General features: G+C 40.3%; 1 protein-coding gene across 2 annotated transcripts; it reads right to left on the bottom strand.

Annotated features, from left to right (window-relative positions):
- Positions 1-6805: 6805 nt before the first annotated feature.
- Asb9 (ankyrin repeat and SOCS box containing 9) lies at positions 6806-48126 on the bottom strand. 2 transcript variants are annotated; one of them, XM_021628911.2, is made up of 7 exons: positions 47926-48126; positions 32592-32671; positions 19008-19115; positions 16833-16983; positions 15241-15375; positions 13288-13479; positions 6806-8204 (listed from the first exon to the last, which is right to left on the bottom strand). In XM_021628911.2, the coding sequence occupies exons 1-7, from the start codon at positions 48005-48007 to the stop codon at positions 8080-8082; spliced, it is 873 nt and encodes a 290-aa protein (XP_021484586.1). In that variant the 5' UTR covers positions 48008-48126; the 3' UTR covers positions 6806-8079. The 2 variants fall into 2 exon arrangements, with proteins under 2 accessions (XP_021484586.1, XP_060231007.1); XM_060375024.1 differs by lacking the exon at positions 47926-48126 and adding an exon at positions 47507-47578.
- Between the last annotated feature and the right edge of the window lie 23963 nt (positions 48127-72089).

A 72089-nucleotide genomic window follows, 5' to 3' on the forward strand; every position in this document is an offset into this window, starting at 1 on the left:
TTCAGTGGATTAATTGTTTCATCTATGAATGTCACAAACTGTTTGGCTGCATCTTCCTGTATTTCTTTACAAATGACCATAATCTGCTTGACTTTATATTTCTCTATTTCTTTATTCATTTTATTTGTTACCCCTATTATCCTTTTCATAAGCATAGATGTAAGGTCATCTTATTGAATTTCACTTATTTTAGAGTGTGCAGGGCTACTTTCCCCTGGATAACTGGTTCTGGAGATGGCATATTGCTTTGGTTTTTGTTGGTTGTGCTTTTATGCTGGCCTCTACCCATCTGGCTATCTCAGCTGTTTGTTGTTAGTTTCTGGTGCCTACTGGAATCCTGGGGTGGGGAGAATCTCCTTGGCAGGAAGATGGTTGTTCCTGAAGGAAGCCTCCTCCCGCTTTTGGGTATGATCATCAAATGTTTCTCAGGGAATTGCCACAGCTCACCTCAATTGTATGGACCTGTAGGGTAACTGAGGTGATTCATAGTCAAGGGGCTCTCCTCTCACTAGGAGAAGTCCTGGATACTGATACTCTGCCACTGGGTTTCTTGCTCTGAATATAGGGAGCTGCTGCTGCTGCTTCTCTTTCACTGTGCTTGCTGTGCACAACCCTCTTGAAGAACCAGGGAGCCCAGCTGTTTGGTCAGTTTAGCTAGGGAGACAGGTTGTGCCTTGGAGCAGTATCTGGGAGCTGGTCTTGGGATCCCAGGGTTCTCTAGGTCTTAGGTTGGAGCTCTGTGTCCCAGTACCCAAGTGGTAATCAGTGGCAGGTGAGCAAACCACACAGGCATGTGGGTGGAGGCTATAGCCCAGAGCCTGCAGGAACCCAGGAAAATTTCCAGGGATTAGCTGGGTGTCCTGAGATCAGACCTGATGTTTCCCCCACCATGAGGTTTCCTCCCAACAGGGAGACTCAGTCTGTGTTGTTTTGGGGTCCATAGTTCAGTCTTGGATGGTGAGTAGAGCACTCAGGTGCAGGTGGTTGGTTCAGTGCTGGTGAATAGGCACCTGCAGGTACCTGGGAACTTTTCCCGGGAATTTTTTGTGGTCAGTAGGTTCCACTGGGTGCCCTGAGGTTTGACCTGATGTTTTCTTCTCTGTGGGGTTTCCTCCTGAAAGGGAAACCCAGTCTCTGGTGTTTGGGTGCCCTCAGTTCTGTCTAGATGGTGAGTGAGGCATGAAGGTGTGTGTCTCTTGGCTGGCTGCTGAGAGCCTTCCCCAGCCCAGGAACTGGAGCTTTGGACATTTTCCAGTTGTCTGGGTGACCTGAGGTAAGTCAGTCCTGATTTCTTTCTTCACTGTCGGGTTTTCACTCTACTGGAAAACCTAGTCTCTGGTGTTGTGGCGCCCACAGTTCAATATGGTATGGGATTAGAACAAGCAGGAGTGTAGCTCTGGGCTGGCTACCAAGAGTTTTCTGGGACCCAGGAACTCTTCCAGGGTTTAGCTCGTTGACCTGAGAATGAGCCTAATTAGTTCCCACACTGCAGGGTTTCCTCTCACCTGGAAAACAAAATCCCTGGTGTTTTAGAGCCCAAAGTTGGGCCTGTTGGTTGCTGTGAAGTCACTACTGTCCTGCTCATGATAGTGTCCTCTCAGAGATGTCATCTTGGAATCCCCCCGCCAAGAGTATTCTTATTTAAATAAAATGTTCAAAATGTGAACTGAGTGAAAATGAAGATAACATTGTCCCTAGTTTTCAAGGAAATGGCTTGACTTTATAGTAGAAAATCTTAGGCTTCCCTCCATGATATATTAGAGCTATCTTTTTAAACCTATAAAGTTTACACAACTAGAATATCACATTAAAATTTCTGTAAGGCCTATAGTACAGTCTGATTTCACTGTTAGAAAGAAAGAAAGAAAGAAAGAAAGAAAGAAAGAAAGAAAGAAAGAAAGAAAGAAAGAAAGAAAGATACATCCTTTTTAAAAGGGCATAGAAAGTTATAAAATCTTATATCACCATGAATGAGAAAAAGAGGCCTTGGGTAGGGAAGAAAGTGTATGAAAATCAATTTTAGTTGCTTAGGTCTCACAATGGATTTTGCAATGTAAAGGATAAAAAAGCAATCTTGTCAAATCAGTGAGTATTTACATACTTGAAGGAGTCTAAAATCTTGGATCATGCATTAGGACATAGAGCATTCTTGTTCTTTCTCACACCATGAAGGCTACAACATGAAAGTTGGACTCTTTTCTGTACTGAGAGAACATTGACAAGGAGTTTTACCATGTTCATCATCAAGATGTAACCAAGGCAAAAGTCAAACCTGGTATTAACTGTCCTCAGTCTCATTTTAAACACCCAAAGGCATTGTATCTAACAAATGCCTCCTTCTGTTGCATCTAATAGTGTGCATTGGGAAGCTGGCTGCTAAACTGTCTGATAATACTGATGTCCTATGATCATAGCCCACACCATAGTGAGTAGCAACCAATTACTCTGGTGGTGTTATCATGGAACCATACAGGAAATTGGAATATGAAAAGTGTGTGCCTTGAGCAAAGGGATATTGCATCCCTCTCTGAACTTCCCTTTCCTGGGTATGGAAGAGAGATCATAGATAAGTGCTAAAAGAAGATCAGGAAAAGTGAGGAACCAATGTCCTCTGTCCTAAGAAAAACTGGACAGGAGCTAGACCAGAAGGTGGATTTGCAACAAATGCAATTGCCTTTTGTAAACAAGTTGTCCAACTTTACTTGTGGGTTCCATAAAACTCTAGTGACTCTTTTTTAAAACATCTATATGGTGTAATTGCCTTACTCAGACATTCAGAAGAGTCATGAAAGCCAACATAAGAGACAGTGGTGCCCCACCATAACACTTCCCTCCCTAAGCAACCACATCCGTGGCTTTATTCTTCTAAAGATGTCAATTAAGTGTCAACTAAGTAAACTTTTCTGTACCTCATTTTCTCTACCTATAAAGTGGACATAACTTCATTTTATACCATAAAGTATTATAACTATTACATGTGGGAATATTTGTGAAAGTCTTTGCTCCAGGTCCTACATGGGGTCATATATTATTAACTGCTAATATAGATATATATTAGGCTAATAACTACTACATATTAGCAGTTAATAACTGATATATATTAGCAGTTAATAACTTCTATATATTAGCAATTAATAACTGATATATTAGCAGTTATTATTATAGATTATTAACTGCTAAATATTAGCAGTTAATATATATTTATCAGATATATAATATACATATAATAAATAGTTTAGCAAACATATATGTTTAATTAAATAACAAGAATAATCCTCATTATGTTACTACATATTTAACTTCAGGCAAATCAACACAAACTTGGTGGCTATTAGCCATCAACAGGTATGGCCAGCCAGAGACATTTTAAAATGCCTCCAAAACACTTGACCTTATAGTCAGGGTATTAAACAGATAGGATTGACCTAACCAAGCAATTCTTTTACAAGCAGCCAGTATTTTCCAGGTGTTCACAGAACAGGAAGTTGGAGAGATGTTCCTCCTGGCCTGACAGGAAATAAACCTCTATGCTAAGACCTTCAAATACATGGCAAGGAACTAAGTAGTCTCTAGATGCTGAAAGCAGCCCCTGACTGACACTCAGCAAGAAAATACGGATCACAGTCCCACAAATACAAGGAGCTAGTTTCTTCCAATAAACATGAGCTCATGAGAAAGAAAAAGACCCATAAACCCAAAATTTAAAAATGTGTGCAGGCAAACACATCTGTCATGATTAATTCTGACTGCTAAATTAATCAAATTAAGAAATGCCTCAGTTATTAGTACTACACACTTTTGAGTGGCTACCGAGGGGATTCCAGAGAAGAATTCATAAGGAGAAAAGGAAGAGACCTGACATGAATTTGGGGTTGGGGGGGGCACCATCCATCTCCTAGCCAAGCTGAATAAAAGTGGAAATAAGAGAAAGGGTCAATGTTGGAATTCATTTTTCTTTGCTCCTTGCGCCACTGAGATTTGAGCTAGCAATCTTGAAATCCTGGTGCTGAAAGCTGCTCTCTTCCGTGATGACTGCCCCACCTTGATGGACTGTATCCCCTTAAACTGTAATCCAAAATCAAACTTCCCTCCCTTATGTTGCTTCTTCTCAGGTGTTCGGTATGCGATGAAAGACGTAACTAAGACACTGTAGTTTCATTCCTGTATAGACCCTAAAAAGAGACTCTAGCTATTCGTACCTGAAATTTTGACCTATAGAAATGATGACATTAGCAATTTGTGTTGCATTCATTCAATAAATTTGTAACAATTTGTTGTGTAGCAGTCTAAAAACCTATTAAAGCTGGAAAGAAATCAGCAAAGTCAAGATTAATTAATGAGTCGTCATTGTCGTCCAAAGTGTAGCTACCATCTCTATCACCCTACCCCATGACAGGGAAAGATTTTTGTCACTGAGGTCAGTCCACAGTGTCCTTGGCTCATAAAAAAAGAGTTAATTTGCAATACCAAGCTTGACCTTCTAGGATGGTGTTTTACTAAATCTACTTGACCCCCTGGAAAGACAAGGCTGACTTGCCCCAAGAGTTAACATGTTTGGGGTCTCTAAGGCTGAATCATGTGATCCCATAAAGCACTGTGTAATGTGCAGACCTAAACATTATATTGCTTCTCAGTATCACAGTGTGACCTTTGATTTAGAACCTGCTTTTCAATCCACGTTCCAAGGACCACTAGGAAACTGGGAAGGGTGTTTAGGACCCATGAAGCAGAACTCCGTGTTTTACTAAAGAAAAGGCAGGACAAAGCATGTGATTGGTAGGAGATTTGGCTTCTGAGCTGAACCCTGGCTTTACTACTTTCTAAGAGGGACTCTTTAGAATTCCCTTAGCCCTTCTGTACCACTGTCTGTGGAATGGGGATAGGAGTTTTAAGATTAATATAAGTCACTAATGCAACATGCCTACCTTTTAGTGACCCTGAGAAATAGGAGCTACTTTGCTACATATGATGCTAACCTGATCTTATTTTGAAACCCAAAGGCTGGGATAAATCCAGAATAAACAGCTGAGCACACTTTGGTTCCTTGTTCCTGAACCCTGAGAGTCTATTTATTGACTGACCACTTTAGACTGGTATACAGAGTACAGACATGTCAGCCAAAGGTAGAATTAAAAAGCAATCCTTTTCCAGTCCTTTTCTCTTGCTTTCTTCATTCATCATAACATGAATTATGCTAGCCATGTACACCTACTGAACCAAAACAAGAAAAATATTGCAAAGCAACAATATGTTAGTCTATGTAATACGTTAAGTTTTGATCTAAAGAGAGATAAACGTGCTTAGTAGTTTTTTAAAAAAATGGCATCATGAAGCTACACTCACATTCATCATTCCTGTAGTGGGTATCTTAAGGTTTTTAGTGTTGTGAAAAAAGACATGACCAAAAGCAACTTGAGGAGGAATGAGTTTATTTTGCTTCCTATTTCCATATCATAATTCATCATCAAAGGCAGTCAGGACAGAAACTCAAATAGGGCAAGAACCTGGAGGCAGGAAGTGGATGTATAGGCCATGAATGAGTGCTGTTTACTAGCTCGCTCATCAGTCTGCTGTTTTCTTATAGAACTCAAGATCACTGGCCCAGAGGTGGCACTACCCACAGGGTGGGCCCTCCCATGTCAATCATCAATCAGCAAAATGACCTACAGGCTTACCTACAACACAATCTTATGGAGGAATTTTCTCATTTGAGGTTCCTTCCTCTCAGGTGACTTTAGTTTATGTCAACTTGACATAAAACTAGCCAGGACAGTGTGTGTGTTGGGGGAGGGTTAAGTATGATTTATACAGATTTAAGGATATAAATGGTTGCATGGCCTCAGGTTAATCAAGCATTCAAAGATGTACACCACTGGTAAATGCAATCACATCCACACAAAAGTGGAGTGTTCTGAGTATAACTAAATGAAGCACTTTAGCATTTCCCTAAATTGCAACAAGGGACGTGGTGGTGGCATTTTTGAGAAGATAACTATTTGTTGTATGGATTTGTGAATTGCTTAATTGCCTATAATACCTATGAAGAAATTTCTAGTAATTCTGTTTTGGATTACCAAAGAAAGGGTTTGTCTGAGACATTTTATGTGAAACACCAGGCCATTGCTTGATTGATGGTGAGTGTTGTATGTGTGTGTGTGTATCCAGTGTTCACGTGTGAACATCTCCTTTGAGACAGGGTCTCTGGTGAACCTGCCTGCAGCTTTGTATTATGGATAGATTATCTTTGACCCTGCTGGCACAGGTTTGAAAAATGATTGCTGCCAGGCCCAACATGGGTTCTGAAATTCATCATGGGGACTTGGGTTGTCATGTTTGCACTTTCTGGACCAATTTCATAGCCTTAAACCGATGTTTTCCAAAAGAAAACACTGGCAAAATACCTACAACTCCTGACCCTGAGCAAGACTCATTGACTAGAATGTGAGAGCTGGAAAATAGTATATGTTGTTAGAATATGCCTATCTCATTAACTTTTGTCTCCTTCATGTCTAAAATAGAGCCTGGCACAGACAAAGGCACTCACTAAGTAATCCCTGATTAAACAAACTCAGTGACTGAATGGAATGGAATAAACCAGCAAGGTGCAGGAATATTTCTGTTCATTAGCTATCTATAAATTCTGAGTAGCAAAAGTAAAGGTAAGTTAAGAAGCAGACAAACTAGAGAGGGGAAGGTCTTTATTCAAACTACAACTACATAGGCTATAACACCAGAGAAAGAAACCGTGTCAGTAGAATCTATCTCCACAAAGTTTTCATTCCCAAATGGAAATTTCCGGAGACTCTTTTTTTTTTTTTTTTTTTTTTCAATGCAGTTTATTCAGGAACATTGAACAATCCTCGGACCCCGGGGAAAGCCAGGCCAGCCCACAGCTTAAATAGCCTCTGGGTAGCCAACCCAGGCGTGCCACGGGGGCAATGCAGATAGGTCCACATACATAGATGCAACCATTTTGTGGCTGGTCATTTATGAGCAGCAAAGCTTTTGCTTGAACATGTATGTGGCAATAGTGCCATCTTCTGGAAGAACTTGTTGGAAATTTTAGAACAGTTTTCTATACTTTTTCATACAGCAAGTTAATTTGGGGGTCATTTAAGGCCATAGGTGATCTCATACGTAACGATTTTCCTTAAATAGTTACAATATTTTCTTTCCTTATAATGGTATAATGGAACTTCAAGTTCATCTCTTCCAGACAGAACTACAGCCATCCACACTAAACTGCACCTTAGGTTTCTCATAAATTTGAAAGTGAAAAGCAGTTAAAATGTGTTAACTGACGATCTCAGGAAGACTTCCTGTCCAATGCAAGTTTCTGCATATTGACCTGGATAATGCTGTGTTGTGGTTGAGAAGCTATTCTGTGAGCATATAATTGTTAGGAAAACCCTAGTCTCCAACCAGCTAGATGCCAGATCATGCACAACTGAGAATTCCCAGTAGTACAAATCCCCTTAGTAAATCTACTATCTAATGCAGCCACAATCATGCCATACAGTGACAAAAGGTTAACAGCATAGACACAAGCAAAGAAACATTGTCCATCGTTGTCTCCTTTTCCATGTCATAGAGATCGAGCCAGGACCATAATAACAGAAAATTCTGTCTTAGCTGAAACTGACCAAGTTAACAACCGATAATTTACATTTGTGTCTGGCTCCTCTGTCCTTGATATGGTTAATTAGATATATTGATCAGTCTGGGCTTCGGAGTATTACCTGAGGTAGTAAATAGTACTCACCTGGGCAGTTTGCTGTGAAGGTTCAACTAGGTGAAATACAAAGTGCTCCTTGCTTAGTGACTGGCATATACAACATCTTCAAAACCAATAGCTATTTTTAGACAGTCATGTTTAAGCAGAAGACAGGCAGTCTTCACATTCTCTAACCAATAATAGAATGTACCTGCTGTGCACTTATTGAAATTAAAGGTCTTACTGAAAAAAAAGAACTAAAAAGAAAACACTAGACAAACATTATAAACAAATTTATCTGAAACTTCAGCGGTAGAAGTTTCAACAGCATTTTTCAGTTGTTTGTGGATCCACTCCATGCACAATTAAAGGTGTAAAATGAAGTGCTTCAGGTCTTCTGGAATCAGGAGTCCACAAATCTTATGATGCTGCCGAATGCCAAAGCATTTCCGGATTCTCAGGCGGCATAATTGCATCAGAGACGGGGGTCCTGGAGAAAGGACATGAACAAGTCACACATTGGTTTGGCTGATCTGGGACTGCCTTATCATGAGATATATAACATTCTTATACAGAAATACTACATGCTTAAGACCATGTTCCCTTGTGATTTTACTTTTATTTTTTTTAATTATAATATAATTACATCAATTCCTCCTTCCATTCAAACAGTCTCATAACCTCTCCTTTTTAAATTCATGGTCTCTTTTTTACTGATTGTTATTTACATATATGAAGGAGACATTTTGAGACCATGTTCTCTCTTTTCCTGTATTTAACTGAAGTAAAATCATTTGATCTTTGAGGTTTTTTTGTTGTTTTTTTATCTATATGCATGTGTATAATGAGCATAAGATCATGTATGTTACAGATGGTTGTAAGCTGCCAGATGTGGGTGCTGGGGACAGAACCTCAATCTTCTGCAGTAACAGGAAGCACTCTTAACTGCTCAGCCATCTCCATCCCTCATTGGATTTTCATTTAAGACTAGTGAAAGATATTTAAAGGCTTACCTCACTAACTGAGGTTTAAGGAAACTAACTTGGGAATTAAAGAGCCATACAAAAATTCCAATCATAAAAAATAAAGTTAACATTTCATAGTATTTTAATCTTAAAAATTTAAATCATATTTCTAGATGCAATTATGTTTATGTTATAATTTTAGCAATTTAAAGATTTTTCTGTTCTGTAAGTATATAAAAACATTTATGCTAAGCTGGAGAGGTTGTGGAGAAAGGGGAAGCCTCCTCCACTGCTGGTGGGAATGTAAACTTGTACAACCACTCTGGAAATCAATCTGGTGCTTTCTCAGACAACTAGGAATAGCGCTTCCTCAAGATCCAGCCATACTACTCCTAGGCATGTATCCAAAAGAGGCTCAAATACACAATAAGGACATTTGCTCAACCATGTTTGTAGCAGCTTTATTTGTAATAGCCAGAAGCTGGAAACAGCCCAGATGCCCCTCAACTGAAGAATGGATGCAGAAATTGTGGTACATCTACACAATGGAATATTACTCAGCAATGAAAAATAAGGAAATCAGGAAATTTGCAGGTAAATGGTGGGAACTGGAAAAGATCATCCTGAGTGAGCTGTCCCAGAAGCAGAAAGACACGCACGGTATTTACTCACTTATATAGACATATAACATAGGATAAACCTACTATAATCTGTACATCTAAAGAAACTAATCAAGAGAGAGGGCCCTGACTAAAACGCTCAATCCCCATCCTGAAAGGTAAAGAGGATGGACATCAGAGAAGAAGAAAACAGGAAACAACCTAGGAACCTGCTACAGAGGGCTTCTGAAAGCCTCTGCCCTGCAGACTATAAAAGCAGACACTGAGACTTATGGCCAACTGTTGGGCAGAGTGCATGGAATCTTATGTAAGAAGTGGGATATAGTAAGAGCTGGAGAGGACAGGAACCCCACAAGGAGAGCAACAGAACCAGAGAATTTGAACACAGTGGTCTTCCCAGAGACTCATACTCCAACCAAGTACCATGCATGGAGATAACCTAGAACCCCTGCACAGATGTAGCCCATGGCACTTTAGTGTCCAAGTGGGTTCCATAGTAATGGGAAGAGGGACTGCCTCTGACATAATCTGATTGGCCTGCTCTTTGATCACCTCCTCCTGTGTGGGGGGATACAAAGTGAATAAAGTGTAATTAATAAAATAAAATATTTTTTAAAAGTTTTTATTAGTTCACTTTAAACTTTAGCTCATGGGTGAAAAGTGAACTTACATAAACTTCCATAGGGAACATCCAAGAGTTTATAGTTTAGGTTGGTGGTTTCAACAGGCTTTGTAGGGAAAAAGAAAAGAGCAGTATTTTCTCTCTAGAGGACATTAGTCAACATCTTGAGACACTTTTGATTACCATGAACTTGAGAAAATGATAGCATTACTTCCTAGCATCTATGTATAACACAGTTCCTGACTCCACCTGTCAATGGTACCAAATGAGAACCCATATTACAGTATAAAAGGCAAGGTATAATCCCCACCCCCAACCCCGCTCCTTAAAACAAATTAAAATGAAAATTCTTTTTTTGTTAATTTTTTAAAAGAAAACTATATACCCATAATAATTCCAGAAAACAACAGCCTTCAATCCAAGGTACAATTTAGATTTGGCTGGAGTTGGGGAAGTTTAAACTTGATGCTGTGTCCTACCCCAGAGACATTGTTTCAGTTATTGTTGTTTTGTGCCTGTGCATCTGGATTTTGTTGAAGCATGGGCCTGGGTGATTCTACTGTAAAGTCCATCTTAAAATTGCAATTGTGGGCTCTACTGTCTTGCAGCTTCAACACAAGCTACAAGTAAACTTAGCTACAAGTTTCTCAGGTGATTGAGAACAAGAAGTGAAGACAAATATAGTCAGAGAAAAGTGGATAATCTAGATGGGTCCTAAGAACACTTTCTAGAAGGGATTGGTTGGAAGTTAGGGCACCTTTCAAATTATGTTCAAGGCACAGACCCACAAACTTCACAGCATACACTTCGGGAGACATGGAAGCTAACTTAACTTCACTAAGGAGTGTTAAGAGGATGTGACTAATAAATCGTGTGCCAGATGCACTTTCAGAGACAACTGTGGGAGGTCCTCAGAAGAGGACTTCAGAGTAAGGTTGTTGGGAGTCGTTTCACGATTTCAATCTGTGCCATGAGAGAACACTGTTTTAGGTGCCAAGAGCAAGAAGAATCTTGAAATCCTTTCTCTTAGCTTCCAAAGAAAGGGAGGATTTTACCTGTAATACGCAAAGCCCAACTCAGAGCACAATTAAGTCACTGCTAATACTCCATAGTCCCCCTACCCTTGAAGAAAGACAGTGACTTAATTAAGTTGCTTCCCTGAGCACAAAGCAAACATCAGGTAAGATGACTAATAAAGGAAACCCGGAGACAGAAACTGATGTATTACATCTGCAGGTCTAACTATTTGTGCTTGCCTGAGATCATTTCCAGTGGGTCTGCTTAAAACTGCCTCACCAGAATCCTAAAAGTGACTTGTAAAGGCAAAACAGAGGTGATTTTCTTCTATGGCAAATTACATTTTGTTTGAGGTTCCTTTCGATGAAACCTAGAGTGTTTCATTATAGTAAGTATGTGCTCTACCACCAAGCTACACTCCTAAACCAGTAAAATCATAGGTCCTACTGTCACCACGTCAAGTGTGAAATAAAGAAATAAAGGATAACTCAGGTTTCTAACAATAGCTTTGGAAAATGAAGTAGAAAGAAAACTCTAAGCCAGGCATGGCGGCACCTTTAATCCCAACAGTCATGCAGAGGCAGAGGTATCTTTGTGAGTTCAAGGCTAGCCTGATCTACATAGTGTCAGAACAGCTAGGAGTACATTGAGAGACCCTGAATCAAAAAAAGAGAAAGAAATAGAAAATAAAATACCAACAAAGACAATTTGAAAATCTTACAAGACTATATGAAGAGGAAGGAGTCATCCCACTATGTGACTTTAGTGGTCCCTGAGACGCAACTGCCTCTGTGTATCACATTCCCAATTAAAAATACTAAAACTTTTATTCTACAACTGTTAGTATGAAGATGAATATAATATTGGTTAGGTTTTATTCATCTTTCTGATGTTTTAATAGAAATCAAAGTATTTCTGTGGGCCCTGAGGAACTATAAGAGAAAGCAGCCCTGTATGTCTACATAGATTTTTTTTTCCAAAACAAGAAATCACCAAAATGCAGACAGAAATGCTCAATAATTATGCCACAGTTTAATGGAAAGAGGTCTCTGGTTGATTCCTTCTGCCTACATCAGTCTTTCTTAGCCTGGCAGCAATGCTAAGGAGTGCAGAAAACTGCAAGATAGACAACTGCCCTGGCACAATGGAAGTAGAAAGAAACCCTAGGTCCATTTTATCACTCTACTCAGGGCCAGCCCTACTTCTCAGCTTGCAGGAAGACACTAACAGCTTATTTGACATTAGAGTCCTTCAGGTAGGAAAGCCTGCTTCAAAGTCCCACATTCCAAAAACAGCACAATCAATACCCAAGTAAGAAGGCAGATCCTAGATGGTCTCCAAGATTTAAGAATGCAATCAGGTATCCTCACAATCTGCAGAGGTCTTTGCCCCTTCTTCTGTGCTACACCATTGTTTAGTTATTTGGTGAGATTGTGAGTTCTTATGTATGGAGGAGTTGTAGTAAGCTTGCAAGAATAAGTATCTCTTGATTGTTGTGAGTCGTTAAGCAAAAGCCCTAAACTCTCAGTTAGCTGCATCTTCACCACAGCAATCAATTCCTCAGTGGTTTGACTCATGTACAGGACAGTTTAGACAGCCTGGGTAATCAGACAATCACTAGGAGCCTTCTGCTAAATCACTCTAAAGAAGCTTTCCCAATTCGTGGGTAATGACTCCTTCGGGGAGTCAAACAACTATTTCACAGGGGTCTCCTAAGACCATCAGAAAACACAGATATTTACATTACAGTTCATAGCAGTAGCAACAGTACGGTTAGGAAGTAGCAACGACAATAATTTTATGGTTGCCAGTCACCACCACAGGAGGAACTGTATTAAAGGGTCGCACCATTGGGAAGGTTGAGAACCACTGCTCTAAAAATCGTGCTTTGGTTAACTTTAATATCAAATATTTTTAAATAATATCTGACTTCTTTAAAACCTAGCACACCAGGCTGACTCCAACATATGAAACAACAAAAAGGCTATTTATTTCAGAAGCAATTATGTGCCTTGTTTCCATTCCTCAGAATGCTGGGATTAAAAGCATGTGCTACTGCACACACTTTTTTTTTCTGGGTGCTGGAGATTGAACCCAGATTCTCATACTTTCATGACAAGCACTCCACCAACAGAACTGTATATTCAGTGTCCAATTTCCTTATTTATATTAAATGACATAAAATAAAATCAGTTCTCAATCTCCCCAAATTATCACCCCTGCATGGTGATGGGCAGAGTGCTCTTTTATAAGATTGAAAGTTAGAAACTTATTTAATACTGGGCTCACACTAGAGATCAAAAGGAGTCTCTATGGGTTAGGGCTTAGTTCTGGGCAAATGAGAGGCACCTTCTCTCTCCAAGAAGCTCTCGAACAGAGGACTCCCCAGAGGCACCAGCTCCACAGGACGTTTGCCTTCAGCGTTCTTAGCGTAAGCATTTGCTCCAAAGTCCATGAGCAGGTGCACAAGCTCCCCACTGAACAACCTAGCCACCACATGGAGAGGAGAGTCCAAGCCTTTGCCTTGATCCACAGATGCTCCTAAATAGTCACAAGAACAAACAGTCATCAAAGAGTAGTGTCTAGCCATCCCCTAAAACACAGAATCTCAAAATATTTTTAAATATGGGAAATTCTAATGAACACAATTTGGGGAGATTGAGGACTGATTTTATTTTATGTCATTTAATATAAATAAGGAAATTGGACACTGAATATACAGTTCTGTTGGTGGAGTGCTTGTCATGAAAGGACGAGAATCTGGGTTCACTCTCCAGGACTCAGAGAAAAAAAATGTTTGTGCGGTGGCACATGCTTTTAATCCCAGCATGCTGAGGAATGGAAACAGATCCTTGAAGCTGGCCTAGCTTAATCAGTGAGCCCCAGGTCTCAGTGAGAGACGAGTTCCAATACCAAACTAGATGGCTCCTGAGGAACAATACCTAAGGTTGACCTCTGGTCTCCTTGAGCACACACACATACACACACGCATACACATGTACATCCCCCCACCCCATGAGCATGCACACTTTCATACAAATATAATAAAAGGAAAATGTATTTGACAACGTGACTGAAAGTACGTGAGCTGTGCAGCATAGGGAGTCAATGGGCATGATACAATCAAGAAAAACCTGGGTACAATGAAAACTGAAAGTTCATGATCAATATAGCACGGACCAAGAAGGAGGTTAGATGGCAAAAGCCTCCATTCATCAGGAAGCCAAATTCATACACTAAGCAACCAGCGCTGCATTTAAAGCCATGGGACTTGATACTATGTGAGCTGGGTCATTAAACACAACCAATTCAGGGAGGCATTTCTTTTTCCCAAGTTGGAATAAGGAATCCCGTTGCCACAGGAAGGATGGCAAGTTCTCTTTAGGAGTAAGGTGGATTTCTGTGACCATCCCTTCCCAATTCTGCCTCCACCCTCTGAGTAAATGCTCACGCCTGCTCAGAGCCTGGTACTCAACTGAGGTATGTACAGGCTCACACTTTTATCTGAGCTGTGGACTCCCTCCACAAACACTGATGCCCACTCAACACATGTTAACTGGATTATTTTGAATAGTAAATTTACTTTGTGAGAGGTGACAAATATGGCTGTGTCCTGGATAAGAGCTTTAAATGCCTCAAAGCTTAAAACATACCTAAATTAATAGGAAGGAATGAGAGTGGCAGAGAGAACAGGCGAATGAAAAGTGCTACCAAAAAATAAAATAAAATAATTGCTACAAAATAAGTGAAAAGAAATAGGGAATATGAAAATAGTGTCGAGGAGAGACTCCTGGAGTCTTAAAGAAGGACCAAAATTCAGATAATGAAAGAGTTGCAATAGTGTTCCCAGAGTTGAAATGACAACCATAAGGAGGTGCAAAGAAATTGTAGTATATCTCAAGAGAGAAAATGTTTACGGCAGAGTAATTTCTTAATCAGAAAGAACTGTGGAAGACAGTCCCAAACAGAAAAAGTCAGCAAAAGTTGCAAACCCAGCAGCTTTGCAAGCTTTGCAGAACTTAGGATTGTCCAGCTAGAGAGAGAGAGACAAAGAAAAGGGAGGAAAAACTAGTGATAAATGAGGACCAGCCTGGAAAAATGTATGGATGGTATCATCTTCTTCTTTGTTGTCATGCTAGTTTGAAGTGAAAGAACTGAAATGTGAACAGTGTAAAACAACTTCCCATCAGAACAGGGTGGTTTCGCTCAATCCCCTTGCCCACACTCTTTCCTCTAGTATGACAAAAGGATCTTTAAGATTCACTTAATTTACTCTACATTTTCATTCCTCATTTTCCTTACCTAACTGAAGAAGTTTCTTGGCACAGTCTAACTGCTGATTTTTACAAGCCACGTACAGGGGAGTTCCCAGGTGGCTGATGTAGTAATCAATATCGGCTCCATAAGCTGCAAGGGACTCTATGCACTTAACATGGCCTAAAATCCGACAACAAAAAAAGGGGGGGGTTATAGCATCAATTCGTTATACAATAATTCCTATGTGTTGTTGTTTAAATGTATACCCAATATATCCAGCAATCAAAATCCATATTCTTTTATGTAGAATGGAGAATAATTTTAAACACTGGTGTAAGAGTAAATGCCTGCTCCAAATATATTAGGATGTCCCCATTAGACAGCCTAGCCCATTCATCTCCTCCCATGAAGAGGAGAATTAAGCTTTTGTTTTGGTTGACAAAAAAGGAGGGTCAGCCAAAGAGCAGACTCCCAATATCAACAAAATGTCACCTGCAGCTGCAAGTGGAATGGCACCTGTAGCCACTAGCCATGAGAAGCAACCAGCAGTGATTCACTTTTGTTAACTGTGTGCTTATAACCAGTCTGATTTTAAAAGTGCCATGGAGAAACAAGGCCAACAATAGCCCTGAAGGAGGACGTGGAATGTATAACAGACAGGGAAGGAAGCTTACAGCTCATAAAGGAATAGGCCCCAGTGAGCACAGACAACTCTTATAAGCTGTCAAATCCCATGGGGACAAGGCCCAGTCTAGCAAACTAAGTCTAGTGAAAGCATAGAACTGAGAGCTAAAATAAACCATTTCTCCCTTGAGTTGTTTTCATCAGAGTTCAAAGCTGAATATATATATATATATATATATATATATATATATATATATGTGGTACATGCACAACACGGAGTTTTATTCTGCCATAAAAAAAAAAAAGAAAGAAAGAAAGAATGAGATTATACTGTTTGCGTGAATGAATGGAGGGAATTGGAGAGCATCATGTTAAGCAAAATAGAAAAACAAATGCAAAACTAAACATTTACTAATATGTGGAACCTAGATTACACACACACACACACGCGCGCGCGCGCGCGCATGCACCCATGCAGCTTGTGCGTGCATACACTCCACACAAGTAGAAAGGAGGCTACTTGAAAAGAGGAAGAAGGCTGGAGGAAGGAAAGGGAAATAGAGTGGAATATAGGTGAGGTACATGATAGCCTTGATTGAAAACGTTAGTATGAAACCTATTGCTGCATACAACTAAAGATGCGCTAGCTGTAAAAAGCTTGATTTCTATGGGATGAGGTATTCCACAATGATCCATAGTTTACTATGTATTTATCATACCCTTTTCTAGATGTATGGCTCTAAAAGAGTGATTCTCAAAATTAAATGTGTGTCAGAGCCATCATGAGGTGAGGGATGGATTAAATGGGGCAGGAGCAGGACCCAAAAGTCTGCATTTGCAAGCCCCATCATATGGGTGCTCCTCCAACCAGGCACCCTTTGAAACCTATGACTCTAAAGTCTCTCTCTCTCTCTCTCTCTCTCTCTCTCTCTCTCTCTCTCTCTTTCCTATTTCAGTAAGTAAGAGCTTCCTTGAAGGACTGGGTAAAACCCTAAAGTTCCCAATGGGTTTACCTCGCTTAGCCGCCTCGTGGATGGGAGAGGCCAAATCACTCTCAGGGTGGAGAGTGGCTCCATACTGAAGCAGCAAATTTACACATTCCTGACTGCCATTAATGCAAGCATTATACAAGGGAGTTCGCCAATCGATAGTCATGCCATTCACCTGTGGGGAGAAAAAAAAAAAAAACAATTCCAGTTAGAAGATAGAGACTGATGTGGACAGAATTCAAAGTTAATCCTTCTACTTTCTAAGTGTTCAGTTTTTTGTTTTTTTTTAACTTCTCTGATCCTTACATTCCACCTTTTTATATAAAACAAGGGCCACCAAATTCTGGAAGTTTGTCATGGAAAAAAAAAAAGAACAAAGTATACAACATAAAGTAGTAATGATGTTACTGAATATTCTATCACCACCCTTCCCTTCTTGGGGTCATGAACTTTGAAACTAGTTGTGATGATTTCCATAGCATAGCTTACAAATTAACATCTCTATTTTAGGCATCTTTCTTAGACAGTAGCTAGAGTAATCCAAAATTGATTTTAAAAATCTTTTTTTCTCATTTAAAATGATGATTCTCACTCAAATATGCTTAACACATATCAAAGATTTTATTCAGTTCATTCATTAATGACAGAATTGGTAAGATGGTAGGGCTGAGTCAAAGAATCTATATAGTCAGTCAATATGCTACCTAAATATAGTTGCAAACAGATACCGAACTGGTTTTTAACAAGACTGAAAACTAAATAAAATGTAATTAATAATAAAAATTAAAATAAAAAAAGACTGAAAACTATAGATTTCAGATCTATTTTTTTCTAATGCTAGAAATCTCACAGAAATATACAAGCTGGCATCCATGTCATAATGTTTGAGCTACAAAGAAACAGTAGATAGCAAGCCAAAATATACATGGACACTTCTATCTTTTCATATAATTGGGTGCATTTGTTAAATGCAGTTTTGTGGGGGGAGAGACTGAATTCACCACCACACTCTCTTTCAAGGTCTTGGAAAGCCAAGACCTAGATGGTGTACAAGATAAAGAGTGCAAATTTCAAGGAGATGTTCCTTCTCAAGGTCCCATAATACCACAGGAACCTAGAGTGACTGTTTCATTAATATTACTATTCCAGTTACTTCTTTTGTATGTGGTTTTGTCATAAGTGACAAGAAGCCTTTTCACACACTCTATTCTCTTGCTCTAAGATATGGATTGATGCATATTGCCCAATTTCACTTCCAGGCTTTTGTGTTTGTTTTATCTTGTGAATGGAAGCCCTTACTTTCCTTTAACTCAACATTTGGCCAGCTGGTTCTAAGGACACTCTATTTCACATTAGACATCATTTCCTATAGGAAGCTCCCTTTGATCTTCCCTGCCACATGAAAGCAGAGCAATAACAATTATGTAGCAATATGTAGTAATGTTGTCTGGTTAAAAAAGAAAAAAAGAACGCTTCAGACTCTAAGCACAACTTTTGTGGTGGTTTGTATTAGACCTATAGACTAGGTGTGATGGTGCATGTCTTTAATCCCAGCATTTAGGAGGCAAAGAAAAGAGAATCACTGACTTTGAGGCCACATTCCAGTTCCAGGACAACCAGGGCTACACAGAGACTCTCTGTCAAAGAAGAAAGGAGGAGGAGGAGGAGGAAGAAGAAGAGAAGGAGGATAAGATGAAGAAGACAAAGACGACAATGATGATGATGATGAAGAAAATATTCTCCATAAGCTCAGGTATTTGAACACTTAGTCCCTAGTAGGTGGGACTATTCATGGTCTCACTTCCTTCTATGCTTCTTGTTTGCTTTAGAAGATTTTCGTTCTCAGATTCCTGCTGCTTGCAATCATGCCTCTCCACCATCATGGACTCTTATTTCTTTGGAATTGTAAACCCAAGTAAACTCTTTCTTCCATATGTTACTCTGGCTTGGTATTTTATCACAGCAACAAAAAAATAACTAATACAACTTTCTAGCTAAGAATTTAAGTATCTCAGCTCCTGATAAAGCATATACAGTCGATGAGCATAATACTCTTGAAACATATCACTCATCACATTTCAAACCAGACCAAAAAAAGGTACTGAAAATTATTTAAAGAGACAGAAATAGCCACTTTTCTTTCTTTGTTTCTTTCTTTTTTAACGCTGTTTTTTTTCCTATTATTTAAGTTCTACATACCTGAGCCCCATGACTTAGTAAAACATTTGCACAAGAAAGATGACCCCTAAGGCATGCTTCGTGGAGTGGAGATACATGGTCTGCTGTAATGATGTTTACAGGCCATCCCTGGAAGAAAAGAAACAGTCTCAAAATGGGTAAAAGGCAACAGTACCCTCGGGTTACTTTTCAGCTATATAAAAAAAACAACCAGTGAGGAGCCAAGATGGTGGTGACCAGCATGCACCATATATCTGAGGGGCACAGAATCTGAAACTCCAAAACTGGTAAAGGGGGAGGGGGGCAGCTGGAGCCATAAAATCGACATTGAGGCTTCCTGGGAGAGAGGGGACAACCATTGAGCTGGGACAGTTTGGATCCAGGTCACCCATGGACATCTCCTCTCCGGGGCTTGAGAGTGGTGAATATTTGGTCCCCCTGCAGTTTCCCTTACCCTGCTCAGCTGAGGCAGCAGTGGTTGCCCCCTGTACAAGCCTCCCTGCTTGGTGACTGAGACAACAGAGGCAGCTGCTGTACTGGCCCCCCAGGTCTGCAGCTTTGGTGGACAGCAGCTGCCCCAAACAGGAGACTCCCTGCTCTGTGACTGACACAGCAGCAGCTACTGCTGAAAATAGGAGCCTCCTTGCTCAGTGACTGAGACAGCAGAGGCAGGGGTTATACAGGCTTCCCAGGTCTGCAGCTGCCCAGCAGGAGCCTCACTGTTCTGTGACTAAGAAGGCAGAGGCCCCAAGTATGGGTCTTCCTGCCTGGAGGACAAACAGTGGACACCCCTAAGCTGACAAATCTCAACATTTCATTTGCCCCTGTGGGCCCAAATCTGAGATTAGAGAAGAGGGGGAACCTCAGTGTCTTCCAATAAGGCCTAAAAGCAAGTGATTGCACATTCATGTGATTTCACCTTCAAGTGAGTACATGCAAAGCCCCAGGTCCAGAGTCCTTCTAGCAGCCAGACATTGGATCCCTCCCACCCACACCCATACTGTGGGAAACATAAGGATCCTTGGAACAGCGTTCTCAACATTGAAGCCCCTATTCTGTGGATCTCCCAGTGGAGTCCAGGCAAACAATTCCTGGAGCCAAGACGGTGGCAACCCAGACAGAATACCTGGAGGACAGTATGTCTGGCCTGTGGGCCACTGATGTATTAAGGGCACCTGTGCTTACACACTGCACCACCTTACTGAGCCAGCACCCCTCATGTGTGCTTACTCTCCAACTTTCCAGGAATCTACATGCTCTAGCACCCTCGCTTTCAAGGCCCACTTCCACGTACACTCCCACACTTGCGCACATGTGTTTGTAACCTTCCTCCCTTAGATACAGCTGAAACACCAACATCCCCTCTCAAACCAGTGGACCTCTCTCATCTTCCTGAAGAATACACCTGACAAAAGAGACAGATGATCCAGTCTGAGGTACAGACTTCAGGAGCAAACAGTGAAGGTTACAGATAAGCAGATGGCCGAAAGTTAGCATAAGAACACATCCAACAAAAATCAGGACATCATGGCTTTACCAGCAACCCCCAAAATTGATGGATATTTTAATTCATTGGAAACAAAGGAAAATTATCTCAAATCTATGCTTATCCTGTTATTAGAGGCACATCAAGCAAAAACAAACAAAGCTCTCAAAGAAATACAGGCAAACAGAGCCAAACAAATAGAAGCACGCAAGTAGAGGCATATAGAGAGGCAATGAACAATGCTCTTAAAGAAATATAGGAAAATACAGCCAAAGAAACAGAGGCACATGTAGAGGCACAAGTAGAAGTATGTAGAGAAGAAACAAACAAACAAAAATATACAGGCCATCATGGAAAGACAGGAATCCACATTCAAACAAATGAAGGAAATGGTGCAGGACATGAAAACAGAATTAGAATCAACAAAGAAAACAGGAGAAAGAAAATCCTGGAGCTGGAAAACTTGAAGAAAAGATCAGGAACCACAAAGATAAGCATCACCAACAGAATTCAAGATATGGAAGAGAGAATCTCAGTACTGAAGACACAATTAAAGAAATCAATACTTCTCTCAAAAAAGAAATAAAATCAGGAAAGGTCCTAACATAAAACATCCAAATAATCAAGGACACCATGAAGACAAAACGTAAGAATAGTAGGAACAGACTAAAAACAGGACTCCAGGCTCCAAGTTCCGGAAAATATTTTCAAGAAAATCATAGAAGAAAAATTTTCCAACATAAATAAAGAGATACCGTAAACATACAAGAGGCTTACCGAACACCAAATACAGTAGACAAGAAACTCATGTTACATGATAGTCAAAACACTAAATTTACAAAACAAAGAAAAAATATAAAAAGCAGAAAGGAAAAAAGGCCAAGTAACAAATAAAGGTAGACCTATAAGAATCATACTAGACTCCTCAACAGAAACCATGAAAGCCAGAAGGGCCTGGGCAGATGTCATGCAGACTCTAAGAGACCACAGATGCCAACCCAGACTACTACACCCAGCAAAATTTTCAATCAACAAAGATGGAGAAAACAAAGTATTCCATGACAAAACTAAACTTAATATTTACACAGCAACCCAGCCCTCCAGAAGATACCAGAAGGAAAACTCCAATCTATTGAAATAAACTACACCCAAGAAAACACAGGATATAGATAACTTAACAAAAAAAGAAAAATGAAGAGAACACAAGCATAAAAACACAGTAACACCACCAACTCCACAATAAAAGGAACTGACATTCACTGGCAAATATTGTCTATCAACATGAATGGACTCAACTCTCCAATAAAAAGACACAGACTAACAGAGTGGTTGCAGAAACAGGATTCAAAAATCTCCTACATCCAAGAAACACTCCTCTGCAACAAACATAAACACTACCTCTGAGTAAAGGGCTGGAAAAGGGTTTTTCAAGCAAACAGAACCAGAAAACAAGCTGGAGTAGCTATCCTAATACCTAATAAAATAGACTTTCAAACAAAATTCATCAACAAAGATGAGGAGGGGAACTTCATTCTCAAAGGAAAAATCCAACAAGAAGACATTATAGTCCTGACCATCTATGTCCCAAATACAAGAGCACCTGCATTTGTAAATGAAACATTATTAAAGTTGAAATCACACATCAATCCCAACACCTTAATAGTGGGAGACTTCAACACTCTATTCTCACCACGGGACAGATCATCTAGACAGAAGCCAAATAGGGAATTAAAGGCACTTACACAAGTCCTAAATCAAATGGAAATAATAAATCTCTACAGAACTTTTCACCCAAACTCAGAAAAACTATAACTTCTTCTCAAGACCTCATGGAAACTTCCCAAAAATTGACTATATATCTGGGCGCAAAGCAAGCCTCAACAGATACAAGACTGAAATAATCCCTTGTATCCTATCAGACCCCCATGGCCTAAAACTAGACATCAACAACAACAGAAATAACAAAAAGTCTACATATACAGGGAAACTAAACAACTCTCTACTCAGTGATAACTTAGGGAAGAAATGAAAAAAAGGAATTAGAGATTTCCTAAAACTCAATGAAAATGAAGGCACATCTTACCCAAACTTATGTGATACAATGAAAGCATTAAGTGCCTCCAGAAAGAAGTTTGAGACATCTCATACAAGCAAATTAACAGCCTACCTTAAAGCCATGGGGAAAAAACAGAAGCAGACACACCCAAGAGGAGTAGACAATTGGAAATAATCAAATTCACAGCTGAAGTCAATGAATTAGAAACAAGAAAACAATTCAAAGAATCAATGAGACCATGAGCTGTTTTTTTGAGAAAACAACAACATAGACAAACCCTTAGCCAAAGTAACTGAAAGGCAGAGAGAAACTATCCAAATCAACAAAATCAGAAACAAAACGGGGGACATAACGACACTGGGGAAACCCATACAATCATTAGCTCTTGCTACAAAAGACTATCTTCCACAATATTTGAAAATCTAAATGAAGTAGACAATTTTCTTGATAGACTCCATTTACCAAAATCAAATCAAAATGAGATAAATAGATTAAATAGTCCTATATCCCCCAAAGAAATAGAAGCAGTCATCAAAAGTCATCATTCAAAAAAAAAAAAAAAAAAAAAAGGCCAGGGCCAGATGGTTTCAGCACAGAATTCTACCAGACCTTCAAAGAAGAGCTAACTCCAATTCTCTTCAAACTGTACCACTAAATAGAAACAAAAGGGACCTTACCTAACTGATTCTATGAAGCCACACTCACCTTGAGACCTAAACCACACAAAGAACCAAAAAAAGAGAGAAATTCAAACCTACCTCTCTTTGATGCAAAATACTCAATAAAATACTTGCAAACCAAATCAAGAACACATAAAAAATATCATCCTCCATGACCAAGTAGGCTTCATTCCAGGCATGCAGGGGTGGTTCAATATACAGAAATTCATCAATGTAAACATACTGAAGGAGAAAAAACATATGATCATCTCCTTAGATGCTGAAAAAGCATTTGACAAAATCCAACACCCATTCATGTTTAAAGTCTTGAAGAGATCAAGGATACAAGGCACATACCTAAACATAGTAAAGGCAATATACAACAAGGCTAATAAAAACTCCATGGTTCTGGCATAGAAACAAAATGGTGGATCAATGGAATCAAATAGAAAACTCAGAAATAAACTCACACACCTATGGATTCTTGATCTTTGACAAAGAAGCAAAAACATACAATGGAAAAAAAGACAGCATCTTCACCAAATGGTGCTGGTCTAACTGGATGTCTACATATAGAAAAATGAAAATGCATCCATATTTATCACCCTGCACAAAACTAAAGTCCAAGGATCAAAGACCTCAACATAAAACCAGACATACTAAATCTGTTAGAAGAAAAATTGGGGAAGATTCTTGAATTCATTGGCACAGGAGAAAAGAACACCAACAGCACAGGCTAGAAGAGCACAATAAATGGGACCTCATGAAGCTGAAAATCTTCTCTAAAGCAAAAGACAGTGTAATCAGAACCAAATGACAGGCTACAGAATGGGAAAGGATCTTCATCAACCCTATATCTGACAGAGGGTTAATATCCAGAATCTATGAAATATGCAAGAAGTTAAACAGCAACAAACCCATTAAAAATGGAGTACAGAGTTAAACAGAGAATTCTCAATAGAGGAATACCAAATGGCAGAGAAATGGTCAACATCCTTAGTCATAAGGGAAATGCAAATCAAAATGACCCTGAGATTACACTTTGCATCCATCAGAATGGTTAAGATCAAAAATTCAAGTGACAATGCCTGTGGAGAGGATGTGGAGAAAGGGGAACCCTCCTCCATTGCTGGTGGAATGTAAACTTGTACAACCACTCTGGAAATCAATCTGGTGCTTTCTCAGACAATTAGGAATATTGCTTCCTCAAAATTCAGGTATACCACTCCTAGGCATATAGCCAAAATATGCTCAACTATACAACAAGGATATTTGCTCAACCATGTCCATAGCAGCTTTGTTCATAATAGCCAAAATCTGGACTTATGCCCCATGTCCATCAATGGAGTTGTGGACAAAGAAATTGTAGTACATTTACACAATGGAATACTACTCAGCAATTAAAAAGAAAGAAAATCATGAAATTTGCATGCAAATGGTGGGAACTAGAAAAGATCATCCTGAGTGAGTTATCCCAAAAACACAAAGACACATGGTATATACTCACTTATTAGTGGATATTAGAGATATAATATAGGATAAACATACTATAATCCATACACCTAAAGAAGCTAAGCAAGAAGGAGAACCCTGGGTAAGAAGATCAATCCTCATTCAAAAAGGCAAATGGGATGGACATTGGAAGAGGGAGAAAACAGAATAGGAAAGGAGCCTACCACAGAGGGCCTCTGAAAGACTCTTCCCAGCAAGGTATTAAACCAGATGCTGAGATTCATAACCAAACTTTGGGCAGAGTGCAGGGAATCTTATGAAAGAAGGGGGATATAGAAAGACCTGGAGGGTACAGAAGTTCCACAAGAAGAGCAACAGAACCAAAAAATCTGGGCCTAGGCATTTTTTCTGAGACTGATACTCCAACCAAGGACCATTCATGGAGATAACTTAGAACTCCTGGACATATGTCACCCATGGCAGCTGTTTCCAAGTAAGTTCCCTAGGGAGAAAGGGGAGCAGGGACTGTCTCTGACATGAATTCAGTGGCTGGCTCTTTGATCACCTCCCCCTGATGGAAGGACAGCCTTACTAGGCCACAAAGGAAGACAATGCAGCCATTCCTGATGAGTTCTGATGGGCTAGGCTCAGATGGAAGGGGAAGAGGACCTCCCCTATCAGTGGACTGGGTGAGGGCCATGGGAGGAGAAGAGGGAGGGAGGTCGGGTTTGGGAGCAGACAATGGAGAGGGCTATAGCTGGGATACAAAATGAATAAATTGTGATTAATAGAAAAATTAATTAACTAAAAAACCAACCAGTACTATAGGAATTCTTCAAAAAGTTGTGTTGTCAGTTAAAACAATCTACTAATGTATTGACTTTTATGTAAAAACAAAGACAAGAAAATGGGCCCATCTCACAGTGCAAGTGAGAACTTACTACAGCCACAAAGGAAATGACTTTATCAGGATCTTCTGAGGCAACAACTCAATGATTTCACTCTCTCCCCACCCCCATTGGTTTTTGGAGACAGAGTTTCTCTGTGTAGTGTTGGCTGACTTGGACTTGCTTTGTAGACCAGGCTGGTTTTGAACTCAGAAAAATTCGCCTGCCTCTGCCTCCCTGAGTGCTGGAGGTACAGGTATGTGCTACTACACCCAGCTAATGATTTCACTCTTCGTTGTATGCTCTCAAAGAGTCTGGGGGTGTAGCTCAGTTGGCAGAGTAGTTGATGTTCTGTTCAGTTTCACCCCAGGCTTCACCAAGCACTTACTGAGAAGGACACATATGAAAAGTGATAATGAGGGAAAGAGTAGCACAAGCCTCTGCTTGCCTGCCTTACATGTGTGTGCCTGGGAAGGCCTCCAGTTAGACTCCTGGTGGCAACAGCCTATGTAATCCCCTCCCCTTTAGTAGAGGCTTCGCTGATGCTACCTCTTCCTCTTCTTCCTCCTTCTTTTCCAGTATTCCTCTTCTCCCCTCCTCCTTCTCCTCTCCTCCTCTGCTTTTCCTCTTTCTCTCCTTCTCCTCCAGTCTTCCCTTTCCTTCTCCTGCCTTTCCTCTCTCCTCCAACACCTGTGCTTCTGCTTCTCACTTTAACTGTTCTTCCCCTATTCTTTCTCCTCCCTTCCACTTCCTCTTGGCTACTCCTTCTCCATTACCCTTCCTCCTCCTCCTTTCCAATGTGCTAAGCCACTAATCTATCACTGAGCTACATTCCTACCAAGATTTGCTTCTAATTAAGAAGATATGCAAAGGTGATAATGGGTTGTTTCTAAGATTAAACATTAACTTTTATTTGGCTCACTCTCTCTTTAGGGTTGGCATCATTCTGGTAATACCCTTGACAAGAAAATGAGGGTGGCACCACCCAAGAACCGGCCAGGAAGTGAGACCCTTAGTCCCACAACTCAGAAGGAGCTGGATCGTATCAGCAATTGGATCTCTCTCAGTAAGCTTACATTAAGATCTTCAGTTAGTCAAGCCTTGCAATGACTGTAGCCTTCAAAAGTCCCTGCCCTGGCAAAATGTTGTCTAAATTCCTGACAATCTCTAACAACCCCAAATTTGTTGCTTTGTGTTGCTAACTTTGGGGCATTCTTTTTCATACAGCAAGTGATGTGGGCCAAGTGATACAAGGTCTAAAGCACTAACTGAGCCTCTAAAGATTAAAAAAAGTCTCGGGGCAAAGAGACAATTGCATTCCCATGCTGGACACTTGAAATCTGGAAAAGCAAAAATGTCTAAAAGTTTAGCCTTAGGATCCACCACCCTCTGCAGAAATGTGTTGTTCAGGAGATGATAGCTCATGAGCCAAATCTAAGCAGAACATGAAAAGAGGTTCAGGATCAATTCCACGGTGCCAGCTCGTCTTCATCTTAGAACACATTGTCCTGGGAGACATGGACAAAATAAAAGGACCTTTTAATCTATATATGCTTATAGTTGTATTTGTGTGTGTGTGTGTACATGTGCAAATGACATGTTTAGGTGTGATGTAAACACACATGTATGTTCAGGTGCATGTGTCCTACTTTACCACAATCCTCCTTACGCCTTAGAGACAGGTTCTCTCAATAAACCTGGAGTTTGATTGGCAGTCAGAAAGTCCAGCAATCCTTCTGTCTCTTTCCTTCCTAACCGGATACAATGCTGAGGCTGCAAGTGCAGGTGAACAACCAAGCTATTCACGTGGGTTTGGGAGACTTGAATTCAGGTCCTCATATTTCTATAGCAAATGCTTTTATCCACTAAGCTATCTCCCTAACACTTATATATGGTAAATTTTATTACTGACGCAGATAATGTATTATAACTTTTCTTCCCGGAATAGTATAAAGTTGCCCAAAATTGTTCCAATAATTGGCTTCACTCTCCATTAATCCCAACACATATTTTTCTACTTCCACGGGCATTATGAGTCAGTCAGGTACTAATCATCCTGTGCTTCTGTCTTTTACCTTCTGATCAGCAGGGTCACACATTTTGAGATATCAAGTCACTCTGTGCTTATACCCCAGTGGAAAGGGGCTCATATCCAGAGCCCGGGAAAGGGCTCTGGGAGACTCACCATAATATGTTTGTATACGAGAGGCTCCAAAGCCCTTGACAGTCCTTCTCCTTCCCTCTCTGCTGTTTGCAAGGAAGGAAGAGACTGTATTTTTGCTCCCTCCAGAACCTTACATCCTATCTGTATACCATGAATCCTCAAACATGGCTCCCAGTTCCATGAAACAGGAAGAACTTAACTGATTGTATTTATTCCTTCTGAAGTATCACCATGAACTTCACAGCGTGGCATTTGTTATTTTACTGTTGCCATTATGATTCATTTCTGAACTGTTTCATTTTAGTGAAAGCACCATCTCAAATTTTTTTGTTTAGTTTGGTTTTCATTCATAATGTTCTCTTATTTGTCCAATCTATTCCACTCACCCTGCAACACACGGGAAAATGATGAAACTGTTAACTGCAAACTTTGGTCTGGTGTCACAAGCCTGCAATCTCAGCTACTTGGGGGACTGAGATGTGAGGATCAAAATGTTGAAACCTTCCTGGGCTACAGAGCAAAGTTCAAAGGCTAGCGTCAGCAAGTTAGTAAATCCCTGCCTCAAAGAGAAAAAAGGAGGAGGGCTGGCAGCTTAGTTCAGGAACAGGTTGCCTGCCATGAATGTGTAAGGCCTTAGGTTCAATTTCCAGAAACACACACACACACACACACACACACACACACACAATTGCATTTTCCCTGTGCAACAGATCAAGTGATGAATGACAATTGTTCTTTGAAAGGAATTTTTTGGTCGTTTTGTTAGTATAATAAGTAGCCCTCTAGCTGTGACCGCCATTTCAAAGCCAGCATTTGAGTACTTGCATATAAACCGAGGAAAGCACAAAGCAACAGAGAAATTAGTCTCAACTGTTTATTATCCTAACGTCTGGGTTGTTTCCAGATTCTGGCTATTACAAGTGAAGTTGCTATGAACATGGTTGAGCAAATGTCCTTGTTGTATACTTGAGCATATTTTGGATATGTGCCTAGGAGTGGTATATCTGGATCTTGACATGGTAGTACTATTCCTAATTGTCTGAGAAGGTGCCAGATTGATTTCCAGAGTGGTTGTACAAGTTTATATTCCCACCAGCAATGGAGGAGGGTTCCCCTTTTCTCACTTCCTCTCCAGCATGATTGAGGTACTTAAATATTGACCTTAGCCATTCTGATGGGTGTAAGGTGATAAGAACTTACTGAGAAGTTTCTTGGATTTGACTACATAGAAGAATCACATAGGAAGCTTTCAAAAAGTCCTGGTATCTAGGCTGTATCCCAGAGTGATAGCAACACAAGAAAAGGAAGCTGAGTTTAGCTGGCAGACTGTTTGGTTGGTTCATTGTTGTAATACTCAGGATTGAATCTAGGCCCTGTCAGTCACTAGGCAAGTGCTCTATCACTGAGCTATATCCGAATTCCCGTTTATCTTCCTTTTTTGTCTCTTATTTACATTTTCATGTTTGTGTTGTGATTTCCTGTTTGTGTTGTGATGTTCGTGTGTGCATGTGTGTATATTCGTGTGTACATGAACAAGTGCATGCATGTTTGCATAGTGTGAGTGGACATACAGGTACATGTGAGTACACTTACTTGCAAAGGCAGAAGGTCTATGTCTTGAATTAACCTCAATTGTTCTTCCTCCTTACTCACTGGAGAAGAGTCTATCAACAAAACCCAGAGCTTGCTGATATGACTAGTTTTGCTAGTCAGCTTCCTTGGGAGAAATCTCTTGTCTCTGCTTCTGAGGCTGGAATTACAGGTGGGCCATATCCGCACCTGGCATTATATGGGTTCTGGGATCCAGTCTCTAGTTCTTATGCTTGGGCCTCAAGCACTTTATCCACTGAACCATCTCCCCTCCCTCCCCCAGCACCTTTTGAAACTGTGAGATAGGATCTGAATTACACAGACTGTCCTTGAACACAGTCTGTAAGCTAGGCTGACCTTGAACTTGTACTCCTTGTGCCTCAGCTCCTGAGTATCTGGGTTACAGACTTCTATTAGCAGATCCAGTGATGAGTCGTTAATTGTAAAGACTAACACAAAACAACACACTATGGGAATTATAACCAAAATCTGGAGAGAAAGCCACCAATACTTAAGTTCACTGTTATATCTATGGCATTTTAATTACTTTCTGCTGAAGTAGAAGAAATATGTTAAACAACTCAGAGATCTTAAGTGTCACCTCAGTGAATCACCACAAAAAATATATATATGCCTGTGTAACTACCACACAAGTAAAGAAAGAAAATGTCTAGATACTATCCAGATTACTCCTACCTCTGGTACCCAAAGGGATTGCGGAGCTGACATCTAACCCTGGACATTTTGTTTTCTCTTCTATGCTTAACATTTCATTAACTGACCTAGAAAGCATGTATTTTGTGCATGTGTTTGCCATTTTTAGTTAACATGTTGATCAAATTCATCAATCTACTTTCACTGTTACATGCATGTCATAGTTAACAAAATATATCCTTCCTTGATCACTTGTGTTTGGATTTGTCCATGTGATTTGATTTATCCAATTCACAATTAGCAGATGTAGCATATGCCAGGATTAGAAACATTTTGTCCTTAGATGATTTATCTTGCCCTGCTATGCAAAAGCCTTTTGCCAAGAAATGAAAATCCTTCAAGCAGCCAGAGGTCAAAGAAGGATGAGGGACATGTGTGCCACAGCTTCGAGCTGAGTCCAGCCAACTCAGTCAATAGCAAGAAGTCCATGGTTATTGTATCCTGCCACTGAATACTGAGGTGAGTATTTGTTCCTGAGTTTTGAGGTGGACTAATCAAAGGGGGGGGGGGTAATCAGAAGTTTCATTTTATAGATGCAGAGATTGATGTCCAAAGATAACAACCCACTTAACTGACTTAACAGGATTGGGATAAAGACATGGATATAAGCTTATGGTCAGTAAATATGTAAATATCAAATACAAACTAGCATTATTCCGATTAACAAGTGATGCATGACAGTGGAGAGATGGCTCACCATTGAAGAGCACTTTCTGCCCTTCCAGGGGACCTGAGTTTAATTCCTAGCACCAACAACTGCCTATAACTTTAGTTTCAAGGGTACCTACACCCTCTTCTGTCCTCCTGATGCACCGCACACACGGAACAAAAACATACATGAGACAAAACACCAATACTCAACAAATAATAATAAAATATACAAAACCCAAATAAAGAATTATACATAAAAGTTTCAATGATCATTTTAATACTATCCAAATTGCATAAATATTTCATTTTTACCTGAGTAAACTAACTTTTAACGAGAGTTATATGTTAGAATTGATTTCTAATAGGTTGCTGCCTCCAAAAGTACTTAACACAATGGCTTTGGAAATAATACTCTTCTTGATGAACTTCTCCTTATTTTTGATAAGTCCATGAAATTGTGGTGTTTTCTGAATTCACCTTTACTTTTCAATGCTCTTACATGTCCTGTGATAAACAGCATTATCATCTGTAGGTATCCCAGATATTTTCATTGAAACATAATTATTAATATAGTTTCACCCTGCTTATAAATAATGATAGTTTCAAAATCACAGCTAAAATTTTAACAAATCAATCTAAAAATCCATGTTATTACATCTCATATTTGTTTCAATATTTTGATAGGTTTCCCTGATTTGTAGTTTACACATTTAAATGTTTTCTTTGATAAGGTATCCATAGATTTTGGTGGATTTCAAAAGAGAAAGATATATTGTTCTGGTTAAGGCCCTGGTTTCCATCCCTTGCTATACACAGAGAGGGGAGTGTTGGGGAGAAACAGAGAGAGATATAGAGAGACAGAAAGACAGAGTGAATTACCAAGATATAGTGACATTTTAGAGAACAGAACTTCCTGAATAAAGACTTTGTTAAGATGTAAACTGCCTTTTGAATGGTGTCTTTGCATAGGATTCTAATAATTTAAAACCAACAAAAATCAGGGTATATAGGCAAATTGCACCTAAGGAAAAGAAAACTAAAATCAAACTGCTGAGAGCCATAGGCAAACTGGGGATGTGACCAAACTGAAAATGTCACTGAAATTATAAGACTACATATTTAAAAAGACATTTTCAAGCATTTATTTTCCATTAGGAGTTTTTAAGCCTTGTGCTGCTGACATTTTAGAGCTACCTAATTTTTGACACAGAGGCTGTCCTATGCGCTGTAGGACACTTAACACCATCATTGGTTTCTACCCACTAGATGCATTAGCACCACTCTAGTACAACACTAATGGTGCCCCTAGAAATTATCCCCTGAGAAACAAAATTGCTGCAGCTGAAAATCCCTTTACATGACAGATTTGCTCAAGTGTTGCAAATCGGGGGGGGGGGGGCACATGTGTACTTTGTGTGCACATGGAGGATGGACAGAAAACAGGTATCTTTCACCAGCTTATCTTTTGATACAGGGTCTTACTGAACCTAACATTCATCAATTGGCAGGGGACCTGCTCATGTCTGCCCTCCAAGTTGCTACCACTACAGGCATGTGTCACTCTGCCCACTTGATTTATTTGTTGTTTTTATGTGGGTTCTCTGGGTTTATACCTGTGTTTTTAGGCTTGTACAATGTACACTTTACTAACTAAACCATCTCCCTCTGAACATGGTTTATTTGGAAAACTGAAAACAACATGAAGTACCACTTACAGGTAATCAATCCATTGAACAAGTATTTAGCATTTTTCAAACTTTGCATTTAGGTTACCACAAAATACATTATGACAGCCTGCAAAGAAGATGGCTATTACAGTGAGATTCATCTCATTTTGCTGATTTGCTTAAGAGGAAATGTCTATCTTACTATAACTCTGATTTTTCTTTTCTCGGTCTGGTATAGCAATGAGGTATACTTGACACTGTTATTATTTTTAGAGCTACCTGGTTGATAAGGTTCCTCAGGGTCAACAGACGTCCATGGATTGCAGCATCATGCAAAGGAGACCAATCAGACATGATATCTATATGGAAAGGGAAGAATAGGTTACACCAGGCTGATGTGCTTAGACTGAACAGTTCACCCAGCACCCAAGCTAAGGACCAATGACGCAGACTGAAAAACAAAACAAAACAAAACAAAACAAAAAAACATCTTGAGTGAGGTAAGCAAAGCACAGGAAAACAGTACAACACAATCTAGCTCCTACTCAAGAGAGGAAGAGAAGACCGGAAACTGGGGAAGTAGGATGAGAGGAGAAATGGGAAAGATTGATGGATGGATACTGTGTCACTATTTTACAGAGGAGCAAGATGCTGTGATTCACTCCTCCTCTCTAGGGTGATTATCAATAGGAACTGCCTGATACACATTTCAAAAAGCTATACAACTTTTGATGTTTTTTTAGCATTAGGAAGCAATTGGCATTTAAGGAGACAGGTATCTAAAACCTGATTTCCATATTACATGGATCAAGCCATTAATAGTGCCACATAAATACATACAATTTTTATTTTTATGCATCCTTCAAAAACAAATCTGATTTAAATTAATATTTTAAAGAGGTAGATTGGAATGACAGGTAGATGACTGAACTTCCAGTTCTCACTGGTTTCAAAAGCAAGTGGCCCATTTAGTTATGTGAGAGTTTTGCCAATTACCAGCATTAGCAAGTTCAGCTCAGGTTTGCTTCCTGCCTGAAACACAAACTTTGGCATCTCAGCAAAACAGTAGCACCCACTAATAGTAGCAATCATATAATTACATATACTATTAGGCTTGAAATCAAATCTAAACAGAACTATATCTATTTATAGGTTACCGTCTGTCCCAATATTGAGCAAAAATCAGAATTCAGTCTAACCTTGAAATCATGGCATTATATGTGGCCCACTCCTCTAACCAGTGTGCTAATGTGATTAAAAGAACATTCTGAGTTCCGACCCAGTTGACCTCTTCTGAACAGTGGCTCCCTGAACAAACTTTGACTCTCAGTTTTATTTTGGGTAAAGATAGAAATACACTTATCCATGGCTCAATACACATTAGCTACTATTATTACCTTGTCCTGACACTAAACAGTGTCTTGATTACATCCCATGAGCACTGCATTAAAAATAGCACATGTAGTCTACCACCATATAAGAGGAATACACATTTTCAGGAAAGAAGCCTATAAACCGTGTCCAACACATTAAGCTATCCTCTGCCCTTGTAATTAAGTGTAGATAAAATTGAATGTGGCATAGACCAGATTCGTTCCTCATCTCAAGCTGCCTCTGATTTCCAGAACAAACAGATGTAGGAGGCTACGCTGAGGGAGGTTTGCCTGAGTCTGCATCCGTTCCAGTTCTGCCTTTCTCTGATAAGCACATGATATGCAAAAGCAAGGTGCAATTGTTAGATGCTACCTGTTCCTTACATGGGCACATAAGAGCTGTTAAAGCCTAAGAGAGCCTAAGAGCAAGGGTAGTCGCTAATGCCTGAAAGGCCACGAAGAGGAAGACAAGAACACTTTGTACCTAACGTGTGTTAGCTGAGGACTGCCTGCACCTGAAGCCATCAGTACCCTGGAAAATCTGTCCTAGTGAGCAAATGACCATCCCTGCAGATGGACTTATTGAGCACTTAGTACATGAAAGGGTGCTGTGTGGGCTGCCTACACGCTGGCCATCCAAGGCTTTCTTACTGGGTCACCAAGGTCTGGAGGCAAAATACCTTAAGGGAAATGGCTTTCCCTAGCTCTAAAATCTTGAGATTGGTACATGCCGAGCATCCTCACAGCCTTCACAGAGGTTCCTAATTCTCTCAAGGAAAACACTGCTGCTTCTATCTGAGGAGTCTTAAATTCAGATTATAGATGTGGAGAGATTGGCTGCTGCATTAGAATAAAAAGGACAGGTAATAGTAATACCACCCTTTGGGTGCTGATAATGGAGGATGCTATTCACACAAAATCTTAAGAAAAGACAAAAAGTCTTGAAGAAGGTCTTGAAAGCTGGACACCAATAGCAGACTGAGCATGACATAATTAACTTTCTTTTTTTTTCCCTTCCAAGCACTCAGCTGCTAAGAAATACAGTTGTCAACAACCTCCATATCTTCAGTGCTGTATAAGATTATTATATTTGACAGCCTAAACAGTCCAGGAAGGTCTGTTTAGGCTAAATGACAACTCTGTTCAGATGTCATCAAAGTGTTGCAACTATATTATTAAGTGAATGCCAAAAATTGGGTCTTGGCTCCTAATTATTGATCAAGAAAACATTATTCCTCTTTGTTACAGCAAATACAGAGTGATGTTCCTCCCAAGATCAAAACCAAGTCTATTTGATGCTTTGAAATCTCACAGAATTCAGCATTTACATATCAGAGAAACCCTGTGTCTTTTAGAGGTATAAAGTGTGGCTTAGGAACACACCACAAGGCTGACAATACTAATATCTATATCTAGATTGCTGATGAACATCTTCATTGAGCTAAAACTCACATATGATCTACCCATTTGAAGTAATCAAACCAAAGCTTTTCATTATAAATACAGACTTGTGCAAACAACACCACAATCAGTCTCAGGCCAACTTCATTACCCTGTGAAGAAATCTGGTGGCCATTAGCATTCACTTCACATCTACACCCGCCCCAGCCCCTGACAACCATTGATCTGTTTCTTGTCTTTATGGATTTGCCTATTCTGCACAGTTCATCTAAGTGCAACCATGTGATAAGTGGTCCTTTGGGATGTACTCCTTTAATTCAGCATGCTCCAAGCTGCATCCACCCTGTAGCATATATTAGCACTTCGAACCATGTTTAGTCAATAAATCATTGTATTGGATAGATTACATTTTACTGGTCCATCACCACGTGAAGCCAATTTGCATTGCTTCCACTTTAGGGTTAGCAATAATACTGTTACAAACATTCCTGCTCATGTTTGGGGGTAGGTGTGTGTTTTCAATTATTTGTGTCTACCCCCAAAGAATGCGACTTCTGTGTGATATGTATAGCTTCTTGAGAGTACTTTTCAGAGTGACTCCTCTAGCATATATTTCCATCAACAATATACAAGCCATTTTTGTATAGCATTTATTAAGCCCATGCTCCTGTCCCAAAGAAAAACATGGGTCCTTAGTTTACCATTCTTATCTTTATGCAAGGACTCTACCCTCAGCAAATCTCAGAACACTGCACTACATAAAAACCTAAATACTGATACTGTTAAGATTAACACATTAACTCTATCATTGACACAGCACAGATTGTGCATGCAAAAAGGAAAGGAGAGAGGGAAGGAAGGAACAGGGTGAGGAAGGGGGATACCAAGCAAACAACATAATTTTGCAACATAGAAATATCTCACATACCTTTTGCTCTAAAAAACACTGAACAGAAAGCTAAGACTTGCTCCTTGAGATAGCCAATTGAGAAAAGACCTAGAGCACACTTCACTGGGCATTTCCATGGTACATGCCTGGAGTGGGTAATGAGTTACAGGCTCAATATTTGGACAGTTAGGTCCTAAGACAGCCTCACACACTTCCTGATATCTGCCAGCTGGAAAGATCAGGTCAAGCAGAAAATGGGACCTGTTTTCCTATCAGACTGTAGATGATGCTCCTGGTAGAAGACTATCCATGAGATGACAAGGAGATTCAAGGCCACAATGCCCCTTTTGCATCTACTCCACCACAGTCTTTGAGACCTAAGTGTCACTGTATGCAACAGACTGTACACAGCCTTGGCATATATTGAGTATTAATTCACAGTGTCGGTTCATCCCTGGTCTGTATTTGTTTTTACTGCCAAAAACAAAATAAATGCCAAACGAGGTCACTGGTAACGCCATGAATCTATCATTGTGGCCTAGGGGTAAACTAGACAATGGGCCTCTCATGACAAAGCTATTCCACAAGTCCTCCAATTAGTAGCAATAAACTTACCTTTTAAACAGAAATAGCTCTATCAGGCCTGTGGCACATTAGGAAGGTTGCCATTTCATTTTTATTATGCTTTCTGGAAAATTTTCTAAGATTTCCACTACTTCAGAAGAGATTTAAAGTGCACTAATTGCTACATTCTGAAAAGAGCTATTAAGGAAGCTCCAAGAACGTTAGGAAATGCCAGTAAGTCACATAAATCCATTAATGGAAACATTTTGCTGGGTCAAAAGTGGGAGGGGGAAGTTGCTCCGAAGAGAATGGAGTATCTGGGACTAGACAAAGGTGGACTCAATGACATGAATCAATATTACTAGATTGGAGAAGAATGCTGATGAGGTGTGGGTGGAGCTAGTACGAGACCTTTTGGGCAAGAGAGTCATGTCTATTCCATTCATTATCCAGCCCCTTCTTTTCTCCTCTCCTCCTCATCTCCTCTCTGTACCTTCTCCCCTCTGCTCTCCATGATTTTTCATTTCACCTCTTCTGTTTATAGAGATAGGACACCCCCAGAAAGCATACTCTGGCAAGCTATCTCAGCATCTAAAAGTACCCCATTAGAACATGGAAACTATTTCCTTTCAATGCTTATTCTTGTCTGCTCACTGATTAAATGTGAACATTCCCTTCTAATAAGGTGGGCTCAGTTTTGGAAAGAATGCACTATTCCTCTAGAGATGAGTTTTTTTGGTAAAAAGCCAAACAAAAACCAACTTGTGCCAGAGAGATGGCTCAGCAAGTGAAGGTACTCGCCACCAAGCCTGGTAGTGTGAGTTCCATACCTGGGATACAAATGGTGGAAGAAGAGAACCTATTCTCATAAATTGTCCTCTGACCTCTACAGGCACACTCCCACACACATAAAAAAAGGAAGAAATGTTTTTAAAATGTTTTCATTAAACTTAAGGGTGGATAGAAGAAATGGGGGATTGGGAGACTTATGGAGGTTAATTTACCCTTCGATGCATTTTGTGAAGTGTCTACAGTTAGTTTACAGGAATGCTGTAACAAACTACCTCAAACTAGGTGGCTTATGACAATTGCAATGTATTTTCTTGCCGTTGCAAGGCTAGAAGTCTAACAGAAGTCTGAAAACTTCAGGAAGGCCATGCACTTTCAAACATCTCCAGGAAGGAATCCTTCCTTACCTCCTCTAGCTTCACACACTGGCGGTCCAGCCTTGGCTTTCTCCAGTTCATAGATCTCTTGTTCTACTCTCTTTCCTCTTGCTACATAGCTCTCTCTCTCTCTCTCTCTCTCTCTCTCTCTCTCTCTCTCTCTCTCTCTCATTGTTCCTTCTCCTTCTCTTATTGAAATACCAGTCTTGTGGGATTAAGGATCCAACCCATGCCAGTGAGGCTTCACTTTAGTTATTACATCTTCGGCCACTCAATTTCCCAATAGTAGTCTCTTTTTGAAGTGCAAAGGCTCGTTAGGATTTCAAAGAATCTTTTGGGAGGTGCAATTCAATTCCCAACCAAGTATTTTCAGGGGAGGAAGGTATGTTTTCCATGTTCCCAGGATAGCAGAGACAAGTGTTAAATAAATCTCTGTGAAGAGTTGGCTCTTCATCTCTCCATCCTTTTCTTCCTTCTTCTGTAGAAGAGGATAGCGAAAAGAATGAGCCATACCCAAGCCCTTTCCTTGCCTCTGATTTGCCCTTGTGTAACAGGGTACCTTCAACTGAGGTGAGTGTCTTGGAGCCAACTTGAAAACAAAATTCTAAATGTTCCACATTCCACACTTCACCAAGGTCAAGACCTCTGAAGCATAAACAAAAAACCAGCTACCACTGAGGGTTTTCCCCCCAGTCTGAGGGACTGGTGCAAAGCATGGAGCAAAAAGTCTACTTGGGAAAAACTTAGGAGAGCTACATGTCAGCAATGATTACATTGGATGTGGAAGATAGGATCATTCTGAGTCAGAGAAGGAGGATGTAAGCAAACAGGGATGCCCAAGTGTCCAGGAAATCATGAAATTTGCAGGTAAATGGTGAGATCTGGAAAAGATCATCCTGAGTGAGCTATCCCAGAAGCAGAAAGACATATACAGTATATACTCACTCATATAGACATACAGTATAGGATAAACCTACTAAAATCTGTACAACTAAAGAAACTAATCAAGAGGGAGCACTCTTGCTAAAATGCTCAATCCCTATCCAGAAAGGGAAAGAGAATGGGCATCAGAAGAAGGAGAAAACAGGAATCAAGTCAGGAGCCTGACACAGAGGACCTCTGAAAGGCTCTGCCTTGCAGACTATCAAAGCAGATGCTGAGACTCATGGCCAACTTTTGGGCAGAGTGTAGGGAACTTTATGAAAGAAGTGGGAAACAGTAAGATCTGAAGAGGACAGAAACTCCACAAGGAGAACAAAAGAACCAAAAAAATCTGAGCACAGCGGTCTTTCCTGAGACTGATACTCCAACCAAGGACCATGCATGGAGATAACCTAAGACCCCTGCACAGATGTAGCCCATGGCATTTCAGTGTCCAAGAGGGTTCCATAGTAATAGGAAGAGGGACTGCCTCTGACATAAAGTGATTGGCCTGCTCTTTGATCACCTCCCCCTGAAGGGGGAGCAGCCTTACCAGGCCACAGAAGATGACAGTGCAGGCACTCCTGATGAGATTTGATAGACTAAGATCAGAGGAAGGAGAGGGGTCCTCCCCTATCAGTGGACTTGGGAGGGGCATTCGTGAAGAAGGAGGAAGGAAGGTGGGATTAGCAGGGGAGGAGGGAGGAGTTTATGGGGGGATACAAAATGAATAAAGTGTAATTAATAAAAGAAAAAAAAAAAGAAGGCCTCCCCTATCAGTGGACTTGGGGAGGGGCATGCGTGCAGAGGGGGGAGGAATGGAGGGATTGGGACGGGAGGAGGGAGAGAACCATAGGGGGCGATACAAAGTAAATAAAGTGTAATTAATAAAGAATTTTTTAAAATACCCCTCAAACCCTTTTTGGAAAGTGATTCTTAATGCCACTCTAATTTCCTACTATTCCAAGTACATTGTGCTCAATACATATGAATTAATTTAGTCTGTCTTTGTGTATAAAAGCCCTACTTACCGTGGAGGGCCCTGTACAATTTGGAAGGAAAATCGAGTAAATATATACTAAACAAATGTGCAGGCCTCTCTCCTCAGAAAGGGAAGACATTTTGCAACTTTACTGTTGTTCTTCCCTTTACATACCTGTACTGAAAGACATTATTAAGTCCCAAGGGACTTTAGAACCCATGTTTATTGTCCTTCTAATATTCAAGTGTGGGCAGCCTACCAATACACTGAATGTAATGCTGTCTCCTTGAATGCTTACTCCAAGAATCCCTTCATCTGAACCTGCTGAAAGTTCACAGGAGAGTGACAGTGAGTGAATACATAAAACTCTGTTTTGGCCAATGCATCACCCGATAGGTGCAGTTCACACCTGTCAGAAACCTTTCAAGTGTTTTAAATTTCTCCTTTCTAAAGTCAATCAGCCAACATCCTTGAGAAACCCAGCTTCACTAAATATGAAATATCTAAGACAACTTTTAATAAAAGAAATTTTTAGCAATTAAAATATCCCTATAAGATCAATTAAAGTGGGAGTCCAAGATGGCTGTAACCAGAACACACCATATTTGAGGGACACAGGATCCAAAACTCCGAAATTGTTGAGTAGAGGGGCAGCTGAAGCCAGAACATCGACATTGAGGCCTCCAGGGCAAGAGAGGACAACCAGTGAGCTGGGACAGTTTGGATCCAGGTCACCCATGAATGACCCCAGGGACTGACAGTGGCAAATATTCAACCCCCCTGCACATCCCATTTCCCCAAGCATGGACCTCCCTGCTCTGTGGAGAAAGCAGGCAGTGGTCACTGCCCCAAGCATTAGCCTCTTTGCTTGGCATTGGCAACAGTGGTTGCCCCAAGTAGGAACCCCCATGCTCAGTAACTGAGACAGCAGAGGCAGCAGCAGTACTGGCCTCCCAGGTCTATGGCTGCAGTAGGGCAGTGGCAAGCAGGAGCCTCCATGCTCTGTGACTGAGACAGCAGAGGCAGATAGCCTAAGCAGGATCCACTCCGCTCAGTGACTTAAACTGCAGAAGTGGCTACCCAAGTGCGGGTCTCCCCTGCCCATCAGCCAAATAGTGGACAGATCTCCTACACTCTCATTTGTTGATATGGGCCCAAATCTGAGAGTAGAGACTGGGAGAACCCTTATGCTTTACCATTAGGGCTGCAAGCGAGTGCACCTTCAAATAAGTGCATGCAGAGCCCCAGATCCAGTGTCCCTCAACATTAACAGCCAGCCATCAGATCCCTCCCACCCACACCCCCACTGTGGGCAACATAGGGATCCTTGGGACAGTGTTCTCAACATTGAAGTCTCTATTCTGTGGATCTCCCAGTGGAGTCCAGGCAAACAATTCCTGGAGCACAGACAGACCAGAATAACAGGAAAACAGTACTACAGGCCTGTAACCCACTGAGGCATTAAGGGCACCTGTATACTTACATTGTGCCTGCCAACAGCTCCAGCACTCGCAACACCTCAGGAAATTAAGTTCCAACCTTCCAGGCATCTACATGCTCTAACAACCTGTCCTTCAAGGCTCACTTCCATACACACACCCATGTTTGTGCACATGTGCCTGCAACCTTCCTCCCTTAGCTACAGCTGAAACACCAACATCTACTCTCAAACCAGTGGACCTTTCTCAACTTCCTGAAGAATACTCCAGACACCAAAGACAGACAGACCAACCCTGAAAAACAGATTCCAGGAACAGTGAAGGTTACAGATAAGCAAATGGCTAAAGGTCAGCATAAGAACATATTCAACAACAATCAATACATCATGACTTCACCAACAACCCCCAAAATCAATAGATATTTTAATTCATCGTAAAAACAGTAAAATGATTTTAAAATTATGTTTATCCAGTTATTACAGGCACATAAAGACAAAAGGAACAAAGCTCTCAAAGAAATACAGTCAAATACAGCCAAACAAATAAAGGCATAAGTAGAGGCAAAAGTAGTGGAATATAGAGAGGAAACAAACAAACAAAAAAAAAAAAATAGAGGCCATGATAGAAAGACAGGAATCCACATTCAAATAGATGAGGGAAATGGTGAAAGGCATGAAAACAGAATTAGAATCAATAAAGAAAACACAATCAGAGAAAATCCTGGTGCTAAAGGATTTAGCGAAAAGATCAGAAACCACAAAAGTAAGCATCTCCAACAGAATACAATAGATGGAAGAGAGAATCTCAGGTGCTGAAAATACAATTGCAGAAATTGATACTTCTCTCAAAGAAAAAATAAAATCAGAAAAGTTCCAAAAACAAAACATCCAAGAAATTAAGGACACCATGAAAAGACAAAACTTAAGACTAATAGGAATAAATGAAAAAGAAGATTCCAGGCTCCAAGGTCCAGAAAATATTCTCAAGAAAATCATAAAAGAAAATTTTCCTAGCTTAAAGAAAGAGATGTCCATAAACGTACAAGTGGCTTACAGAACATCAAATAGAGTAGACCAGAAAAGAAACTACTTATATAATAGTCAAAACAGTAAATCTACAGAACAAAATATATATATATAAAAGGCAGCAAGGGAAAAAGGCCAAGTAACATAAAAAAGTTGACCTATTAGAATCACACCAGACTTCTCAACTGAAACTATGAAAACCAGAAGGGCTTGGGCAAATGTCATGCAGACTCTAAGAGACCACAGATACCAACCCAGACTACTACACCCAGCAAAACTTTCAATCAACAAAGATGGAGAAAACAAAATATTCCATGACAAAACTAAACTTAATATTTACACAGCAACCCAGCCCTCCAGAAGATACTAGAAGGAAAACTCCAATCTTTTGAAATAAACTACACCCAAAAAAACACAGGATATAGATAACTTCACAAAAAAAAAACTAAGAGAACACAAGCATGGAAACACAGTAACACCACCAACTTGACAATAAAAGGAACTGACATTCACTGATCAATATTATCTATCAACATGAATGGACTCAACTCTCCAATAAAAAGACAAAGACTAACAGAACGGTTGCAGAAACAGGGTCCAACATTCTGCTGCACCCAAGAAACACACCTCTGCAACAAAGATAAATACTACCTAAGAGTAAAGAGTTAGAAAAAGGTTCTCAAGCAAACGGATTCAGAAAACAAGCTGGGGTAGCTATCCTAATATCTAATAAAATAGAATTTCAACCAAAATTAATCAAAAAAGATGAGGAGGAGCACTTTATTCTCATCAAAGGAAAAATCCACCAGGAAGACATCACAATCCTGAACATCTATGCCCCAAATATAAGAGCACCTGCATTAGTAAATGAAACATTATTATATATTAAATTATACATGGATCCCAACACCTTAGCAGTGGGAGATTTCAACACTCCACTCTCACTGAGGGACAAATCATCTCGACAGAAGATAAATAGAGAAATAATGACACTTACAAAGGTCCTCAATCAAATAGACCTAATAAATGTCTACAGAACGTTTCACCCAAACTCGGAAAGAGGATAACTTCTTTTCAACACCTCATGGAACCTTCTCAAAAATTGACCATATAATCAAGTACAAAACAACCCTGAACATCTTAGATACAGGAAGATTGAAATACTCCCCTGTAATCCTATCAGACTACCATGGTCTAAAACTAGACCTCAACAACAACAAAAATAACAAAAAGCCTACATACATATAGAAACTAAACACCCTGTACTCAATGATAGCTTGGTCAGGGAAGAAATGAAAAATGAAATTAGAGAATTCCAAAAATTCAAAGAAAATGAAGGCGCAGTATGCCCAAACTTGTGGAACACAATAAAGCAGTTCTAAGAGGAAAGTTCATGGCATTAAGTGCCTCCAGAAAGAAGTTTGAGAAATATCATGCAAGCAATTTAATAGCATACTTAAAAGCCCTAGAAAAAAAGAAGCAGACACACCCAAGAGGAAATAATTAGCAATAATCAAACTCACAGCTGAAATCAATGATTTAGAAATAAAGAAAACAATTCAAAGAATCAGTGAGACCAAGAGCTGTTTCTTTCAGATAATCAACATGATAGAGAAACCCTTAGCCAAACTAACTAAAAGGTAGAGAGCAACTATCCAATTCAGCAAACTGAGAAACAAAACAGGTACATAACAACAGACACTGAGGAAACCAAACAATAATTAGCTCTTGCTACAAAAGCCTATATGCCACAAAATTTGAAAATATAAATGAAATGGACAATTTTCTTGTTAGATTCCATTTACCAAAATTAAATCAGGATCAGGTAAATAGATTAAATAATCCTATGTCCCCCAAGGAAATAGAAGCAGTCATCAAAAATTAAAAAAAAAAAAAAAAAAAAAAAAAAAAAAACAGGATGAGACAGTTTCAGCAAAGAATTCTACCAGACCTTCAAAGAAGAGCTAATTCCAATTCCCTTCAAACTACTCCACAAAATAAAAACAAAAGAACATTATCAAACACATTCTATGAAGCCACAGTCACCTTGATACTTAAACCACACAAAGACCCAACCAAAATAAGAGAACTTCAGACTTATCTCTCTAATGAACATTGATGCAAAAATACTCAATAAAATACTCACAAACTGAATCCAAGAACACATAAACAACATCATCCACCAAGACCCAATAAGCTTATCCAAGGCATGCATGGGTGGTTCAATATACCAAAATCCATCAATTTAATCCACCATATAAACAAACTGAGGGAGAAAAAACACATTATCATCTCCTCAAATGTTGAAAAAAGCATTTGACAAAATCCAGCACCCATCCATGTTTAAAATCTTGGAGAGATAAGGGATACAAGGCACATAAATAGACATAGTAAAGACATTATAAACAAAGCCTATAGCCAACATCAAATTAAATGGAGAGAAATTTAAATCAATCCCACTGAAATCAGGAACAAGGCAAGGATGCCCACCCTCTCCATACCTCTTCAACTTAGTATTTGAATTCCTAGCTAGAGAAATAAGACAACTGAAGGAGATATAAATCAGAAAGGAAGAAGTCAAAGTATCACTATTTGCAGATGATATGATAGTATGCCTGAGTGACCCCAAAAATTCAACCATAGAACTCCTTCAGCTGATAAACACCTTCAGCAAAGTGAGTGGATACAAGATTAACTCTAAAAAATCAGTAGCCCTCCTGTATACAAAGACAAAAGCCTGAGAAAAACATTAGGGAAAATACACCCTTCACAATAGCCACTAGTCACATAAAGTACCTTAATGTGACTCTAACCAAGCAAGTGAATGGCATGTTAAAAAAAAAAAAAAAAAAAAAAAAAAACTTCAAGTCTCTGATGAAAGAATTTAAAGAAGATATCAGAAGATGGAAAGATCTCCAATGCTCATGGATTGGTAGGACTAACATAGTGAAAATGGCCATCCTGCCAAAAGCAATCCCCATCAAAATACCAACACAATTCTTTACACATCTTGAAAGAACAATTTTCAATTTCATATGGAAAAACAAAACAAAAAAACAGAATTGCTAAAACGATCCTGTACAACAACAGATCTTCTAGAGCTATCGCCATCCCTGATCTCAAGTTGTACTACAGAAAAATAGTAATAATAACTGTATGGTACTGGCACAGAAACAGAATGGTGGATCAAAGGAATTTAATAGAAAGAAGACCCAGAAATAAACCCACACACCTAAGGATACTTGATTTTTGACAAAGAATCCAAAATCATACAATGGAAAAAAGACAGCATCTTCACCAAGTGGTGCTGGTCTAACTGGATGTCTACATGTAGAAAAATTAAAATGTATCCATATTTATTACCTTGCACAAAACTAAAGTCCAAGTGGATCAAAGACCTCAACAAAACTCACTGGCACAGGAGACAATTTCCTAAAGAGCACACCAACAGCACAGGCTCTAAGATCAACAATCAATAAATGGGACCTCATGAAACTGAAAAGCTTCTGTAAAGCAAAGGACAGTGTTGTCAGAACAAAATGATAGCCTACAGACTGGGAAAGGATCTTCACCAATCCTACATCTGACAGAAGGTTAATATCCAGAATACATAAAGAACTCAAGAAGTTAAAAAGCAACAAATCAAGTAATCCAATTTAAAAATGGGGTACAGAGCTAAACAGAGAATTCTCATTTGAGGAATACCAAATGGCAGAGAAACACTTTAAGAAATACTCAAGGTTCATAGTCATCAGGGAGATGCAAATCAAAATGCCTCTGAGATTTCACCTTACACCCATCAGAATGGCCAAGATCAAAATCTCAAGTGACAATACATGTTGGAGAGGATGTGGAGAAGGGGAACCCTCCTCCATTGCTGGTGGGAATGTAAACTTATACAACCAGTTTGAAAATCAATTTGGCACTTTCTCAGACAATTAGGAAGTATGCTTCCTCACCTAGAACCCATGCACATTTGTAGCCCATGGCAGCTCAGTGTCCAAGTGGGTTCCATAGTAATGGTAACAAGGTATGTCTCTGACATGGACTGATTGGCCTTCTCCTTGATCGCCTCTCCCTGGGCAGTGGGGAGGGGGGAGTAGCCTTACCAAGCCACAGAGGAAGACAATGCAGCCACTCTTGATGAGACCTGATAGACTAGGATCAGAAGGAAGGGGAGGGAGACCTCCCCTATCAGTGGACTGGGAAAGGGCATGGGTGGAGAAGAGGGAGGGAAGATGTGATTGGGAGGGGAAGAGGGAGGGAACTATAGGTGGTATACAAAGTGAATTAACTGTAATTAATAAAAATAAAAATATATATAAAAAAATCCACCTTTACCACTCGTGGGCATTTATTCAAAATATGCTTAAATACACAACAAAGACATTTGCTCAACCATGTTCATAGCAGCTTGATTCGTGATACCCAGAACCTGGAAACAACCCAGATGTCCCTGAACTGTAGAATGGATACAGAAATTGTGATATATTTACACAATGGAATACTACTCAGCAATTAAAAATCATGAAATTTGCAGCCAGATGGTGGGACCTAGTAAAGCTCATCCTGACTGAGATATCCTAGAAGCAGAAAGACAGACATGGTATATAATATATCACTTATAAGTGGATATTAAATATACTAAAATCTGTACACCTAAAAAAGCTAAGCAAGGAGGAGGACCCTGGGTAAGATGATCAATCCTCACTCAGAAAGGCAAATGGAATAGAAATAGGAAGAGGGAGAAAACAGGGAGCAGGACAGGAGCCTACCACAGAGGCCTCTCAAAGACTCTACCAGCAGGGTATCAAAGCAGATGCTGAGGCTGATAGCCAAACTTTGGGCAGGGTACAGGGAATCTTATGAAAGAAGGGAGAAATAGAAAGACCTGGAGGAAACAAGAGCTCCACGAGGAGAGCGACAGAACCAAAAGATCTGGACACAAGGGTCTTTTATGAGAATGATACTCCAACCAAGGACCATGCATGGAGATAACCTAGAACCCCTGCACAGACGTACTCTAGTAAGGGGAACAGGGACTGTCACTGACATGAACTCAGTGGCTGGCTTTTTGATGACCTCCCCCTGAGGGGGGGAGCAGCCTTACCAGGCCACAGAGGGAGACAGTGCAGCTAGTCCTGATGAGACCTGATAGGCTAGGATCAGAAATAAAGGGGAAGAGGAACTCTCCTATCAGTAGACTGGGGAAGGGGCATGGGAGGAAAAGAGGGTCAGATGGAATGGGAGGAGGACCTCCCTTATCAGTGGACTTTTGGAGGAGAATGGAAGGAGAAGAGGGAGGGAGGGTGGAATTGGGAGGGGATTAGGGAGATGATTACACCTGGGATACAAAGTGCATATACTGTAATTAATAAAAAAAACCAAGTAAATATTACAAATTTTTAAAAAGATCCATTAAAGTGGTACTCACACACACAAACACCCCTCTGTAAACTCAGTGCTTCAGAGGCTGAGACAAGAAGATAATGAGTTTAAGGCCAACCTGAACTTTAAAGGCACCAAAACACTGCTATTTATAAGTAACTCTTAAACTCTTATAATAAGTAATGCATCTGACCTACAAAAGAGTGATTCCTTCGGCAAAAGTTTTCACCACTAGAAAATGTTCTGTGATTAAATAGGTTTCATCTTTATGACTCTACACATAAAGATATTTTTTGTAATATTCACATAAGGGATGCAGACTAGCAAGCTGTGGGCATCTATCCAGTAACCTACCCTATGGACACACCAAAGAAAGACCCACTGCTATAGCTCAGCTTTCTTCGTTCTTTTGAGCACATTAACCACCCTCCCCAGCACTCTGATTTCCCCTCTTCTATGACTCACCCCCCATCAATGGGTTCGACAGGAATCTGAGATGAGGAGAGCCTCTTAGCTTGCCCCTCCTGCCCCCTTTTTCACCGTCCATGGTACTCTTTTGGTCAGCAAAGATTACATTCCACTTTGGTTGCTCAGAAAAAAACGAATGTCATGCTGGTTTCCCTGGGAAATTCCAGTTGAGTGGTTGGTTGAACTGCACCCGTCTTGGTCAGGCAGTCTGTAGCAGAAAACAGCACAGGCAGGGTAATGTGAGTACTAACGCTGGTCAAACAGATTCTCGTGCACACACACACACACACACACACACACACACACACACACACACTCCACCTAGCAGGCTGGAGACAGGCCAAAGTACACAATAGGCCCCCCAGGCCTCTGTAAAGTTGCTGATGTCACGGCCTTTCCTACACTGACACCAATCAGAGAGCAAGCTTTAGAGTTTATCGCCCAGGAAAGTCATACTTTGTAACTTTTGGAGAATGAAGGGACCTGGATGGTTGTTTAGGAAGAAGTTTTTAAAGCTGCAGGGAGCGGTTTGCCTCTAGGGGTTTCTGGAACAAGCCCCAGCATCCACCGGCTGGGAAGGCTACTTTTGCAGCAGTTCAGAGGAACTGTTTGCACAGGAACATGCATAACCCAGCCTGGCCACCTGCACATGTGCTTTCAGTTTTGCTGGGAGTGTCTTATGGGGAAAAAATGTGTTTGTATGTTACAAAAATGCAAGGGGTTGAGGTGGAGAGAGATTAAAAAAAAAAAAAAAAGAAAGAAAGAAAAGAACTTGTTTTCCTCTTGAGGGGGCTGCAAGTTCATTCCATGTCCTATTTTGCTTTTTCCTACACACTTTTGGGTTTAACTTGTAAATAAATGTTGAGTGGTTGCTGTTAGAAAAATCCATCGCAGGGTCACCACTTGTGTGAAAGAGACCTGCTGTCTTTGAATTGCTGATTGTGAAGATGGCTGCTTTGTTGAAATGCCCTCAGTTTGCCTACATGAGTATTAAGCTATCAGTACAGGTGACTTTTCAGTTCCCATTTTCCATCTTACTCCCCAGTGCTGATTCCAGGAAACCACTCATGTTGCCACCATCAATGGGTGTGAGAGGAGCTTGGTGTGAGCACAGCCTCCTGGCCTCAGCAGCTTGCTGCTTTTCCTCCCTGACACTCTTCCTGAACCAAGAAATTGGTTCCATGTCACTTGCTCAGGAAAGACCACCCACTTTTCCTTTCTTGAAAGCTGAAGAAAATATCTTGTCCTCAAAAGTCTCTGAGCTACTCTCAAGCACCAGCTGGCTTGCAAATGCTGGATGTTTGTTTTTGGTTGAGATGTTTGAATTCTCCATTGAAATATTTAGTAACTATTCTTAACCACTTTGCTTGCTTACTGGCTTTTTTTTTTTTTTTTTTTTTCAAAAAATATATGGCTGTGTGGCCCAGGCTGGCCTTGAACTCACTATGTAGTAAGGCTAGCCTCAAACTTGTAGCAAACCTGCCACCACCCCTGGAGTGCTAAGATTCCAGGAGTGCACTGACACACCTTGTGACATCCTTCATAATTTTAATATCTTTCTTTATATACTTACCCTTACACATTGATACTCCAGTGTATTATCATTTCCTATAGTTTTTATATTTAGTTTGGAAAGCTTTCTACTGTCCCATATGCACCTATAAACATTTCTTTATTCTCGACTGCATTCCTTGTGCTAGGTGGTAGTAGTGCATGTTTTTAACCTCAGCACTGGGGAGGCAGAGGGAGGGGGAGCTCTGAGTTTGAGGCCAGCCTGATCTACAGAGTGAGTTCTAGGAACACCAGGACTACACAAAGAAACTGTGTCTAAAAAAAAAAAAAAAAAAAAAAAATTCCCTGTTAGGCAATGATGCTAGCAGCATGTTGCCATTTCTTGAACTGCTAGAAAAATATTGCAATCAGTGTCTCTGCACATATTGCTGTTGGCATACTTCTAAGTCTCTCTATAGGAGAGACCCCTGAGCCCGAAAATACAACAGTCTCTGAGCTCTAAAACTCACAGATCCCTGTGCTCAAACCCACCAATATCTGAGCTCAACATCCCACCAATCCTTGAACTCAAAATCCTTCCAATCCCTGCACTTGGCTTGAAATGCAGCCAATACCCACCGTGGACAACTCCACCCTGAAAAACTCCTCCCCCAAGAAACTCTATATTAAGTCTGCCTCCTGCACAGCTCCCAGCTGCTTCTCGCCAGAGCAGAGGCCCGCGCCTCATTGTACTTTTCCTAATCTCTTGTGTGGGCATTGTTGTATGGTAGGACTTTGTGGTATTCCTTGGCACCTGACTGCCAGCATACCTTTCCCATCAGAGCTTTAAAACTTACAACTCTAGCTCCAGGAAATCCAATGTCATGTTCTGGTCTCCCTTGTCACTCATGTTCACAAAGTCACACACACACACACACAAATACATCTCAATTTAAAAACTTAAATCTTTTTAAAGGTATGCTCTTACACATGAGACAAATTATACGAAACCAAAGATACACCCACACACATCACTGGATACAAGTAAAGTTGGGAACCTCTGAAAAAGATCAGTAGATTACATGAATGTTGTAGGCTTTTTTTCCTAACGTGTGTGTGTGTGTGTGTTATGCACACGTATGTTCACAAGTGTGAGTAACTGTATACCTGTGTACACATGCATATGGAAGGCAGAATGATGTCAGCTGTCTTCCCCAATTGCTCTCCTCCGTAAGTATTGGAGCAGAGTCTCTCATTTAAACCCAGAGCTCAACCACCCAACTCACAGCCAGCTTGCTTTGGGATCCTCTGTCACTATCTCCCAGACACTGGGATTATAGGCAAAACTCCACATCTGCATGGAATTTACATGTGGATCTGGGGATCTGAACTCAGATCCTCACACTTGTATGGAAACCACATTACTCACTGAGCCATCTATCTCCCCAGGCCATGTATGTTGACTTCCAGCTGTGACATTTTACTATACTCTTGCAAAGAGGTCGCCACTGAGGGAAGCTAAGTGCACAAGAGAGCTTGTTTCATTATTTCTGGAACTGCACATGAATCTATAAATTTCTCAGTAGAAATTTTAATTTTAAAGAGAAGCTACTCATTTAAAATTGAGATAAGTTCAGCCAAATTGCTTATTATCTCTGTTTGCAGGATTTACTTTGGTCATATGCATGCAAATCCTTCAGTGCTGTACCAGGAGAGACGTGCAGAACCATAAACACATTTGGCAGAGAGTAAGTAGTTTACTTCCAACATAGAAGGGCTGGAAGAGACTTAAACAAAGGGGCATTGTGGGGCAGCTAGATACTATTGCTCTTTATTCCCAGGAAAATCTTCACAGTTCAACTTATTTACATTTAATTCATTTCGAGTAAGATAAGACTTTTCCACAGTGAAATCTAAGTTTCAAAATGACAGTAAAGGACATTTCCAGGTTGTTGCACTAATACCCAGGAAGGAAATCATCAGCTTTGAATCTTCTCATTATATTTATTGTGCTGAGCACTGCGAGCAAATAAGATAGGAGATGGACTTTTAAACTGCTTGATAATAGTTTCCTAGAGGAGAACTGAATAAATTTTAAGAACTAATATGATAAAAATTGAACTACAGTGTATTAGCCATGATTATAGGAAAAAAATTAGATGATTCACCATAACCCAGAAGAGAGCAATAGTGTTAGTAAGCCCTAGTGAGCCCTTTGTGCCTGCCAGTATGTGTGTGTGTGTGCATGCATGTGGTGTTTAATTGTTTGTGTGTTTATGTTCATGAAATTGGTCCAGGTTGGGTAAGAATAAAAAAAACTTCAGTGTGCAGCAGAAGGCAGGACCACACTCATTCCATCAAAGTGGCATTGTTCACAGGAGTGTGTGTCTATGCTGCACCCTCACTTAGATGACCAAATTACACCTTACTTACAAATCACTAGCCCATTTACCTCTGAGGATTTGGGGATACTTAAAATTCACTTCCAACAAGCAAGAGTGGTCCCTCAAAAGAAGACAATGTAGCTAGTCCTGGTGAGACCTGATAGGTTAGGGTCAGATGGAAGAGGTGGAGGACCTCCCCTATCAGTAGACTGGGAGAAGGGCTTGGGAGGAGAAGAGGGAAGAAGGGCAGGATTGGAAGGGTATGAGGGAGGGGGTTACAGCTAGGATACAAAATGAATAAATTGTAATTAATAAATTAATTCATTAATTATTTAAAAACAGAGTGGTGGCTCACCACTAATGTGGAAAGATTACCACATGTTCGAGACCAGCCTAGCTTTTTAGTAAGTACCCAGCCAGGCTTGCATAATGGAGCCCTATCTCAAAATCAAACAATAATAAGCATAAGTTGGGACTGAAGCTGAGAGAGATAGAGAAGAGGGGTGACTTCTAATCAGTCAAGATTGGTCCAGAGCAAACACTCAGCAATTTTCGCAGTACAAACCCCTTAGGAGCTAGGAAGCACTCAGCTTCTCAGATTTGGAATTATCTGCTTACCACAGAAAGCTCCTGTTTATGAAGCAGTACCATAAGGTTCAAACAAGAATGTATGGAAGGGGCGGAGCCAAGATGGCCACTAGCACACACAGTTTCTGAGCTGTGGGAAACCTGATCTTCTGAGTTGGAGAATGGAAGGACCCCCAACCCAGGAAAACCACAGCGAGGCTTTCTGAACACCAGAGAACATCGCAGGAGGTGAAAACTTTGGCCTCCGGTCACCCGGAGACTTGCTTGGGGAAGGAGAGAAAAGATCCTTTGTTCTTGCGGCACTCCCTTCCCCCAGACCTCCTTCCTCCTCGGCACAGCAGCACAGCTGACTCATCTTTCTCAGCGCAGACCTAACTGCCTGGGATATACAGCCGCTGAGACGGAGCCCCAAGCACTTTAGCAGCAGACAAAAGCCAGCAGTACGTGCCCCGGAGTCCCAGATTCGCGCAGCGGCTGCACCATCCTCCCAGGGCGCAAATCTGCTAGACACCATACTAGCTCCGCAGGATCGCCATCACTGACGGTACGGCCCGCCCAATCCCACAGTGACAGAGAATACGCTATATACTCACCAAAACCAGGCAGAAACGTCATACAACCTGGACACACCAGGCGCTGGGCCTCCCAAGCTTGGAGAGCACAACGAAGAAATCCCAGGACTTCTCAGAAAGCATTGGGACTAGCAAGCCAGTCTCCAGTTACAGCGGGACGTGGCAGCGGAGCAGTACTGAACTGGCGGGGCACCACAGCCCTCCAGTTTAAGACTAACCAGGGCCAAACCAGAGAACAAAGAGCCTGGTTACCCCATCCCTGCTGAAGTGACCACCCTGAAATCTCCAGCTGCAGCAAGACCTCAGAACCTGGCAGTGACAGCAGCACAGAACTGGCGGAACACATCAAAGAAGCAGGGCCAAACCAGAGAGCAGAGAGCCCCAGATACCACGATCTCGGCCAAGAGACCTGCCTGTAAGTGAGTGCACCCTTGAGAATCTGCAGTTCCCCAGATCCTGGGTCCTTCTAAATCAGAAGCCAGGCATCGAACCCCCCTCCCACCCACATACCCACTTTGGGAAACAGAGGGGCACTAGGGACATTGAAGTTCCTGCCCTGTGGGCCTGATTGAGGAGCTAAGACAGTTAATGCCAGAAATTGCGCTGCGATCATCATTAGCGCCTGCGACATATACAGTGCAGAGCCCCTCCCACACACTCAAGGCTTCAACATTAGCCATCACTCTGTCCCTCGAGAAACTCATCCACGCACACTTACACACACAGACACACACGCGCGCGCGCGCGCACACACACACACACACACGCTTGCATTTGCCCCGTTTGCGCCTGCGTACTTTCCTCCCACAGGTACAGCTAGTCCTCAGCACACGCTGAGAGTGCTCAGCTTCCTGAAGAACTCTCCAGACACCAGAGAGAGACAACACCAGTCTGATCTGCAGAATCCAAAAACAAACAGGGAAGGTTTCAGATAAGCCAATGGCCAGAGGTAGGCGAAAGAACACTTCCAACATAAATCAGAACATCATGACTTCACCAGCAAACCCCAAAATCGATGGATACACCAATTCAGCAGAAGCACAGGAAAATGATTTTAAAGCCATGCTTGCCCAATTATTTGAGGCTCATAAGGAGGAAATGAACAAGTCTTTCAAAGAGATGGCCAGTCAATTGGAGGCAAAGAAAGAAGAAATAGACAATATCCTTAAAGAAACACAGGCAAACATAGCCAAACAAATAGATACACAAGTAGAGGAAAAATTAGTGGCATATAAGAAGGAAATGAAAAAAGAAATAGAGGCCATGGTAGAGAGACAGGAATCCAAATTCAAACACATGAAAGAAATGGTGCAAGGCATGAAAACAGAATTAGAATCAATAAAGAAAACACAAAATGAGAAAACCCTTGAGCTGGAGAACTTGGAGAAAAGATCAGGAACCACAAAAGTAAGCATCACCAACAGAATACAAGAGATGGAAGAGAGAATCTCTGGAGCTGAAGACACACTTGCAGAAATGGATAGTTCTCTCAAAGAAAAAGTAAAATCAGAAAAGTTCCAATCACAAAATATCCAAGAAATCAAGGATGCTATGAAAAGACAAAATCTAAGAATAATAGGAATTCACGAAAAAGAAGACTCCAGACTCCAAGGTCCAGAAAATATTTTCAAGAAAATCATAGAAGAAAATTTTCCCAACTTAAAGAAAGAGATGTCCATAAATATACAAGAGGCCTACAGAACTCCAAATAGACTAGACCAGAAAAGAAACACATCACGTCACATCATAGTCAAAACACTAAATCTACAGAACAAAGAAAAGATATTAAAAGCAGCAAGGGAAAAAGGCCAAGTAACATATGAAGGTAGACCCATCAGAATCACGCCGGACTTCTCATCAGAAACTATGAAAGCCAGAAGGGCCTGGGCAAGTATCATGGAGACTCTAAGAGATCATAAATGTCAACCCAGACTACTATACCCTGCAAAGCTTTCAATCAACATAGATGGAGAAAACAAAATATTCCATGACAAAACTAAATTTATACAATATCTACACAGCAAACCATCCCTACAGAAGATACTAGAAGGAAAACTCCAATCCATTGAAAACAAATTCACCCAAGAAAACAGGGCATACAGATAATGTCCCAACAAAAATGAAAAGAAAACAAGCAATGAAACAGGGTTAGATCATCGACTCCATTACAAAAGGAACTAACATGCATTGGTCACTATTATCTATCAATATCAATGGACTCAACTCACCAATAAAAAGACACAGGCTAACAATGGTTAAGGAAACAGGATCCAACATTCTGTTGCATCCAAGAAACACACCTATGCAACAAAGACAAACACTACCTCAGAGTAAAGGGCTGGAAAACTGTTTTTCAAGCAAACGGTTCCAGAAAACAAGCTGGAGTAGCCATCCTAATATCTAATAAAATAGACTTTCAACCCAAGTTAATAAAAAAAGATAAGGAGGGCCACTATATTCTCATCAAAGGAAAAATCCACCAAGAGGACATCACAATCTTGAATATCTATGCCCCAAATACAAGAGCACCGACATTCGTAAATGAAACATTATTAAAGCTTAAATCATACATTGATCCTAATACCTTAATAGTGGGAGACTTCAACACTCCACTCTCACCAAGGGACAGATCAACTAGACAGACACCAAATAGGGAAATAAAAGCACTCACAGAATCCCTAAATCAAATGGACCTAATAGACGTCTACAGAGCATTTCACCCAAACTCAAAAGAGTACACCTTCTTTTCAGCACCGCATGGAACCTTTTCCAAAATAGACCATATAGTGGGCCACAAAGCAAGCCTCAACAGATACAAAAGGATTGAAATAATCCCTTGTATACTATCTGACCACCATGAACTAAAGCTCGACCTCAACAACAACAGAAACAACAAAAAGCCAACACGCACATGGAAACTGAACAACTTACTACTCAATGACAGCTGGGTTAAGGAAGAAATAAAGAAAGAAATTAAAGACTTCCTAGAATTCAATGAAAAGGAAGGCACAACATACCCAAATTTATGGGACACATTGAAAGCAGTGCTCAGAGGAAAATTTATAGCACTAAGTGCCTGCAAGAAGAAATTCGTAACATCACATACAAACAACTTAATGGCCCAACTGAAAACCCTAGAAAAAAAAGAAGCAGATACACCCAAGAGGAGCAGACGGCTGGAAATAATCAAACTAAGGGCTGAAATCAATCAACTAGAAACAAATAAAACTATCCAAAGAATCAATGAAACAAAAAGCTGGTTCTTTGAGAAAATCAAAAAGATAGACAAACCCTTAGCCAAACTAACTAAAAAGCAGAGAGAAACTATCCAGATCAGCAAAATCAGAAATGAAAATGGGGACATAACCACAGACATTGAGGAAATCCAAACAATTATTAGGTCATACTACAAAAGCCTATATGCCACAAAATTTGAGAATCTAAATGAAATGGATAATTTTCTTGAAAGATTCCATCTACCAAAAATAAGTCAAGATCAGGTAGAAAGACTGAATAGCCCTATATCTCCCAAGGAAATCGAAGCAGTCATTAACAGTCTCCCCTCCAAAAAAAGCCCTGGACCAGATGGCTTCAGCGCAGAATTCTACAAGACCTTCAAAGAAGTGCTAACTCCAATTCTCCTCAAGCTATTCCACAAAATAGAAACAGAAGGAACACTACCAAACTCATTCTATGAAGCCACAGTCACCTTAATACCTAAACCACACAAAGACCCAACAAAAAAAGAGAACTTCAGGCCTATCTCTCTTATGAACATTGACGCAAAAATACTCAATAAAATACTTGCAAACCGAATCCAAGAACACATCAAAGATATCATCCACCATGACCAAGTAGGCTTCATCCCAGGCATGCAAGGGTGGTTCAACATATGGAAATCCATCAATGTAATCCACTACATAAACAAACTGAAGGAGAAAAACCACATGATCATCTCCTTAGACGCCGAAAAAGCATTTGACAAAGTCCAACACCCATTCATGTTTAAAGTCTTGGAGAGATCAGGGATACAAGGCACATACCTAAACATAGTAAAGGCAATATATAGCAAGCCTATAGCTAACATCAAACTCAATGGAGAGAAACTTAAATCAATCCCACTGAAATCAGGGACAAGACAAGGCTGTCCATTGTCCCCATATCTCTTCAACATAGTACTTGAAGTCCTAGCCAGAGCAATAAGACAACTAAAGGAGATCAAGGGGATACAAATTGGAAAGGAAGAGGTCAAAGTGTCACTATTTGCAGATGATATGATAGTATACATGAGCGACCCCAAAAATTCAACCAGAGAACTCCTTCAGCTGATAAACACCTTCAGCAAAGTGGCAGGATACAAAATCAACTCAAAAAAATCAGAAGCCCTCCTATATACCAAAGACAAAAAGGCTGAGAAAGAAATTAGGGAAACAACACCCTTCACAATAGCCACTAATAACATAAAGTACCTTGGTGTGACCCTAACCAAGCAAGTGAAAGACCTGTTTGAGAAAAACTTCAAGTCTCTGAAGAAAGAAATCGAAGAAGATATCAGAAGATGGAAAGATCTCCCGTGCTCATGGATTGGTAGGATTAACATTGTGAAAATGGCCATACTGCCAAAAGCAATCTACAGATTCAATGCAATTCCCATCAAAATACCAACTCAATTCTTTACAGACCTTGAAAAAAAGATTCTCAGCTTCATATGGAGAAACAAAAAACCCAGAATCTCCAAAACGATCCTGTACAACAACAGATCATCTGGAGGTATCTCCATTCCTGATCTCAAGCTGTACTACAGGGCAACAGTAATAAAAACTGCATGGTACTGGCATAGAAACAGAAAGGAGGATCAATGGAACCGCATAGAAGACCCAGAACTAAATCCACACACCTATGAATACTCGATATTCGACAAAGAAGCCAATTCCATTCAATGGAAAAAAGACAGTATCTTCAACAAATGGTGCTGGACCAACTGGATGTCTACATGCAGAAAAATGAAAATAGATCCATATTTATCACCCTGCACAAAACTAAAGTCAAAGTGGATCAAGGACCTCAACATAAAACCAGATACCCTAAATCAATTGGAAAAAAAAGTGGGGAACAGCCTAGAACTCATTGGCACAGGAGACAACTTCCTGAACAGAACACCAACAGCACAGGCTCTAAGAGCAACAATCAATAAATGGGACCTCATGAAACTGAAAAGTTTCTGTAAAGCAAAGGATACCGTCATCAAAACAAAACGACTGCCTACAGATTGGGAAAGAATCTTCACTAACCCTTTATCTGACAGAGGACTAATATCCAGTATATACAAAGAACTAAAGAAGCTGAAAAGCAGCAAACCAAGTAATCCAATTAAAAAATGGGGAACAGAGCTAAACAGAGAATTCTCGACAGAGGAATATCGAATGGCAGAAAAACACTTAAAGAAATGCTCATCCTCATTAGCCATCAGGGAAATGCAAATCAAAACGACCCTGAGATATCACCTTACACCCATCAGAATGGCCAAGATGAAAAACTCAAGCGATAACACATGCTGGAGAGGTTGTGGAGAAAGGGGAACCCTGCTCCACTGCTGGTGGGAATGTAAACCGGTACAACCACTCTGGAAAGCTATCTGGCGCTTTCTAAGACAAATAGGAATAGTGCTTCCTCCAGACCCAGCTATACCACTGCTAGGTATATACCCAAAGTTTGTTCAAGTACACAAAAAGGACACTTGCTCAACCATGTTTATAGCAGCTCTATTTGTAATAGCCAGAACCTGGAAACAACCCAGATGTCCATCAACGGTGGAATGGGTACAGAAATTGTGGTATTTTTATACAATGGAATACTACTCAGCAATCAAAAAGGAGGAAATCATGAAATTTGCAGGCAAATGGTGGGATCTAGAAAAGATCATTCTGAGTGAAATATCCCAGAAAGAGAAAGACAAACATGGGATATACTCACTTATATATAGAGACCTATAAGATATGATAAACATAATGAAATCTATACACCTAAAAAAGATAATCAATTGAGCGGACATGGGGTAAGATGATCAATCCTCATTTAGAAAGACAGATGGGATGTGCATTGAACGTATGACAGGAGTCTACTGAGCGCATCTGAAAGACTCTAACTAGCAGTGTTTTCAAAGCAAAGACTCATGACCAAACCTTTGGCAGAGTACAGGGAATCATAAGAAAGAAGGGGAGTTAGTCTGATGGGGAAAGGATAGGAGCTCCACAAGGACCAAATATATCTGGGCACAGGGTCTTTTATGAGACTGACATTCAACCAAGGACCATGTATGGATATAACCTAGAACCTCCACTCAGATGTAGCCTGTGGTAGCTCAGTAACCAATTGGTTTCCCAAAGTGAGGGGAACAGGGACTATTTCTAACAGGAACTCAATGACTGGCTCTTTGGTCTCCCCACCCCCGAAGGGAGGAGCAGTCCTGTTAGGCCACAGAGGAGGGCTTTGCAGCCAGTCCTGAAGATACCTGATAAAACAGGATCAGATGAATGGGGAGGAGGTCCCCCCTATCAGTGGACTTGGAAAGGGGCACGGTGGAGATGAGGGAGGGAGGGAGGGAGGGAGGGACTGGGAGGGAATGAGGGATCGGGACACGGCTGGGATACAGAGTTAATAAAATGTAACTGATAAAAATAAAATAAAATAAATGAAAAAAAAAAAAAGAATAGCCAATCGCAAATAACGCTTTCTATACAGGTTATTTTTCCGGTCCAGAATTAATTGATATTTTGCACTATTTTGCTCCATATTGTACTGTGTTCATTGTAAATAGCAAGCACTTAGCAAGCTATTAAGAAGGCATTGCTACTGCTTGGAAAACACAATAGTATCGATAAAATAATAAAGCATTTACAATTCTGCAAAAAAAAAAACAAGAATGTATTTTCTAAAAGATAACATAATGGGGTAGTCTATCTATCTATCTATATATATATATATATATATAATTTTTATATTAATTACAGGTTATTTACTTTGTATCCCCCTGTAGCCCCCTCCCTCATTCCCTCCCAATCCTACCCTCCCTCCCTCATCTCCTCCCTGCCCCTCTCTAAGTCCACTGATAGGGGAGGTCCTCCTCCCCTTCCATCTAACCCTAGTTTATCAGGTCGGTGAACTTAAATTGACAAAATTGTCTATGTAACCATGTGAGTGGATGCCTAAAGAATACCAGTAGGTCTATTTTTTTTAATAGCCAATGAGTCCATTTTTTTCTGCATGTATGTACATGGATGTGGAAACAGAGAAGGAAAAACAGGGAGTGAGGAGGGATTGAACAGAAGGGAAAGGAAGGTAGATTGGATCCAAACACATTATATGCATGCGTGTTTAAGAAAATGTCACTGCAAAAAAAATAATAATAATAAAAGATAAAAAAAATGTTTTACCATTTTTTAAAGCAGTGACACAAAGACAAACATAAAAAATAAGCTTTCTAGGATTATGGAGAACAAAGAGTCTTGATGACTGACTGATCTTTGTGGAATCCTGAATGGTGAGACACGATGGTAAAGACATCAGTGCCCCAATTGAAGAAGTGTAAATCTGCATACTGGCTGTGCATCCTCTCCCCCCTTCTCCCTGTCATCACTGCACTGTGATCTAAGAGAGAATCTCTGTGTTCCTGGGAGATGTATGATGGACTATGAGGGCAGAGCCACATGGGCCTGTGAGGCCAAGGAGGAAATGTGCCAGATACACTGCTTCCACACATAGTAAAGGCTGCTAAATGTCCTCCCATTAGTACAGCAACTTGGAATCTTTACTGCCATTTATGAATGTAAATTTCACTCTTCACATTGTACAGTGATGCAGGATCATAACAACAAGCAATAGCTTATGTTGCTTAAATTATATTTTTTATGTTTTGATCATCATGGGCTTTTTGCTTATCACTGAACAAAAAATAAAACAACCTATACTATATCATTTATCTTGGAAATTGACATTTTTTTGATTCCCACTTTAATATGTGAGATGGCTCAACTAGTAAAAGGTGATTGCTGCCAAGCGTGGTGACCTAAGTTTGATCCCAGGGAGCCACATTGAGGCAGGAGAAAATCAACTTTCAACAAGTTGTCTTCTGACCTCCATGCATGGAATAAGGTATGTGCATGTGTATAGACACGTGTGGATACATACAAAATAAATAAACAAATATTTTTAAAACTATTTTTGCCCATTTCACCTCTTCTTAACCCTAGCCATGATGAGAGATCACAATTCCCCTTAACTTAGAATACCTAGCAGTGCTCCAAAATAGATACTAAGACTCACAACCAAACCTTCAGCAGAGTGCAGGGAATCATATGAAAGAAGGGGAGTTTGATGTGGAAAGGATAGGAGCTCCACAAGGACCAAAAGTATCTGGGCACAGGGTCTTTTCTGAGATGGACACTCAACCAAAGTCCATGTATGGATATAACCTAGAACCTCTGCTCAGATGTGACCCGTGATAGCTCAGTAATCAATTGGTTTCCCATAGTAAGGGGAACAGGGACTATTACTAACAGGAACTCAATGACTGGCTCTTTGACCTCCCCACCTCCCAAGGGAGGAGCAGTCCTGTTAGGCCACAGAGGAGGACTTTGCAGCCAGTCCTGAAGATACCTGCTAAAACAGGATCAGATGAATGGGGAGGAGGTCCCCCCCATCAGTGGACTTGGAAAGGGGCAGGGAGGAGATGAGGGAGGGAGGGTGGGATTGGGGAGGGAATGAGGGATACAACTGGGATACAGAATTACAAAATGTAACTAATGAGAAAAATAAAATTATGGAAAAGAAAAAAAATATGTATGTAAGTACTAATGTACTGTTTCCCACATATATTACACGGAGGCATATACATGTACAGATGCACATATAGTATACAGTAGTCACATGCATGTATCTGCATGTATTTATGAATAAAGCAGGAGAAGCAACTGTGACAAAATGCACAGTGAACTTAGGTCATGGACTCAGAGATATTTGTTGAGTTATTGCAATTCTTGTTCAAGCTAGAATCTTTTCAAGATATAGTAATGGTAGGTGGGGATGGGGTATCAAAATTGGTAAATAAAAGTTAAAACCTGGTACACATTCTTTACAAGTTAAATTGGTTAATTTATGTGACCAATGTATTCATTGGACAATGTATTCTTTGGTCACATATAGGAATTTTTAAAAGAAAGAAGAGAATATGTTTTACATTCATGCAATAGCAAACCTTGGGCATGATTTGCAATGGAAGACAATATGTGGTCTTTCAACAAGGAGAGGATATACCTCTGATATGTGGGAGCTATTCCTTAATTCCTGCCTCAGTACGGCAGGTTCATGCAGTGGCTCTGAAGCACTGAAGCATCAACAATGCTGTTTGTGTTCAGTGAATGTATCTTCTGACAATGAACATTGATACCACAAAAAATGGAGCATATGTGAGCCCCATCTGCATTTGGCATGACCATATTAAAAGAATGGAGGACAAGAATGACTATAGGAGATACCATTGGGCTGGAGAAATGGCTCAGAGGTTAAGAACACTGGCTGTTCTTCCAAAGGTCCTGAGTTCAATTTCCAGCAACCACATGGTGGCTCATAACCATCTATAATGAGATCTGATGCCTTCTTTTGGTGTGCAGACATGTGAGCAGGCAGTCAGGCAGTATAGTATATAAATAATAAATCTAAAAATTTGGGGGGCTGGAGAAATGGCTCAGAGGTTAAGAGCATTGGCTGTTCTACCAAAGTTCCTGAGTTCAATTCCCAGAAACCACATGGTGGCTTACAACCATCTATAATGAGATCTGGTGCCCTCTTCTGAGCTGCAGGCACTCATGCAGGCAGAACACTGTATAAATAATAAATAAATAAATAAATCTTTAGAAACATACTTTAAAAAAATAAAGTTTTTTTTTTAAAAAAAAAAAAAGGAGATACCATTATGATTGTTAATATTGTGACCAGACTCACCCAGAGAACCACGTTCTGGGCATGTGTAAGAAGGAATTTCTAGACTAGGTTAACTGAGGCTGAAAATCTACCCAAAAGGGAGCAGCACCATTCCATTGTTACAGTCCTAGGCTAAATAGCATGGAGAAAGTGATTAGAGCATCAGCAATTATCTCTCTCTGCCAAGACTTTACTACCACATTGCGAAGTCTCTTCAACTGTAAGGCAAAATAATCCTTTCCGCACTTATTAAGATGTTTTTGTTAGCTTATTTTTACCACGCTAATCATAAAAGTAACTAACACATACATCTTCAACAAAATGGGAACAAAATGTTAGAAATGATAAATGTACCATGCAAATATGTGAATGACTTCAAAAATTTGAAAGCATTGGGGTTCAAAAATTTCAAGAGATAAAATTAAAAAGAAAAAGAAAAAAAATTTCAAGAGATACAGTCAGCCTTCATTTTAAAATAATATGGTTCTGGGTGTGCTGGCACACACTTGTAATTGCCACACTCAAGAGGAAGATGCAGGAAGATCTCTGTGACTTCATGGCCTACCTCTGGTCTAGAGAGACAATTTCAAGACAAGCATGGTTACAGAAAGAAACTCTGTCTAAAAAAAGAAAAAGAAGAAAACATAAAAACAAAACTAATATCGCAATGCAGATAGTGGACTGATTAATCCAATAAATATAGACAGATCAGATATATATCTGCATAGATATAGGCACAAACATTTATCTATATGTATACACACACACACACACATATATATACATACTGTGTGTGTAATATTAGGTTATAAAAATATTTTCGCCAGTGTAAAAGATGTAGTTAGGTGATACAGTGTGTGCATAGCATTCAAGAGGTCTTAGGGTTCATCCCCAGTACTGAAAAAATAAAATGAAAGTTTTTCCCCTGAAAATTATTCATTGTGCATATATTTTAATTTTTTTTAAATATTACTTTAAATGTTTTAATATGTAAAGTTTAAATCTAGAAACTGCAAAAGAAGTTTTCTATTGACCAAAAGAAACTTGGGAAGGAAAAGGTGTATTTGGCTTACACTTTCACATAACAGTCATCATCAAAGGAAGTCAGGACAGTAACCTGGAGACAGGAGTTGATGCAGAGGCTATGGAGGGATGCTGCTTAATGGCTTGCTCTACATGGCTTGCTCAGACTGCTTTTTTGTTTTGTTTTGCTTTTGTTTTGTTTCTTGAGACACGGTTTCTCTGTGTAGCCTTGGCTATCCTAGATTCACTTTGTATACCAGGCTGGCCACGAATTCACAGAGATCAGCCTGCATCTGGCCCCCTGAGTGTTGGGATTATAGGTGTGCCAGGCTCTTAGCCTGTTTTCTTTTTTTTTAATTTATTTTTATTTTTATTAATTACATTTTATTCACTTTGTATCCCCCCGTAGCTTCCTACCTCCTCCCCTCCCAATCCCCTTCCATCCCCCTTCCCCACCCTTACCCCTCCCAAAGTCCACTGATAAAGGAGTTCTTCCTCTCCTTCTGATCTTAGTCTATCGGGTTTCATCAAGAATGGCTGCATTGTCATCTTCTGTGGCCTGGTAAGGCTGCTCCCCCCTCAGGAGGAGGCCAATCAGATTATGTCAGAGGCATTCACTCTTCCCATTACTATGGAACCCACTTGGACACTGAAATGCCATTGGCTACCTCTGTGATCCAGACCCAGGACTACCAACCAAGGGTGGTACCACCCACAGTGGGCTGGGCTATCCCCCATCAATCACCAGTCAACAAAATGCCCCCTGTCTTGTCTAAAGCCCCATCTTAAGGAGGCATCAATTGAGGCTCCCTCCTCTCTGATCTTTCTAATTTGTGTAAAATTGTCAGAAAACTAGCCATCACAGAAGTCCTTCAAATATTGTGTTGATCAAAGCAAACACGGATTTATTAAGAAAAAGAAAGTGGGAGGGGCTCTAAAGATGAAATAGTCTCCTTCAAAACCCCTTTTTTCTTGCTGCAGCCTCCTCTCCCATCCCCTCCCAATCCCGGCCCCTCCCTCTTTTTCTCCTATGCCCCTCCCCCATTCCAATGATAGGGGAGGTCCTCCTTTCCTTCTATCTCACCCTAGCCTATCAGGTCTCATCAGGACTGGAAGTAAGAGCACATGATCACACATGCCTTTAATCCCAGCACTCAGGAGACAAAAACAGGCCAATCGCGGTGAGTTCAAGGCAAGCCTGGTCTACAAAGCCCGTCCAGGACAGCTAAAGCTACACAGAGAAACAGTGTCTTGAAAAACCAGCAAAAGAAAAAGAAATAAGGACTGGAGCGATGACTCAGAGAACACACTTGCTACGCTTGTAGAAGACCTGGCTTTGGTTCTCAGACCCCACATTGTAGTTTGAAACCATCTTTACTCCAAATTCCAGAGGATTCAACACCCTTCTCTGACCTCTGGAAGAACCAGGCACACATGTAGTACATATACATGCAGGCAAAACACTCATACACGTAAATAAATACTTTGACTTATAAAGAAATAGTTTATGCCAATCTCTATGACAATAATATATTAAGAATATGATACAATAATATAAAAGGACAAGTACCAAAATGTTTGAAACTTACAAAACTATTTCCATAATGCTTCTGAAAGAAGCAGCCATGACAAATTCTTTTATGATAGGGTTGCTAACTTCAATCAGAGCAAAATATCCCACTGTTTGATTTCTCATGGTTTCAGTCACTTGGAGGAAACCACACTGTGAAACCATTTGATGAGAAAGTCTGAAAATAACTCACAAGTTTTCAACTATGCACCATTCAGACCAGCATGATGAAATATTTTGTTTCGTCCTGCTCAACACATAAACTATCACTCCATCTAATAATATCTGTACTACCCATTCCACTGCTCATGCCCAATCCCACTTAAAGAGTTAAGCAATTACCTTGGCTATCAAATCAACTGGGACAGTACCACATTTCTGTTCAAGTGTTCAGGTGTTCAAGTAATCTTGGTGTACTAGCCTATGCTGTGTCACAATGCCCCCCACTGTCATGTCATCTGCTTACACAGTCATTGGCTGCACCATTTCCCATTACCACTAAGAAATGGAGGGAGAATATAGCCCAATAAAGTATTTCAAGAGAGGACACAATCAAATTGCTTTATTACTAGTATTTTAATTTCATTGTGTGTATTCATCATACACTTTACCATGCTACACAAAGATATTTTCATACAATTATACAATATGTTAGGCATATCCCTCATCATACTCCCTCTATAGTCCTCCTTTTAAACCCTTCCTCATCCTGTTAGTCCCTTTATTCCTATGGCTTTCACTTTCGTGCCATACATTTATATACATGATGTTATGGATCTTTATAAAATCTAAGAACTACAAGTGAAAGAAAGTACATACTTGTCTTTCTGAGACTGATTTAATTCACTTAGACTACAAAACAATTCCTTCAAAACACATGGCCACATTCCTCTTAATGACTGGGAAAATGTTTCACTGTGTACATACATACATACATACATACATACACGTGTGTTTAGGGCTGACCACTTGGGGCTAGATAATCTAATAGGGAGATGGTCCATAGAGAAGACTGATGTATTCTCTCTCTCTCTCTCTCTCTCACTCTCTCTCTCTCTCTCTCTCTCAGCAGCCACTAGTTGCCTATAGTTCTTCATCTAAGGATGGGACCTTGTGAAACTTCCCCCATCCAGGCTAGAATGTCCGTTAGTGTTGTTATTATGCAGATTTTGTTTCAGCAGTTGTATTGTTGAGATTTCATAGGTGCAGTTTCCCTATCATGCCTGGGGGACACTATCCTAGCAACCTGTGTCCTGGTCCTCTGGTTTTTACAGTCTTTCCATCCCATCCTCTATGATTTTCCTTGAGCCTTAGGTGTGTAGATTGTGCTGTAACTATATAAATTGGGGCTGGGCAGTCTACACATATACCACATTTAAACAAATTCCTCTATTGTTGGACACCAAGGTTGATTGTATATCATAATTGTTCTATTTTACTATTATTACTGTTGAGCTCTAGGCATAGTTTCTGAAATACACTTTATCATTAGTGTGTAAGAATAGGAAAAGCATACAACATACTGCATTCAGGAATACCCAGGATTTAAGGCATCCACTGAGAATATGGAACATATATCCTATCAAGAAAGGGAGGGATGTATCATAATATTGAAAATACACGGAAACAAATAACTAAAAATCAACAGTAAAAATTAACTAATAAATAATTTATATAATGAACAATAATTTTAAATTTTAGTCACTCTGTCAGGACCTTACATAACTTCTCTAAAGCAGTCACTTATCATTGTAACTCTTTACCCGAATCTCTTTGTTTTTTTTTTATTTCTGCCCTTCTCCCTTCTTAACTTGATGTTAAGTGCTGTCGTAGATTCCGGGATATCCTATAACTTCCTCCAAGACTGTGAGAATTAGCCTGTAAGATTTTGTACAAACACATGAAGACTTCAAATAGCTGAAAAGTAGCCACTCTTGGTAAGATGCTTGGAAAGTCCTTAAAGAGAGACTAAAACAACATTAAAAGGAATAAGACATAAGGGTGAAAAAAAAAAAAAAACAGGGCTTTTGGACACAATAGAATGCCATCTTATATAACTTAAAGATAGAGACAGAACATCAGAACAAAGCGATAGCTTACAGACTGGGAAAGGATCTTCACCAACCCTATGTCTGACAGAGAACTAATATCCAGATTATATAAAGCAGTAAAGAAGTTAAAAAGCAACAAATCAAGTAATCCAATTAAAAATGGGGTACAGAGCTAAATAGAGAATTCTCTGTAGAGGAATATAGAATGACAGAGAAACACTTAGAAAAATGCTAAACGTCCTTAGTCATCAGGGAAATGCAAATCAAAATACCGCTGATATTTCACCTTACACTGATCAGAATAGCTAAGATCAAAAACTCAGGTGACAATACATTCTGGAGAGGATGTGGAGAAAGGGGAACACTCCTCCATTGCTGGTGGGAATGCAAACTTGTACAACACTTTGGAAATCAATCTGGTGCTTTCTCAGACAATTAGGAATAGTGCTTCCTTGAGATCCAGCTATACCATTCCTAGGCATATATCCAAAAGATACTCAAGTACACAAGAAGGACATTTGCTCAACCATGTTTTTAGCAGCTTTATTTGTAATAGCCAGAACTTTGAAACAACCCAGATGTCTCTCAACGGAGGAGGGACACAGGAAGTGTGGTGCATTTACACAATGGATACTACTCAGCGAGTAAAAACAAGGAAATCATGATGGTGGGATCTAGAAAAGATCATCCTGAGTGAGATATCCTAGAAGCAGAAGAACACACATGGTATATACTCACGTATAAGTGGATACTAGACATATAATTTAAGATAAACATACTAAAACCTGTACACCTAAAGAAGCTAAGCAAGAAGAAGGACTCTAGGTAAGATGACCAATCTTCACTCAGAAAGACAAAGAGGATGGACATCAGAAGAGGGAGAAAACAGGGAACAGGACAGGAGCCTACCACAGAGGACCTCTGAAAGACTCAACCCAGCAGTGTATAAAAGCAGATGCTGAGACTCATAACCAAACTTTAAGCAGAGTGTAGGGAATCTTATGAAAGAAGAGGAAGATAGTAAGACCTGGAGAGGAAAGGAGCTCCACAAGGAGAACAGCAGAATCAATATATCTGGGCACAGGGGTCTTTGCTAAGAATGACACTCCAACCAAGGATTGTTCATGGATATAACCTAGAATCTTTGCTCAGATGTAGCCCATGGCAGTTCAATCTCCAAGTAGGTACCCTAGTAGGGGAGCAGGGACTGTCTTTGACATGAACTAAGTGGCTGCCTCTTTGACCACCCACCCCCGACCGGGGAGCAGATTTACCAGGCCACATTGGAAGACAATGCAGCCAGTCCTGATGAAATCTGATAAGCTAGGATCAGAAGGAAGGAAAGGAGGACCTCCCTTATCAGTGGACTTGGAGAAGGGCATGGGAGAAGAACAGGGAGGGAGCATGGGATTGGGAGGGAATGAGGAAAGGGACTACAGCTGGGATACTAAGCAAATAAATTGTAATTAATACAAGAAAATAAAAATTTAATTTAATTTTCCAAAAAAGATAGAGGCAGAAGATCAAGAGACAAATGGTGTGTTGGCACATGCCTTTAATCCCAGCACTAATGGAGGCAGAAGCAGGTGGATCGCTTTGAGTTTGAGGCCAGCCCAGTCTGCAAAGCAAGTCCAGGACAGCCAAGACTACACAGAGAAACCCTGTCTGAAAATATCACCCCCCAAAAAAGAGAACAAAGACACTAAGATAGGGAAAGAGTCTTCTGTGACACCAGCATATAAGGAAAATCATGAAAGCCAGCCAAAGTTTGTTAGAAAACCAACCTTAGCTTATTCACTTACTGTACAAGTGCCAGTGTACAGTGGCCACCCCCAAGATTAGGAAGAAATTTGGTGGCACTCCATAGATGTTTTGGATTTTTAAAAAAAATTTAAAAAGTTACCTTATACAGTGTGAATTCACCATTTCTGAGGTAGATATTAAATTCGTGATTCAAAACAGAATAATCCCCCAAGACAGGAAAGATATGATAAAAGAAACATGAGAACATGGTCCTCAGTTACAAAGGTAATCATGGTGGAGAGAAGAAACTAAGGAGATAGAACAAATAAATAGGGCCAGCGGTATCAATATCTTCCAGGATCAGTTTCTAGGTTTAGGCCCATACGCTTAGATACAGATGCAAGTTGTATTTGACAAGGCAACCTTGTGATTATGACTCACAGCAGCTTTAAATACTGGGAACTAGGTTGAAGAAAAAGGAAAGAAGACTTGAACCATTTACTCAGGTCCAAAAGAAACATTCACTGACTTTTTACAAAAATTGACTTCAGTTGTAAATAGAAAGTTATCAGATCGAGAAGCTAGGAAAGCACTGATTAAATCTTTGGCTTTTGAAAATGCTAATGCTGAATGCAAAAATATGATGAGGTCCTTAGAGGCAAGATCAGCATAAATAGATGAATGGATTAGAAATATAGCTGATATTGGATATCATTCATGTGATATCACGGTTTTTTATTTTATTATTTAATTTTATTAATTACACTTTATTCATTTGTATCCCCCCATAAACCCCTCCCTCCTCCCTTTCCAATCCCACCTTCCCTCCCCCTTCTTCACACATGCCCCTCCCCAAGTACTCTGATAGGGGAGGTCCTCCTCTCCTTCCTTCTGATCCTAGTCTTTCAGATCTCATCAAGAGTGGCTGCATTGTCATCTTCTGTGGCCTGGTAAGGCTGCTCCCCTCTCAGGGGAGGTGATCAAATAGCAGGCCAATCAGTTCATGTCAGAGGCAGTCCCTCTTCCCATTACTATGGAACCCACTTGGACACTGAACTGCCATGGGCTACATCTGTGCAAGGGTTCTAGGTTATCTCCATGCATAGTAGTTGGTTGGAGTATTAGTCTCAGAAAAGACCCCTGTGCTCAGATTTTTTGATTCAGTTGCTCTCCTTGTGAAGCTCCTGTCCTCTCCAGATCTTACTATTTACAACTTTTTTTCATAAGATTTCCATGCAATCTGCCCAACAGTTAGCCATAAGTCTCAGCATCTGCTTTGATAGTCTGCAGGGCAGAGCCTTTCAGAGGCCCTCTGTGGCAGGCTCCGAACTTGTTTCCTGTTTTCTTCTTCTGATGTCCATCCTCATTGCCTTTCGGGATGGGGATTGAGCATTATAGCCAGAGTCCTCCCTCTTGATTAGTTTCTTTAGGTGTACAGATTTTAGTAGGTTTATCCTATATTATATGTCTATATGAGTGAGTATATACCATGTGTGTCTTTCTGCTTCTGGGATAGCTCACTCAGGATGATCCTTTCCAGTTCCCACCACTTCCTGCAAATTTCATGATTTACTTGTTTTTTATTGCTGAGTAATATTCCATTGTGTAGATGTACCTCCATGTATGTATTCATTCTTCAGTTGAGGGGCATCTGGGTTGTTTCCAGCTTCTGGCTATTACAAATAAAGCTGCTATAAGCATGGTTGAGCCAATGTTCTTATTGTGTACTGGAGAATCTTTTGTATATATGCCTAAGAGTAATATGGCTGGATCTTGAGGAAGCGCTATTCCTAGTTGTTTGAGAAAGCACCAGATTGCTTTCCACAGTGGTTATACAAGTTTACATTCCCACCAGCAGTGGAGGAGGGTTCCCCTTTCTCCACAACCTCTCCAGCATGTGTTGTCTCTTGAGTTTTTGATCTTGGACATTCTGATGGGTGTAAGGTGGAATCTCAGGGTCATTTTGATTTGCATTTCCCTGATGGCTAATGAGGTTAAGCATTTCTTTAAGTGTTTCTCTGCCATTCGATATTCCTCTACAGAGAATTCTCTGTTTAGCTCTGTTCCCCATTTTTTTCTTTTTTTTCTTTATTAATTACACTTTATTCACTTTGTATCCTTCCTGTGGTTCCCTCCCTCCTCTTGTCCCAATCCCTCCCTTCCTCTACCCTCTTGCATGCATGCCCCTCCCCAAGTCTACTGATAGAGGAGGTCTTCTTTACCTTCCTTCTGATGCTAGTCAATTATGTCTCGTCAGGAGTGGCAGCATTGTCTTCTTCTGTGGCCTGGTAATGCTGCTTCCCCCTCAGGGGGAGGTAATTAAAGAGCAGGCCAATCAGTTCATGTCAGAGACCGTCCCTGTTCCTATTACAATGGAACCCACTTGGATACTGAATTGCCATGGGCTACATCTGTGCAGGGGTCTTAGGTTATCTCCATGCATGTTAGTTGGTTGGAGTATCAGTCTCAGAAAAGACCCCTGTGCTCAGATTTTTTGGTTCAGTTGCTCTCCTTGTGGAGTTCCTGTCCTCTCCAGATCTGTTTCCCACTTCTTTCCTAAGATTCCCTGCACTCTGCCCAAAGGTTGCACATAAGTCTCAGCATCTGCATTGGTAGTCTGCAGGGCAGAGCTCTTCAGAGGTCCTCTGTGTCAGGCTTCCTGACTTGTTCCCTCTATTCTCCTTCTTCTGATGTCCATCCTCTTTGCCTTTCTGGATAGAAATTGAGCATTTTACCAAGAGTCCTCCTTCTTGATTAATTT

This window comes from Meriones unguiculatus, chromosome X, assembly GCF_030254825.1.
Source record: "Meriones unguiculatus strain TT.TT164.6M chromosome X, Bangor_MerUng_6.1, whole genome shotgun sequence".
NCBI classification, from domain to species: domain Eukaryota; kingdom Metazoa; phylum Chordata; class Mammalia; order Rodentia; family Muridae; genus Meriones; species Meriones unguiculatus.

Excerpts from the sequence above, each read along its gene's own strand:
- Asb9 (XM_021628911.2), bottom strand. The coding sequence starts at position 48,007 with ATGGACGGTGAAAAAGGGGGCAGGAGGGGCAAGCTAAGAGGCTCTCCT. Across the intron at positions 19,116-32,591 it reads TGAGGAACCTTATCAACCAG|GGATGGCCTGTAAACATCAT; the intron begins GTAGCTCTAAAA and ends CTTTTCTTCCAG. Across the intron at positions 15,376-16,832 it reads CCACGAGGCGGCTAAGCGAG|GCCATGTTAAGTGCATAGAG; the intron begins GTAAACCCATTG and ends GTCGGATTTTAG.